This window comes from Miscanthus floridulus, chromosome 6 (assembly GCF_019320115.1).
Source record: "Miscanthus floridulus cultivar M001 chromosome 6, ASM1932011v1, whole genome shotgun sequence".
Taxonomy (NCBI): Eukaryota; Viridiplantae; Streptophyta; class Magnoliopsida; order Poales; family Poaceae; genus Miscanthus; species Miscanthus floridulus.
The window spans coordinates 119,693,506-119,765,594 of NC_089585.1; the positions used below are offsets into that span (position 1 = coordinate 119,693,506).

At 44.6% G+C, this 72,089-nt stretch overlaps 2 protein-coding genes and 1 long non-coding RNA gene across 3 annotated transcripts; 1 reads left to right on the plus strand and 2 right to left on the minus strand.

Moving 5' to 3' along the window:
• The first annotated feature begins 18,217 nt into the window (after positions 1-18,217).
• On the plus strand, positions 18,218-18,643 carry LOC136461117 (putative RING-H2 finger protein ATL69). Its single transcript, XM_066460558.1, has one exon. The coding sequence runs from the start codon at positions 18,218-18,220 to the stop codon at positions 18,641-18,643; it is 426 nt and encodes a 141-aa protein (XP_066316655.1).
• A 7,960-nt stretch (positions 18,644-26,603) lies between these two features.
• Positions 26,604-29,018, minus strand: LOC136459320 (U-box domain-containing protein 16-like). The gene has a single exon (XM_066459189.1). The coding sequence runs from the start codon at positions 28,880-28,882 to the stop codon at positions 26,774-26,776; it is 2,109 nt and encodes a 702-aa protein (XP_066315286.1). The 5' UTR covers positions 28,883-29,018; the 3' UTR covers positions 26,604-26,773.
• Positions 29,019-42,628: 13,610 nt separating this feature from the next.
• Positions 42,629-43,331, minus strand: LOC136459321 (uncharacterized). Its single transcript, XR_010760168.1, has 2 exons — positions 42,885-43,331; positions 42,629-42,805 (listed from the first exon to the last, which is right to left on the minus strand). It is a non-coding gene; the product is annotated as an uncharacterized lncRNA (long non-coding RNA).
• Positions 43,332-72,089: the final 28,758 nt, after the last annotated feature.

Consider the following 72,089-nt stretch of genomic DNA (forward strand, 5'->3'; position numbering starts at 1 on the left):
TCCTTGTTGAGGCGCACCTTAGCTTCCTCGATGTCGGTGTACTGGTTGACGGTCATAATCATCTCACCAATCCCTATGGGCGGCTTGTGGTTGAACTTGGAGTGGAGATTGCAGTGATGGAGTCCTTAGATGAAGGCGGTGATGACCTCAGCTTCCGTGATGTTAGGAATATAATTCCTCATCTCAGAAAAGCATCTGATGTAGCTACAGAGGAGCTCAGACGGCTTCTGGTAAATGCAATTCAGATCGTGCTTGGTCCTTGGCTGAGTACACGTAGCCATATAGTTGTCAGTGAAGACTTTCTTTAGCTCTTCCTAGGATCCAATGGAATCTAGGGCGAGGCTTGTGAACTAGTTCATGGCGGTTGGCGTTAGCATGACAGGAAGATAGTTCACCATGACATTGTTGTCTCCTCCAGCGACGCGGATAGCAGTGGTGTTAGCTTGTAGCCACTGTGTGGGGTTCATCCTTTCCTCATAGGGCTCGACCCTAGTGATTTTGAACCCACGGGGCCACTGGAGTGTTCGGAGTGCCCTCGTGAAAGCTAGGGGCCCTTTGGGGTTGTCGACGCCATGATCTACAATGTTGCCAGTGTTGAGCAGCTTGAGAACTGAGTCCAGGTTACCATACTCTTGCTCATACTCCTAGCGGCGGCGTACTTCTTCTTCATGGCGACCGAAGCGGTGTTCGTCGATATGTCGTCATATATCTCAGAGATTGTTGAGGTGCACCTGGACATCCTGGTCGACCTCCTAGTCGTGTTGGCAGTGATGTTCGATGCGGTTGCCCCTAGCTCCCCCCTAGAGGGGTTGCCTGTTGTCATGGTGCTGGTCGATGAAGCAACTTGGACAGTGATCGGATCTTGGCGTGGCTGATCGGCGAATCAAGCTTGTGGAGTATGAAGGTCTCTGATCCTGGCAGATCTCATTGACCTGATAGTGTGCTGCTTTAAGCATGGCGGCAACCTTGGCAACCTCTGGTGTCTGTGGGAGCCGAGCGAGCTCATTGGTGTCCATTGCTAGGTTGGTGCTTGGAGTCTTGTAGACGTCATGGCTGTCAACACGGACAAACTCATCATCAAGGTTGTGTTGGAGTGGCCTTCCTCGCGAGTCAAGCTGAGCCTCGGCCATCACAAGGGCAGCCTTGTTTGCTCAGTGCTGTGCACGGTTGACATTCCTATTGATGTAGGCTACATGGTCCTCCTTGGTCTCCCCTTCTCGTAGGGGGCTGTCGATGCTGACATTGAAGATTGCACCCCCACGGAAAGGAGGGAGAGGAAGTTGCTCGGTGGTGGTTTCGGTGAGTCTCTGTAGAACCCTAGGACTCGGAGTCCGAATTCTCTTCCAGAATGGTATGGAGGGATGCTCTAGGGCATTGACCGACGTGTAGCATGTTGATAGCTAGTGGGAGCTGGTCGGCGAGAGGATGGACATCCCCAACCTAGTTGATGAATTTGCCCCTTAGGGCATCTTGGTAGGTGGCGGTGATGTTGGTGAGCCCAAAGGGTAGGGCTATAACTCCTAGGGTTTCCTGAGCAGCCTCCGATAGATCTGGATTGAAGGGTGGTCGGTTCCAAATGAGAGTGTCTAGAGCTGGTTCAACGATGGAGAGGCAATCGGTGAGCTTCTGACCAACCTGATTGATGGATGCGATTAGATCATCGTTGTTGATTTGCCTCCTCTGGTAGCGAGGAAGCGGGTGGCGAGTTGTCGATGAAGGCAACCTCGGAGGCGATTCCAAGATTAGATGTGTAGTCGCAGGTGTTGGGGTGATCGGCGTAGAATCGATCTACACCAGCTCGATGAGCTCTCCGACTTCATCAGCGTTGATGATCCACGAGATCTATCTGACTATGAAGATCTAGCCAGGCTATGGGAGGGACGAAGAGCCTGCAGAATGTACCATCTTGTTCAACATGGAAACAACACACACACCCCTACCTGGTGCGCCAACTATCGACATAATATCATCGGTAGTCCTCCGAGGGGTATCCCATAAAGGTAGATTGATCGGCAGAGAGGTGTGTAATCAAGAATAAGGCAACAGAGACACACAAGTTAGATAGGTTTAGGCCGTCAGTATGACATAATACCCTACCCATGTATTCTATTGGATTGTATTGGCTATCGTATGATATTGCATGAGTCTAGAGGGGGTCCCTACCCGTCTTATATAGTCTGGGGGGTAGGGTTACAAGTTGGTTAGATCTAGGAGATAACTAGAAAGTAATAACATATTATAGGAATCATAGGATTATACGTATCCTAACAGATCTTGTAGTATCTTCAGGATATCTTCTCGGTGTCTTGCGGGAGACGCCAAGCAACGTCATGCCCCGCAAGACTTCATCTTGTGGGTTGGGCCACCCCTGGGGGCACAACCCATGTGGTCTGCCTTGGGTATCTGGGGTCCTACCCCCACAATGATCCTCACCTCATTGATTAACATTGATAATCTTAACCTATCTAAAATTAAACCTTTGTGATCATTGATGACAAAGGGGGAGAGAAACAAAGATATAAGTGATAGGGAAGAAGTAATCACTAAGGGGGAGAAATATGAATCACTAAGGGGGAGAAATATGACAAAATAAGGGGATCAATTAAAATTTGAGCACACAAGTAGGGGGAGCAAGCTCATAAACTTGATTAATGTATTTGAATGTGCATTTTCATATGTTTGCTTGCATGGCACAAGTTTTAAATTTCAATATCCATGCTTGTGTGGTGTATGCTAGTTGTAGGATTAATTAATGAAATGAAAAACTAGCATGCATAGGTTGAGTAACTAGACTTATGTCTATATTGTAAAAACTAGACCCTTGCTTCTAATGTTGATCTCATGGGGTATTCAAGTTTTTGTGAATGTCTAGTTACTAATGTTGCTGAGGATGGTATAATGGTGCACTCCGATTGGTATCATGCTTCAAAGGTCCATCTCTTATACCTTAGCATCATTTGGTAGACATTGCCCTTCCACATTTCTAATTCATGCATATGTGCAAGCTTCAATCCAAACTCTTAGCACATATGTAGGGGGGAGCTAATGCTACCATTTGGGGTTCATGATACTTGTCCATATCCTTTTACACATGGTAAATATGCTTGGAAAAGCAACATGGATTCAAATAAATTTCAATTCATATCTTTGTGAATGGGTTGTCATCAATTACCAAAAAGGGGGAGATTGAAAGCTCTAGTTTGGTTTTGGTGAATTGATGAAACCCTAAGTGCTAACCTAGTTTATCTAAGTGATCAATGAGATAGATAGCACCTTCCAAGTGATGGATCATATGAGGATCATGATGATGGTGATGGCATGGTGATGATCAAGGTGCTTAGACTTGGAAAAGAAGAAAGAGAAAACAAAATGGGCTCAAGGCAAAGGTGAAATCCATAGGGCTATTTTGTTTTGGTGATTGTTGACGGTAGTTAACAACCATTATAAACAATCAATTAAACATGGATAAGGGCATAAATGTAATCACCAATGAAGGTTTAGGGGTTTAAACTAATAAATTCCATGAGTTTTGGTGAATCTGTGTTTTCAGCAGGGTTTATCCAGAAAACCGCCAAGGAGGACCTCATCGTTGAAGGAAATTACGGAATTTCACCGCGGTACCTATGTGGGAAGACTCTAGAAGGGTTCAGAAGGCAAATCACCAAAGCGGGGCTCGACCCACTGCCATGTGGGGTCGGCCGACCTATAGGTGGGGCCACCTGGCTCTGTGGGCCCCACCTGTTAGCCTGCTTCGTATGTCGATTCCCCGCCACCTTTGAGGATGCATCTAAGTCGTTGCTTAAGTCGGTTTGATCCAAGGGCTCATGTTGGACCCTCAGGGCTATATATACTAGCCCCTGCTCCCCTCTCTGAGAGAGATCCTAAAACCCTAATTCATATTCTCTTCGTGAGGATCTGAGCTAGCTATCAAGAGAAGATTAGACCTCCATAGGATCTAGTCTTTAGAAATATAGAGATGGAGAGTGAGGGAAGAGTTTGGAGGAGATGCTGGCCTATCGATGCTCTCTCTATGGCTTGTACCTTGGCAGAAGTCAACCTTCCCTCTGAGATTTCTCTGGCAATCCACTTCTAATTTAAGTAACATGTTTATATTGTTCTTCTAGTTTGCGAGTCTCTTTTGAGTGCTTTAATCTATTGACCTTAGGTTAAAGTATTATTCATAGTGTAAGCATGGTACTTAGACTTGGGTAACTTGTGGATGTACCCTACATTCCGGATCGGTGGTTGCTCGTGAAGGTGACTCTTATAGCCTCATTGAATCCTCTATAGTCCACCTCCTGTTTGTAGGACTAGCAGGGTTTAGTTATTATAGGAAACATACTCTGTCTGTGTTTCCCTTAGTAATATCCCTAGTCAAACAATAGAAGACATATCTTATCAAGATTAGAACTAGAAGACCTTAGCGATCTCCTCTATACTCCTGACTTTCTTAAGTCTTGTTGCTACTCTAGGTTAAGTTGGACCATAGTTGACCTGACATGTTTCCCTATGGGTACGATATTTGGAATACCTCTGGATGAAAGCTATAGTGGTATCCGTATGCTTGTGGATTTATCTATGTGCATTAAATATACCAACAAGCTTTCTGGCGCCGTTGCCAGGGAAACGGTTACTGAATTCACTACGAACGTAGCTTAACCTTGTATCATACTCTTTTATCTTTTTATTCCTTCATTCTTTTCTTTTCTTTTCTATTATGAATTCCACTCCTATCTATCAATACACTAAACCCACGAGCGCAAGCTTTAGGCCACCTAAGTCTATAGAGCCTATCCTAACACCTGGCTATGAGCTACGTCCGTGTTTAATAAAACTAATTTGGGATCAATCCTTCTTGGGAGAAGACGATGAAAACCCATACTCACACCTACAAGAGTTTGAGCAGACCTATGCATGCTTGCGTATCGCTGGCATGTCTTACAAGACCTTAAGATGGAAGTTGTTTCTGTTCTCTTTGATGGGAAGAGCTAAACATTGGTATAGTCAAACTGTAGGAAGTATGCAAGGAGATTGGAAAATGTTATGCTCTAAATATTGTTTATGTTTCTTTTCCATCTCTAAAGTGGTTAGCCTTCAGAAAGAGGTTCTAAATTTTAGACAACTCAAAGAAGAATCTCTTGGTACATCGTGGGATCGTTTTAATGAACTCATCTTTACTGGCCTAGACTTTGCCATTCGAGACCCTATACTTCTTCAATATTTTTATATAGGTCTTAGCAAGGATTCTAGGGAATCCCTTGATGTAGCCACTAGAGGAGCTTTTCTTCATTTGTCTGCTAGTGAAGCAAGGTCTATGCTTAATAGAATTAGTGGAATCACTCCCTGCACTAGCATTCATAATGAACTCCTAAAGAAAGAGAATGAATCACCTCCTGAACAAGAAAAGAAAGTTTTGATAGCCAAATCACAACCACTCCAATCTTAGGATTTAGCTGTCAATCCCGAACTATCAATACACCAAAATCCCCTAAGAGAACAAGGAATTCCACCTTTAGTAATCCCTATTGAAATTAAAGATGACCTTTTTGGTGCTGATTTTGGGAGAACATTAAATTCTCATCTTCATAAGAGACCTTCGAGCAAATATAATTCAAATCCTCTCAAGAAGGGATCTCTTAAGAAGCATTCTTATTTCCATATGGGACATCGGGAAGAATTCAAGGATTGCATGTCTAGTGATGCCATAGAAGGAGAGCCAATCCTATCTTCTCCCCTTCTATGCCCACATTAGATGTCTCATCTAAACCCATCTTTCAACCCATCCTTAACCTCGATGATCCCTCTTATGCTCTTTCTCCTTAGTCTCATGATGACCCTAGAAATCCACTAAGACAACCAAAGCATAGGAATCATGAAGGCCACAAGGAAGACCAAGAAGAGCAACAACAATGGCTAGAGGATATTAAGAATGTGTCGTTGCCATTGAATTGATGGACGAGGTTTTAGACAACATCAACCCAAGAGTTACCAATCCAAGGGAAATCTTGGACAATAAAATGTCCAATGAATGTCATAGGCATGGAATGGAGACAATATTTTTGCCTATAGACATTCATAAAGAAACACCCTTGGAGATTGAAAAGGAAGATTTCATCAGCGAACATGGAAGTTATTTCATGAACACCTCATCAAATCCATGCTCACATGAGAAATCTCCTGAATCAATTGGTCTTTTCAACATTGGCACACATGAGATCCTCAACCCCCTTATACTTTTTGTTTATAAAGACTTTGAAGGGGTGGTTGTAGATGCATATGTTTACCACAAATATTGCAAATCTCGTAGGCATGAATCTTGAGATAGGTACCCAAAGGTTGGTGTTGGAGGAGAAACCACTTCACCAATTAGAAACATAATTAGAAGGTTTCCTAAGGACAAGCTTCTATCTTAAAACAAGCACTCTCGAGAGATAACATGAGCTTTTACCCTTTTTGCTGTGATGCCCTCGTGAAATAAGCATAGAAACATAATTGTGAAAATATTCCTTCGGGTATTATTGTCACTAACCATTCTATGTCTAAAGCAAAAAGGATGAACAATGATGACTCAAGGTATGTCCAACCAAACAGCATGCAACATTTAATCACATCCATCCAAACTTTATTTTTGCCTTGAAAAATTCAAGTGTGAGGGATGAACTTCTCTAAAAAATCTTATACCATGTTGCTAATCCACCTTAGTTGTTTCTACCTTTAAGCCATGCTTAATTTGCTAGATAATAATCATGCTCTTTCATCTTTATTTGAGTAAATCTCTATAATGCTTTCATATTACCTTTGTTTACCATAGTAAGTTTTGGTTTGGAAGTACTCGACATACTTCTAAAGGTTTTTTAAATTAAGCGAGGTGCTTAGGTTAAAATGCCTTCCTTAATCAAATTAGACATGGAGTCTAGTTTGGTTATTGAACTAAAAATTGCTTTAGTTGATATTGGATATTTTGCTGGGCTAACCCCTGTAGGAAATTCTCAATTCAATTTGGGTAAGTTACGAGATAAATTCAAATCGAAGATGAAGAGAGGCACATGATGAACCCCAATAACATTGCACAAAGATGACACAGCTCATTCATCATGGATGAAAGAACTATATAAAACAATGAGTGAGGCAGAAGGTGTAACAAGGTGACAAAAGATCAAAGAGCAGAAAGATGGCATGACAAAAGGATGAGAAAGAAAAGGTGTGATTTAGGAAATAAGAAGCTCATGAACAGCTCAAGCTGCAAGACTAGTCGAATAAGGAAAACTTCAAAGGGAAGGACCATCACGAGTCATCTACCCTTTGTCATATGGTGACATCATGCTCCAATGACAAAGGTAACATCCTAAGGTAAATGGTCGTTATTTAAAAAGTTTTTCTTGATTCTGGTTGGCATATAAATAAGAATCAAAATATATTTGAGTTACAATTTACCTGATCAAACCTTATTAGCTCAACATGTCTTGTTCTTTAAGCTTGTTCCTAACACCACTTTCTTGATATCATAGTTTTAACCAAATAAGCTAAAACATTGCGCATCTTATCTCTGGAAGATGATAGTCATAATCATGTAAAGATTGATATATTATGTAGAGATAGACAATCCTTCCATGGATTAAGCAATTCAACCCTTTTTGCCAAATGAACTTAAATACTACATTCTCAACCTTCTGATCTTATCACCCATATTATAATTGAACAAAGCACACAACATCAACTTCATCTTGTTCAATGTGCCTAAGGGTTAGAGAATAATGAATAAAATTTTGGTTCTGTTGGTGTTTTCCCACCAACATAGCCCATGCACTTGATCTCTACCTTGTCTATATGAGCAGGACACACTTCAAGCGGAGTGTGGGAGAGTTATTGATTTCCCAATTCCTACAAGTGAAGGTTCTGAACCTGCTAAGCCAAAAAACAAAACTCAAAACCAAGATGGGTTTGACGAAAGAAGGTAACATCATCATTAGAGACACCATCACAAGATATGTAGCCATCTGGGTCACCATCGCTGAGTCTAGATGATGCACCCAAAAGGTAAAGGACTCTTCTCCAGCCGAGTCCTGTCCGGAAGACTTAAAAATCCAAACCCTAGCCATGAGGTAACATCAGTAGTTATTCATATTAACTTTTTAGCATTGCTTGAATTATTTTCACTTTTAGCATATTTATTTTTCTGCATTAGCATTGCATTTAGAAAAGAAAAATAATAAAAAGTTTTTCATTACTGCTTTACATCATTAAAGCTTAAAGCCCCATGTGAATAAATCTATGGGGTGTAAAAGCCCATAGGAATATTTACTGTGGTGGCATAAAAATATAAAAATACCATACATACACATTTCTTTCTACAAATAAGAAAATCCAAAAATATTAAAAAGACATCCTATTAGAACTTGGCCAATTAAGAAATCTGTCTAAACCTCTAAGGACAACAAATCTCTGAATTGCTGACCGTTAACACCTTATCCTAATACGTGCCATGAGTTTTGGTGTTCTTGTTGAAGTATTTTGCAAGATGACCAAGAGTAACGCCATCCATCCAAAGTACATTCTTCTGAACCGCTGCTACACCTACTACGCGAGGAACACAACTTCTAGACGGATAAGAAAGACCACGACAACATCCAGCTTGGGGGAGGAGCATCCTCCATGTATCTAGCTAAGTATTTCTTTCTCTTTTTGCTTCTACTATTTTTAAGTTTGCTTCATATTTGCTAAAGTCATAAAAAGATGCATAACAAACTAAAACAAAATAAAAATTTATCTAAGCTATATATCTATAATAGTAAGGTGTGATTTTAAATCATGAAAACAAAATAAAAAGTATATGTCTAGTTTTCTATTTTTAAGAGTTGAATAAAATAAAGAGGACTCAGAAAAATCTCTTAAATGAAAATTTTGAATAGATGCTATGTTGTAATTCCTTTCAAGTACCTAGTTTTCAGCCTTGAATTCTTCTAAGTTTTGGATACGACTAATTCGATATAAAGATTTAATCTAAACTTAAAACTCATGGGTAATGAATGCTTGATCTAAGTCTAGGTAATTGACAGATATGATATGACAAGATCTAAGCTGTTATTTATCTTATTCCTAGTGATACTAAAGTTCTAGAGATTTACTTTTTGAAAAATACAAAAATGTTACATGATGAGTTCATGTATGACAAAGCTTGAATTTCCACCAGAGCCATACATGTTATTTAGGCCAGAAAAACTTCCATGTATATGCTACTTGCTTTTGCATTGAGTTTTGTCAAGCTTTATTGACCCTTATGAGAGATTTGTCATACTCTTAAAATCAAGATCACGTACACACCACCCAATTATGCACTACTCCTACACTAGGGGTAGGCGTAGGTATATGCCTTCCATCTAGATCCACCCAAAAATGTTCTACTCGTACATTGGGAGTGAACACCAAAAACATGCTTGTTAGGTTTTTCATCCATCAAATAAAAGCTCCAAGTTCTAGTTGCTATCTCTCAAAGTTTTGTTGTAGAAAAGAGACATGGGGCTATGCAAGAGTTATTCATATAAAAACAAGAGATAAAGAGAAAAAATATTGAAAAAAATGGACAAGTGTCTGAGATATTTAAAACAATGGGTACTTAGATGCCCGCCTGAAAAAAAAGATGAATAAGATAGCCCCTATTCTCTTGCAAATGTTTCTGAGTTTCATAAAGAGAGATATGTTTTCGAGGAGCATAGTAGAATTAGGTTAGACACCATATATATCCACCATATATCCACACACATGAAAATCTTGATTCAATTGTATGACTCAACTCTCTTTGGATCCGTTGTTTGACTTTACAATATATGTATTGCAAGTATGTTCTAGCTTTCTCTCTACCTATGAACTCCACATAAAGCCTTAGTGGTAGGAAGAGAAAAAGGTATAACATCTTTATTGCCTTGGTGAGGATTCACAAATACCACACATATTGAGAGAATTGAGAGTGTCATACAATGGAATCTTTATGTTTTATTTTGAAAACCTATAAAAACCCTAGAATAATGGTTAAACAAAGAACTTGAGATATAGTGCTTGACTTGATTGTTCTGCCTTTCAATTGCTTAAGACCCAAGTGAAGGCTAAGCAGCCCCATGATTGAAGGTAATATGGGTAAGTTTGAAAGTCAGATCAGTTTATTCTACTCTGGAGGAGAATTTTTGATTGAATACATGTGTACTTTTGAGGCATGATAGCATAGTAGCAACTCCTGATCTATTGCTGAGTTTAGTTTTGCTAAGGGACTAGCAAAGGTTAAGCTTGGGGGAATTGTTGATGGTAGTTAACAACCATTATAAACCATCAATTAAACATGGATAAGGGCATAAATGTAATCACCAATGAAGGTTTAAGAGTTTAAACTAATAAATTCCACGAGTTTTAGTGAAAACCACCAAGGAGGACCTAATCGTCGAAGAAAATTATGGAATTCCACCGTGGTACCTATGTGGGAAGACTCTAGAAGGATCCAGAAGGCAAATCACCAAAGTGGGGCTCGACCCACTGCCATGTGGGGCTAGCTAGCTTGTAGGTGGGGTCACCTGGCCCCTATGGGCCCCACCTATCAGCCTATCCGTATGTCGGTTCCCCAATGCCTTTGAGGATGCATCTAAGTTGTTGCTTAAGTCAGTTTGATCCAAGGGCTCACGTTAGACCTCAGGGCTATATATACCAGCCCCTACCCCCTCCTTGAGAGAGGTCCTGAAACCCTAATTCAAATTCTCCTCATAAGGATCAGAGCTAGCTATCAAGAGAAGATTAGACCTCCATAGGATCTAGTCTTTAGAAATAGAGAGATGGAGAGTGAGGGAATGCTTTGGAGGAGATGCCAGCCTATCGGTGCTCTCTCTATGGCTTGTACCTTGGCAGAAGTCAACCTTATGTCTAAGATTTCTCTGGTAATTCACTTCTGATTTAAGTAAGTAACATGTTTATATTGTTCTTCTGGTTTGCGAGTCTCTTTTGAGTGCTTTAATCTATTGGCCTTAGGTTAAAGTATTATTTGTAGTGTAAGTATGGTGCTTAGACTCGGGTAACTCGTGGATGTACCCTACATTCTAGATTGGTGGTACCTCATGAGGGAGACTCTTATAGCCTCGTTGAATCCTCTATGGTCCACCTCCTATTTGTAGGACTAGCAGGATTTAGTTATTATAGGAAACATACTCTATTTGTGTTTCCCTTAGTAATATCCCTAGTCGAACAATAGACGACATAGCTTATCGAGATTAGAACTAGAAGACCTTAGTGATCTCCTCTACACTCCTGACTTTCTTAAGTCTTGTTGCCACTTCGGGTTAAGTTGGACCGTAGTTAATCTCACATGTTTCCCTATGGATACAAAACTTGGAATACCTCCGGGTGAAAGCTATAATGGTACCCATGCACTTACGGATTTATCTGTGTGCATTAAATATACCACAGTGATCAAGACACTTAGCGAGTGTGATCATATTTATGATTGATAGCAATACTATTAAGAGGGGTGAAACTCGTATCGAAATGTGATAGATGCTCTAACTCATTGCATATGCATTTAGAATCTAGTGGAGTGCTAACACCCTTGAAAATATTTGTGAAAATATGCTAACACACGTGCACAAGGTGATACACTTGGTGGTTGTCACATTTGAGCAAGGGTGGTGAAGTTGGAGAAGTGTTGGTTCTGTTTTGCACTGACCGGACGCTAGTCATGCAGTGACCGGACTCAGTGGTGGTGCGTTTAGTCAGTGGCACAGAGGGGCATGGCTCAGTCTTCGTGAACAGACTCTACATAGTAAATGTGACTGGACACGTAGGGCCTGTGTCCGGTCATAGGTGACATGCTGACATGAGCCAATTCATGAAGAAGAGAAGAGCAGACACAGCGGCATGTCCGGTCAGGGCAGACGTGACATGTCTGATCGGCGTTTGGGTGCTCTGGAACCTCTCTAGAGTCGACCTAATGAGCGAAGGCTGTTCTGATCAGCGCGTCTGGTCATTCTTTGGTGGCGCGCGGGCATGTGTTGACCTGACATGGAGGTGGCGCTTCCGATCATCCTTCTTGGCGTCCGATCATCACTTAAGCTAACTCACAAGCGAAGTAGCCATTGGTGATTAGTGGTTGAGGTTGAACGTAGGGGATGCATGGCAAGCATCACGCAACCGGATGCTGGGTGCGCGTGTCTGGTCACATCGACTGGCATGTCCGGTCACCCCATGTTTAGTGCAGTGAGGAGCCCAATGGCTCTATTCATGGGGGCTCTGTATTTAAGCCTCATAGCCAGCTTAAGCTCACTCTCTTGGCCATTTGCATTGACATAGCAACCTTGTGAGCTTAGTCAAAGTCCTCCCACTCATCTCCATCATTGATTCATCATCTTTGTGAAATTGGGAGAGAATCCAAGTGCATTGCTTGAGTGATTGCATCTAGAGGCATTTGGTGTTCATATTTCACTGTGGGATTCATTTGTTACTCTTGGTGGTTGTCGCCACCTAGATAGCTTAGAGCAGCGAGGATCGTTGAGTGAAGGAAGGTGCTTATCTTCGGCTCTGATCATGGTGATTATGAGGGGTTCTTGACCTTTCCTCGACGGAGAGCCAAAAGGTACTCTAGTGGATTGCTCGTGGCTTGTGGATCCTCATCTTGTGTTGGTTGTGTGGCACCCTATTGAGGGTTTGGCGTGTGATGCCAATTAGCGCATGAACCTCCAAGTGAGTGAATCGCCACAATAAGGACTAGCTTGTCGGCAAGCAAGTGAACCTCGGTAAAAAATCATTGTGTCATCATTTGATTCTGAGGTGATTGGTCTTCATTAATATTATTCTTGTGATTGATTGGTTCATTCCTCGACTCGGTGGTATAACCATCTTGCTCTCTCTCTCTTTACATTATCGCAAACTAGTTGTCAAGCTCTGTAGTATAGCTAGTCGTGAGAGCTTATTAGTTTGGTTAGTGTGGCTCTTTAGTTAGCCTTTGAGAGCACACTAACTTAGTATAGTCAAATAGCCATTGTGTGGATAGAGACTATAGAAACTAGAATTGTGGTAGGTGGCTTGTGTTTTTAGTAGGCTAGCGCAACAAACGCTTCACCTCATATTTGTCTAACCGGTTTGCTAAGTGTTGTTGTAGAAATTTTTAATAGGCTATTCACCCCCTCCTCTAGCCATTAGGACCTTTCAGCTACACAAGGTATACAAGCGAACAAGCTCTACACAATTATTCTAGAAATTGAAATGCAAGTGATAGAGTGATATACCAAACTAGGCAAGTGTCTAATGAGAATACCAAGAGACAAATTGACACAAGATTAATCCCCGAGGTTCGGTTGCTTGCCGACAACTTACATCCTCGTTGTGGCAACACACACACACTTGGTGGCTCATGTGCTAATAGGCATGACATGCCTAGCCCTACACAAGGGTGCTATAAGAACCAACCACAAGAGAGGACCCATAAGCTATGAGCAATCCACTAGAGTTGCCTTTTGAGATCTCCCGCGAGGAATAGGCATAAGAACCCCTCACAATCACCATGATCGAAACCAAAGACAAGCCCCACCCTCCACTCAATGATCCTGCTGCCCCAAGCTATCGAGGTGGCGGAAACCTCCAAGAGTAACAAGAGAATCCACAACACACATAATCACAAGTGCCACTAGATGCAAAAGCACTACACCACAAAATAGGAATCAACTCAAAGCAAATGCACTTGGATGCTCTCCAATCTCACTAAATGATGAACAAATCAAGAGAGATGAGTGAGAGGAGAATGGCTAGGCTCACAAGGTTGTATCAACTATAAAAATGCCCAAGAGAGTGAGCCAAAGTGTGATGCCCCTATTTCAGTCTGATGTCCGATGCCCCTATTTCCTCTATTTCGAGTGTGACCTCTTCTCCCTTATTCTCATGTGCCGACACCAAAGTGTGCCAAACAATTGTGCATGTGTTTTAGCATTTTAAAAAGCATTTTCAACGGTCAAGTTAGCACATACTAGGTCCTAATGCATATGCAATGAATTATTTCACCTAGTGGCACTTGATAACCGCATCAACCATGAATTCTCTCATCTTCATGGTACGGCTATCTATCCTAAACTCGACCATGCACTCTATTGTGTCTTGACCGGCAAAACAAAATGGCCCTAGCTTTATACCTTTGCCTTGAGCCCCATTTTGTTTTTCTCTTTGTTCTTTTCCAAGTTGGAGTACTTGATCACCATCTTTTGGCCATCTCCATCACATGAGTGCCATCTAGCTCCTCCTTGGTTGTGACTTGTGAACCAACCTATCTCATTCATCTCTTAGAGCAAAGGGTTAGTTCACCTAGGTTTCATCAATTATCCAAAACTAAACTAGAGCTTTCACCAACTCACCTTGCTTTATTTTGTTTTTATTCCTTTGTTTTTTGAATTCTTTTTTCCTAGTTATTCTTCCATATCGCATGATTAGTCTTAACGGCTTCACTAACACATAGGGTGCTACAATGTGTGCATCGAGTTGCAAGCAATCCTCTTGCGCATGGGTTAGATTGCTCTCATCCAGGGCACGAGTAAATGCAACAACAACGACCCACTAAAACTTAGGACCAATCACACAGAAATGAACAAGTATATGGTGTTTCCACACTGTGGAGTGTGTGCTATAAAAAATATGTGAGTCACACGCAACATCTAACCCGCTAGTAGTCACCATCCTTTTACTCTCTGGTCGGTTAAGACAACCAAATAAGAGAACCGGGCTTTGATACCACTTGTAGAGTCGAGATGGTGGACTAAAGAAGGATGAATAGTCCTTTCTAAAACTAATTGTGTCGGCTACCGAAACAAATACAGAATTAAAACTATTCAGTCTATCCAAGACTACAACCCTCTATCTATCACAAGCACATTATAAAAGATCCTATGCAAGTTATGTCTAAGGTGCCGAGCTAGTAGGAGCTCACCTAATCAAGTCTAGTGTACAACGAACAATGCTTTCCTCCTCTAAAAAGGAAATCGAACAAAGGTGGCTTGGTCTAGGGGTTTTGTGAGGATGTCTATGAGCTATTTGTGGGTGTCTACATGGCAAAGATCGAATCGCCTTTGTCATAGTGATCTTTTAGGATGTGAAAGCGAACATCTATATGTTTAGTTTTGGAGTGGAGTACATGGCTCTTTGCCACACTTATTGCACCGGTATTGCACAAAAGAGTGGAAGTCTCTCAAATAAAGCTCAAGCCAAAGTCTCTCAAAGTGGCTATCATCCACAAAAGCTGGGAGTAGCAGCTAACAACAGCAATGTATTCGGCCTCGGTAGTGGATTGGGCTATAATAGACTGCTTGCGAGAGGCTTACATAATAGAAATAGTGTAATAAATAAAAATTGGTACCAATCCATAACAATCAAAGTCGAATCGTGAGCCTAAGACACCAAATATGAACCCAAAAACTAACAGGTACCCAAACTAGAGTTACGAACTAACCGACACCTAGCAAAATCAACAATAGAGTAAGCTTTTTCACATGAGGATATTAGTTCTTAAATTTGTCGGACTGCTACCAGTGTTCATCTGTTTTGCAGCAATTACTCATTTCTTCACTAATATTATGATCGTACAAGTAATTAACAATTTGTTGCCGGGTAGTAGAGTGATAGCATAGGTATTGATAGGATTATGGCCATAGTTTATCGTACGAATATTGCTACTCAATTTTGTTAATAGTTGACTAGATAGAAATATTATATCTTATTTGTCCAAAAGAGAAGATTGAGAAACTATACTACAAATGTTATTATCTTTTGTAGACTGCAACTAATCTAGTTTTGTTCCTGATTGATTTTGGGATGATCGTGCTGGAAAGATTATCTATTAATTCTAGCGTTTAACTGATATGTATGTATTTTGCCATATTAGCAGTGTTCGGACCTTATATTCATCAATTTTCCAAGTTGTATTTATTTGATTAGTTTACAAGTTTGTTAGGATCCTAGGTAAACCTAGAGAGGGGGTGAGCAGGCCTATTTAAATCAAACTCAAACTATCTATTAGATGCTTGTGCGGCACTGCCGCTCCACCTTACAAGCTTGAGATCACAATTCAAAATCTATCCAAGGAAATTTAGATCGATTAACTTACTGAGCTTCCATGTGTAGTGCAGAGCCTATTCCACCACCTGAATGTAGTCGGTAGCTCACGCATGAGCAGATCGAGACCAAACCCTAGAATTGCCAACAAACAAGAATAGAGCAATACAAATAGCAAGAACACAAGAGACAAGGTATTTATCGAGTGGTCCAGCTTGCAACAAAGGCTTGCCTACCTCCACGTTTTTGAGGAAACCACTAAGGCTTGGGTTTCGCAAATCCTATCCTCTTTCTCAAGTAAAGAGAGCAAGTCTCTTGATTTAAGAGGTTCTTCCTAGATGCTTGGGTGATTACAAATGTCCAAAGCTGCCACACAAGTTAAAAGCTTCGATGGGCGACGTCTAGCCGGCTAGGAGCCTTGCTCCAAGAGTAACAAACACAATCCACCGGCTTGGACACGAACCAAGTGCTCTAGAAGCTGAAGAACATGTTAGAGAGCTCTCTATTGCAATTTGGAGGCTCAATCTCTCAAGGAATCAGTGAGAAATCAATGGAGAAGCTTGATGTGCTCCAATGGAGTGAGAGAGTGAAAGAGAGTTCTCTGGTCGAGTAGATGGGAGAATGGTCCAAGTGACCGTTGGAGAAGAAGGGGGGAGATAGAAATATCTCCCCTTTCATTCTAACCGTCAGTTAAGTCACGGCAGTGCTGCTCAAGCGAGGCAGCCAAAAAGGTGAAAGAGTGAAAGGCTTGTTGGCTTTGAGGATATTTGGTGGGTATGTAAGCACTTGGTTGCATATTGAAGCTTGTGCATTGTATCCTCTTTGTAATATGTTTTTTTTTCTAAACTCAATTTCGAAATATAAAAAAAATAAATGCCTTTGAGTCCATTGTCGCTTCTTTTTGTAATTGGGGGCTCCAACGTCGCATGAATTATCCTCCTTTTTATTTTACCTGCTTGTCATCTCGATAAATCTCATTAGTCCTCTAATTGCGTGGTCATTATCACTAAAACCTACAATTATGGTTTGATTGCATTTACAAAGTTGTTGGACTAATTGATACTCTGTCCGTTCCAAATTATAAGTCACTCCAACTTTCTTGAAGTCAAAACATCTTAAGTTTGACCGAAGTGATTGTGAGAATTACAAAGATTCATGGTATCAGATAGGTATAATATACAAATATAATTAATGAATTTTGTAATGATACTTATTTGGTATAAGAAATGTTATTATTTTATTATATAAATTTGGAGATGTTTTGACTCTCCAAGAAAGTTGAAATGACTTATAATTTAGGATCGAGAGAGTACCATCTATTAAGTTGTTGTACGGTGGAAGTAATCTACCCATATTGTGTTTTAAAACTTTTTTATGGCACCCCAAAGAAAATGAGTGGAGGGAAGGACATGGAGGGGTAGGCTCTCGCTTGGTGTGCCAAGTGCTCTTGGGCACACAAATTGAAAAATCGTCTAGTAAGGAATCCATCGCTAATATCATGTTTCTTTAGGGGTTGTTTGGGGGAGCTCCAGCTTCAGCTTCTTCGAAGAGAATAATTCACAACTAGTCAAATGTTCAAAATGCCAACTGATTCAGGTGGACATCAACAGAGAATCACTTCTCCATTTACACTACGAGATGGGAGCTAAAAAATCACGCTTTACCCTGCTCGTTGTTATATTCTGGTGAAGATCAGCGAAGAATCAATTCTCATTAGCTCCCCAGCCTGCTCCCTCCTAGGAATCCAATGAAATCACTCCATCGGAGAATCAAGTAGCAGAGCTGAAGAATCAGGGAGCGGAGCTCTTTCAAACAGGGCCTTAGTGCGCGCATTCTCTCTTCCATGTCAGCGAGATTCTAACGTTAACTAGCTCCAAAAGAGATTTTTGGGGGCGTCCTAACGTTTTGTAATTTGTTTCGTTCTCCTTTTCGGACTAAAATTTGAATCGAATCTGCAGAGGAGCCCTTGCCATGGAATCCGATTACTTAACCGAGTCTATTTACTGTCCTCGATGAAAAAGATTTATTGGATTGTATCGACTATTGAGAATTCTGAAATCGTAATGACAGACTTAACCGAAACCGTAGCCTGTTTCTCAACTTGCCGCATCTAACCGCACATCTTGCTGCGCAACACGGGAACATCCGATCACCAATGGCTGGTGCGATATTTCTAGGCGTACTCGCGGGTCTCGTGGTGCTCTGCACCATCATATGTGCTGTGCGCCATTGCCAGGATGGCGCGGGAAGCGCGAAGGGCGGCGGCGTTTCGTCCGCGGCAGGGAAGCAAGAAGCGCTGTTGAACAAGAACCAGGACGACGTCGTCGTCGCCGTCCCTCATCAGCCGGGTGGGGCCGGCCAGCGGGGCCCGGAGCCCAGCGACGGCGACGTGGATCTGTGCGCGATCTGCAAGGCGCGGCTTGCGGACGCGAGCTGGGGCCGGTGCCGGCGCCTGCGGCCGTGCGGGCACGTATACCACGCGGACTGCATCAGCCTGTGGTTACAGCGCAAGTGGATCTGCCCCGTGTGCCGGGCTGCCGTCGCCATGTCGCGGACCGAGATCCTCGACGCGATGGTGTGACCCGGTCGGCTTGTGCCGGGCCGGGGCCATGGCCATGGCCATCGAACGGTGTCGGTGCGTGGACAAGCAAGCGCCACGGTGTCCCCCTCGCGCACGGTGCGGCTGTTTACACGTTCGTGTCCGTGCGCTGAGGCTCTTTATGACGGAGTTAATTGTAGCGTTAGGAGCTAGCATTATTGCATTAGGTTCCTATGTAAGTACAGGTCAACGTTCTATTTATTCTTCCCAAAATTGTGTTGGCAGAGTGAGACCGTAAAATTATCCTTTAATCTTTCAGAAAAATACGAGCCTCTTTCAAATCGAAAATTTAAAAATCAGGTGAGTAGATTCCATCACAACAAATGATTTGTTGGTGCATTGAGCCATCGAGGACAGAGAAAATTTTCTACCATCGCATGTTGCAGTGGCAAAAAAATCGGTGCTTGGATGTTTCTCTCTCCTCGTGACATCATTTTTTTTGCCACAACGTGGCTTCTCTTATTGCTAATGCTCTCGCGAGTCGTGAGGCCGTTTGTAGGGGCGGACGCGACTTCCCAACTCGCTACCGCATGTCCGCTCGCTCCCATCCGCGCCCCTTAGTAGGGAAAATTAATCTCTGTACTGTGCTTTTTCTCCACCGCGTCGCTCACCTGCACAATGTTGCCCACTCGTCGTGGCCGCCTCCACCGAGCCCGTAAACCTCCACAACGGATGCTCTAGCAAGCAGGTGAGAGGAGGAGCTTTGTGTGACGCCGCCCCGCCGACGAGTAGCCCGCGCCACTGCCGCACCGGCAAGCTCTATGCACTGTCACCGACCTCCGTGCCCGCGTCGAGCTCCGCAACGACGAGCCTCCATTCGTCCAAGCAGAAATGTGACATTGCGCTGAAAGTGCATGTTTGCAAGCATATGTTTCAAGTGTTTCAGAGGTATATTGCAAGTGTTTTATATGGATGTTGCAAAAGTAGATCGGGATGTTGCACATGTTGCAATGGCTATACACGTTTGTTGCAAAATGTATATTCCAAATGTTTCATCTGTTTTTAGACTTATGTTTGCAAATGTTTCGTCTCGATGTTACATATATTTCACATATATATGCTACAAGTGTTTTTATCTTGATGTTGTATATGTTTTGCAATGACTTTTAAAGTGTTTTCAGGTTTTTTTGCAGGTGTTTCAGATGCATGTTTCAAGTGTTTTATCTGTCTTCAGAAGTATGTTGTAAATGTTTCAAAAGTAGATCTGGTATGGCATATGTTGCAATGACGCCGATGGCTGGCCACCACCTTCCCCTTGTCCGCAGACTCCATGGCAAGCGCCACGGCCGATCACCAACAGCTCCGGCGCCTAGTCTCCGATGACGACGCGGTCGAAGAGGCTGGTGGCGCGGCCTCCCAAGACGACGCAGTCGAGGGGGATGGCGGCGTAGGTGCGGGAAGCAGAGAGGGCGTAGGCATCCAATCGGGAGGCGCGGGTTTGCGTGAAATGGAGCAGCTGGAGCGGGCGTTCAGATGCGGGCGTCCGTCCAGACGTCCGGACTCTAGCCACACCGTTCTCTTATCGCGTGCTATATACTGTTCCCTTCGAATGTAAAGGCGAATTTTGTTTCACTACAAAGTTTTTAACCAATAACTGGTTTATTAATATGTCATTTTTTTATACCAACTTTTAATTGTAAATATAAGTGATTTGGAACACGAATCTAATACCACTACTTTTATTTGGATCACAAAAGTTATATTATTAATAGAGTAATAACTATATTAGTCAAAGACTTGTGTTAGCAAACATTACATGCATTACATTCGCAAATATACGGAATATTTGGTTTCAATTTAGTTGTCAAGGAAGAAAAAAATTGTGATGAGAAATACGGACGAACTCATAACAAAACAATGCTCGTTATCAAAAGGTAAAACAAGTAGAAACAATGCAAGCTTTCTACCCAGCTGAAAGCCCAATTGCATACTCTCTTAATCCCATAAAAGATGTAGCTATAACAAATTTGTATAAAAAAACTAAACTATCATGCTAAATAAGCATAATTAGATTGACATGAAATATATTCATATTATGTATATATGTATATATCTGAAATAATAAATGTCTATATATTTTTTAGAAATTTAGTAAAATTTGAATAGCATGACTTAGATATAACACCTAGAATCACATCATTTACGAATCGGAAGTAATACAGATAAGGGTTCTTATAGGCCCTGCAGCGTACAAACTATGTACTGGGCTTTCGGCTACCGAAGCAATTCTCTTGGGCCGCCTGACGAGACGGCGCTACGCTGGTTAGGCCATGTCGGGCCTGCGCATTACCTCCATCCAGATCCAGCCATCAGATACGCTGAGATTGCTAAAAAAAAGAAAAAAAAAGATACGCTGAGAAAATTCCACTAAAAAAAAGACACGCTGAGAAAATAACCCGTTTTTCCATTATAAGATGAGTGAACCATTTTCACTTATTATTAAATTATAGGACATAAAAAAGTCCCTGCGTTTTATTTAAAAAAACATGAACAGTTATTTGTATCTCTAAACTTTCTTTTCTTCAAAGACAACTTTAGATGCATGGAATGAAATGGTGAGTGGCTGCGTTGTGCTGTTGTTCCCCCACATAGGTGGCCCTAGAAACTTCAGAAAAGTTACCAGTTTAAAAGGAATTCTATGGCCCTGTATATATTATTCATTGCAGTAAGATGATCCACGCAAATAGCACGAGTAGCTATTTCTTTTGTCAGTAGTATTTGGCTCTATTTATTTGGAAATAAATTCTGAACTACTATATTGTCCTCTCTCTATGAACCTTCTGTACAAAATCTGTATACTTATTATCAACCAATTTCATTGTTAAAAAATAAAGCTGATTCCTCTTGTTTATTTTCTCCCACTCCTATTTGATTGTTGTGAGATTTGTGTCGAGGCCAAATCAAGGTTTTCCTCAGTTTTTATCTTGGTAAGTTTCACTCCTCGATAAACTTTCAAGTTTCTCAAATGTTTCGTTCCTTGCCCTCTGAGAGTTTCTTTTTTTTATGATCATATACCCTCTCTTGTGGATTCAATTGCCTTGATAAAACAATGATGTTAATGTTGTTGGTCGAAGTATAAACGTTGTTTAAACGTTATGATGTTTAAACAGTCATAAAGGATTAAACGGCCTAAATGGAACAGAGGAAAACATGATTAGATGGACTAAATGTCCATTTAATTTACTATTTAGTTAATAAATGGATATTGTACGGGACAACGAGATTTCAACCACCACATTAGCGCTTAAATTGGCATTGTAAATATATGACAATGATGAGAATTTAGTTTTCTTCCTTGCATCTTTTACTAATTCTTTACATGTATAAATAGTATATCTGTTTATATATATATATATATATATATATATATATATATATATATATATATATATATATATATATATATATATATATATATATATATATAACTGTTTAGATTGTTTAATTCCGTTTAAACATCATCTAAACCATCTGAACGGTAAACAGAAGGTGAAAGATTGTTTAGCATCGTTAATATCACTGTGTTAACGTGACCAAAATTTAAGCCTGATCGGTTGGCTGGTTCGTGAAGAAGTACTGCTGGCTGGTTTGTGTGAGAGAAAAATACTGTTCCGGCTGGAAATTTACGATCGTTTACGACAAGCCACAGCCAAACGAACAGGCCTGTCAGTAGTATATCATTAAGTAGTAGATTGTAGAACACAAGATGGATGCCTCGAGATAGCCCTTAATGATTGCCATTACAAGGCTGTCCCAGCTTACATAGGCTCCGTTCGTTTCGTTGAAAAAACAAACTGAAACACTGTTCTGACTAATTTATTGTGAGAGAAAAATACTATTCCACCTAAAAAAATAAGCTTAAAAAGATGAATTAGAAGAGAAACGAACCGGACCATAATCTATAATCATTTGGTCTTACCTAATCCGCTGCTTCACCTGCCACTTTTTATCGACAATTCTTTTGCCGTCTAGTATTTTATCCCAATTCGCCTTGGTTTGTTGTCAAATGTCAATCAAGGGATGGGTGTGGATGGTTGACATGTTAGATTTTTTTCAAATATGTCTAGGTGACATTAAGTTGTTTTGGCCTCTCCTGTCAACTGAATTTTTCCTATACACTTACACCGTCTTCTAACTATATTTACATTATCTTATTGTTATATTTACAATTATTTATTCAGTGTACTTTATTAAATAGAGTGATACAATTTGGGAATAACATAAATATATACCAATTTTTTCAAAAAAAAATTACAAATTTTTTCTATAGATTCCAGATATCAAACAAATATATATCAAATTATTCACAAATATCATCAAATTTTTCACAAAATTATAAATTTACAATTTTTTCTGTAGCGAGAAGCATGCATGACGAACTGCATACAACGTGTCCTGGATCGAATCTCCTAGGTGCACGCGCCCAGCCAACAGGCATGGCGGCCGCTGCTCCACTTTTGCCACGTACTACGCAGATGATGTACTATCCTGAATAATAAGCAGAATGTACTTAAAGTCAAAACATTATTTCAATGTTCAGGTCTTGGAATATAACTGCAGCAGCAATCCACGGACTGCACGTCATCTGCAACTGAACAATGCAGCTGCAGCAGATACACTTTTTCTGAATGGCGCCAGAAGCTCGTATTTTTATCCCTTGGAAGATAAGACGATGACGTTCACTTGAGTTTTCGGTGAAACTGTGAAAGGGACGTAAGTTGACAAATCCGAGATTATTAGCAATAAACAATCAACATGTAGGCCACTCTGAGTCCTGAAAGCTGCTTAGAATGCCGTCTGGATAATCACAAAAACGAAACAAGTCGATAAAACGATAAGGCTTGGGCTGGATGGGGCCAAGCGAGCATGGTAAAAGAGAATATCTGAGATTGCTGACTGGCTGAGGATTTGGCTCGGCACGCCAAAATGGCATTCGAGCTCTGGGCCTCTGGTCCCTTTCATCTATCTCCATAGGTCACGCTTGTTCTTCGGATCTGTCTGGTGTGAGCTTTACTCCGAGTCTCCGATGTGATGTCCTGAAAATACTCACTCTTTATTCGCGAAACCTAGTTCAGGTTATCTCAAGAGTGCCTCCAACTGCGTAATAACAGAGTTACAGGCACGTAGCTGATCGAGTGACGTATCGGGAGGACAAGGTAGCTCACTGGAACTGGAATTCGTCCCTGTATGTGCCGCTGTGCTGCTCATCGTCAACAGCGTACCAAGCTCCTTTCTTGAAATCTGGGGCGCCTTAAAGAAGCAAGCTGCAAGCGCCACAATCTCCCCGTGGTCCACGTTGCAGTGCTGTCAGCAACGATGAACAGCAGCAGATCACATGCTTGCTCGAGTAAGGGCTTGTTTGGATGGCCTAATGCGGTTCATGAACCATGACGCCGGTCAGGCGGCTAGCTGGGAGCGTATGGCGAGAGGCGAGCCCCATGCCTTGCGCGTCCAGGAAGCTGCACGAAAATGTCGTGGCTCCGGATCAGCGGCTCGTTTCGATTCGACGAACGACGCCGGCCGGGATCACCACTGGGCAACGGGCAACGGGTGATCGAGTTGAATTTCAACGAGACTTAACTCCGGTTGCCATTTCTGTGGACGCACGGGGCACACGGGTTTGAGCGGCAGTGGGCGCTGCCCGCGCCACGCCGCCTCCCGCTTTGCGGCTGCAAAAACGACATGTTTCTGATCAGGTTTTTCGCGACCTCCGGAGGCTGTAAGCTGCGACCGGTCCAAAAAGAAAAGCAAGATGCGAGTCATTACTCCGACCCCGCAGTGAAAGTGATAGTGATAGCGATACTGACCAAATTTGACATTCAGGCCTTGTTTAGATCACCTCCAAATTCTAAGTTTTTTCACTCTCTTTTCATCACATCAATTTTTAGACGCATGCATGGATCATTAAATGTAGGTAAAAAAAAAACTAATTGTGCAGTTTGGTTGTAAATCACGAGACGAATCTTTTAAGCCTAGTTAGTATATGATCGGACAAAGTTTATCAAATACAAACGAAACGTGCTACAGTGTCCGGATTGCAAAAATTTGCAATCTAAATAAGGCCTGAGAAATCAGATTTTCTTTATAAAACAGAAACAGGTACTGACAGAGTAACAGTATGAAGATATTCGGCATCGCTCTTTTTCCTTTTTGACTCGACGAGATAGATGCGTTTGCAGGCTAGGAACGATGGTTCCGGTCTGATGCCACTTGTATGTATCGCCTTGTCTCCTGCTGTTCAGCTTCTGTTCATTTGTCGCTGCCACCGTTGTTTTTTTAATATCTCTTGGTGATATAAGCACCATGTCAGTGCTGATTTCCTGCGATGTGAACTAGAATTGACGGCGCGAATTCTTGTTAATTGGCTTGCAACGTATCGGGCAAGTTTTAAAAAATGTTTGCTTGTTTCGCCCTCTTATGAATGATGCCTGCCAGCAGGTTTATATAAAAAATGGGAAAAAGAACAAGTACTTTTGTTCTAGAATCTAGGCTGCGTACGTTTTCTTTTTAAAAATAAACGTTAGTTACATATGCTCAACTTCGTCAGCTCTTAAATTTCTCTGGTGAGATCAACATCAACCTACCTTAACTTTATCGCTCCATGCACAGGTCAAGAGGATATTATGGGGCCAATTGGCTTGTTTTGGAATGGTTCCAACAGTGGACTTCATGCGCGATGAGTTAACACTGATCCCATCGTCCACACACTGATTTAGATTTTATATATAGTTGTAATATATGAACAAGCTGCAACTCTGCTGACTAGGCAAAATTGTTTTTCCACGGAAGCAAATTGAGTCTTCTGGGAGAACGGATAAGAGACGCAGGGAAGGGACAACGGTGCCACACCGATCAGAAAAGCAGCATGACAGGGAACAGCAGCATTCCTCGGCTTTTCAACACTAGGAAGGAAGCTACTCGTAAAGGGCGTGCGTCCGTGCTTCGTAAGATATTCTTGAACCCAGGTTTAAACCATCTACTACTCCGCGGAAGCGCCCGGTTTGATCGAGATGGGCAAGTCAAATTCGGCAAGCTGCAAGGACGAGCAGCGCACTCGCACAAAAAATGATCCAAGAGGCTGTCCTGTCCGGCCGCGTCATCAAATCAAAACCAAAAAGAAACCACGGGCTGGTCGGCAGCCGGCGGCACGGAGCCCGGCGCCGTGCGCACGGCCGCACCTGCGCGGCTTCGCTGCGCGCTTCGCTGGTCGCTAGAACGACACCGTCCGGTCACCGGTGTCCGCACCTGCCCACCTGCCCGTGCCTGCGAGGCGTTCGTGGCGTAGCGGTAGAGTGCCGGATTATCCGTACCGTGCAGTGGAAACCCCGTCTGCTCCTCGCAAATCACATGTTCGCGCCAGCAATGCTCCACGCAGAGGGAAACGGGTGTCTGGTTCCTGGTCCCGATCATCATCGGCAATCACTCGCGCAGAGCACGGAGCTGGAGGCCCCATCAATAATAACCCAAAGCTAAAAGCGCTAGTCGCTTCGCCTGCTTCAGCTTCTTCTGTTACGTTGGATCACGGAGCAAAGCAGACGGCCTGGCCCCATCACTTGGCAAATGGGAACAAATCCCCGTTGCTTTCCCTCGACATCGAACAGTAGCTCAGACATCGCGACAGCCCACAGATCAGCAAATGGAGCCAAATACTAAAGCCATTGTCATTGTACTACTATATTTAGAGCCGCTGATGAAGAATAAGAAATTTCGGTGGAACAAACTGCGGCCTTGTTTAGTTGGTGAAATTTTTTGAGAAATAGTATTATAGTATTTTTATTGTTATTTGATAATTAATATTCAATCATAGTCTAATTAGGTTTAAAAGATTTATCTCATAAATTTCGTCTAAACTGCGTAATTAATTTTATTTTTTATTTATATTTAATGCTTCATGCATGCGTCCAAAGATTCGATGTGACGAAAAATCTTGAAAAATTTTGCAAAATTTTGAGAACTAAACAGGCACTACATTGGTACATTAAAGAGCTCCGTATGCACAGTTGATCAACCACTCACCATTATCACTCTCTGATCAAAGAATCGTGACAGCCTAAGCAAACTTTGTACATCTGAGCTTTACCCTATCTGGCATTGCCCTTGGCTAGACTTGATTTACGACGCCATCATGGCCGGAGGCACGACGCTGCTGGCGCCCGGGCACACGCTGCCCCGCTCGCCGTCGGCGGCCGACGCGGCGGCCCACCGGCGGCATATCCTGCCGAGCGACGCGGCCTTGCGGCGGGCGCGCTCCGTGCCGGTGCCCATCAGCTCCCAGATGGCCCACTCCACGCCGGGCACGGCCATCACCTGCGTCACCGCGCGCGCGCCCAGTCGCCGGCACAGGAGCACCAGCGCCGCCGTCGCGTTCTCCCTGGCCCACTCCGTGCCGCGCCGCATCTCGGCCACCAGCCGCGCCACGGCACCGTCGATGCCCACGATCGCCTCCGCGCCGCCGCGCTTTGCCAGCGCGGCCAGCACCGCGGCCGCGGTCTCCTCCTCGCTGATCGCGGACAGCGCCGCCTGCGCGACGCCGGCATCCACGAGCTTTCCCACGTTCTCCCTCTCGCCCGCCAGCGACAGCAGCGCGGCCAGCGCGTCTTTCTTGGTGCTCGTCGGACCGGTGCGGACCAGATGCACCAGCTTCTCCACGATGGACAGGTTCCGGCCGAGGCGGCGCCGGTAGGTGTGCACGGACGCGAGGCTGAGCACGGCGGCCGCCGCATTCTCCTTGGCGCGCCACGTCGCGCCGGAGCTAAGGATGTGGGCGACCGCCTCCACGGCGCCCTCGGCGTGCATGATGCGCTTCTTGTTGGCCTCGAGGATGGAGAGGTTGAGCAGCGCCGTGACGGCGTTCAGCTGGAGCCCGGCGTCCTCGGAGTAGAGCAGGGGCACCAGCAGCGGCACGGCACCGGCCTCCCCGACGAACGCGCGGCTGTCGGCGCCGGACTTGGACAACAGCCGGATCTCGTGCACGACGCGGTTGGCCGCGTCCGGGGAGAAGGAGATGGAGAGCTTCTTCACGAGGAACGACGCCGTCATGCGCGCCGCCTCCAGCGCCGCCTTGTTCCCGGCCACCGCCTGCGCCGGCTCGCTCTTGCTCGTCTCGCTGCTCTCCATGGCAACGCCGTTCTCCCGGCACCACTTGGCGATGAGGTTCTTGAGCGCCTTGTTGGGCACGAGCTCCAAAACGGTAAGGACCTGCCCTGTCTTGGGGCACGTTGACTTGCCGGAGTCGAACCACCGGAAGATGGAGTCCCGGTCGTACGTCTGGCCGCTGGCGACGACGACGGGCTCGCGCATGATATCGAGGGTGATGGGGCAGCGGAAGTCCGGCGGCGGCGCCGGGGGCTCCCCTTCTTCGTCGACCTCGGGGTCCGGCTTGGAATCCGAAGAAGGCCGGGGCGTGGCGCTGAACAGGACGCACTTGGCGTACCGCAGCAGCCCGACGAGCGCGATCATGGCGTCCGTCCACCTCTCCGAGGCGCGGTCGCCGATCTCCCGCTCGAGGCTCTCGATCTCTTCGCCGCAGGTCGCCGTGTCGTTGATGCCCACCTCCTCCAGGATCTCCCGCAGCCTCTCCCGCTCCGGCACGATCTCCCGCTCGATTTCCTGTATTAGCGAGAGCACTCTGGCCTTGAGAGCCTGCTCCGCCTGGACAGACACAGACGGCGCGAACCGCCTGCACTGGCGCGACGCGAGGTCCAGCAGGTCGATGACGTCGTCGGCAAGGCCCAGCTCGACGCCCGGCAGGAGGTCGAGGAGCGTGGCCAGGTCCTGGTGCAGCTCCCTTACCTCCTCCTCGATCTCGTCCGACTGCAGCAGCAGCAGCATCCGGCTCCGCGCGGCGCAGTCGGCGGCCAGCGCCTTGAAGCGCTGCAGCACGAGGAGCACCTCGCGGAGGCACAGCGACGCGGACCGCGGCATGTCCCCCCCGGCCGCCGCGGCGCACAGGACCAGGTCGTCGAACGCGGCGGCCAGGAGCCTGGACCGCCTGGTGATGGACGCGAGCGCGCCGCGCAGGAACGGGGCCGGCGTCTCGGCGGCCGCGGACAGGTCCCGCGCGAGGCGGTGCAGCGAGCGCAGCAGCTCGCCGTCGGACGGCGACGGAGGCGCCGGCGCCATGAACTCCGCCGCCGCCGACCAGGAGGTGGTGGAGGAGGAGCAGCCGGCGGGCGGTGACGGCGCGGAGGTCAACACCGTTCGTGGGTTGGGCATGGCCATTGGAGTTGGAACAGCTGAGCGCAGTATAACTAACACCTACCGAAACGGCTGGTTCAGTGGGGATGGCGTGCGTACGATGGCGGAGCGGCGAGGCGAAGACAGAGAAAGAGAGAGAGAGAGGAGGGGCTTATAAATGACGGGGCGGTAGGCGTGTGCAGTTGGTTGAGAGCTGGAAGGAATCCCAACCCGCATGAGAGGATGCTTGCTTATCTTCTACTGTGATGGTTGCGCTTCATGTGCTTAGTTTAATGGTGATGCTCGGCAGCTCGGGGTTTAATATTTCCGGCAGCCTCTCCGTCTGCGACTGCGGGGAAGATGATTGGAAGGGGCTGAGGGAGGATGGCAGTGGTGCGGGTTCGGGTCAGATATCCATGGTTTTTGGGTCCGACGATTACAGTTTTGCTGTCGGGTTCTCGTCCATGGTTTTTTTTTTTAGGTTCGGATACTCGAAAGGTAGCGGGTTTGGGACGGGTATTTAGTTTCACCCGTGGATCACCATTGGAGCCCCGAAATAATTTGGCCCACTAGCAGCCCATCAACAACCCTAGCTTATAAGCCAAAAATCCTCTGCCTCAGAACCCTCACCCGGTCACCCCAGACCCAGCCGCCGCTTGCGCAGTCGTATCCTCTCGGTGTGGAACCGTGGATCCGTGCTCGAGGCTCGACCCCACCTAGGCACCCATCGACGACCGCTTCGGCGCCTTGCTGCCTTGGCCGCTGCCCGCCGTCCAGAAGGCAGCACCGCAGCAGCTGGCAACCGGCGCTGCCCACTCAGCGTGTGCGTGCGGCGTGCCAGCAGGGGCCGCGGGAAGCTCGTAGGCGCAGGGCGCACCCAGCCGAGGGCGGTGTCGCGGAGGCAAGCAGGTGCCTACTTGCCTTGGCTAATTGATGCTGCTACTTGCTAATTGATGTTGTACATGGCTAGCTGCGGCTGTTGCTTGCTAATTTATTATGTACATGACTAGCTAATTTATTCTATGCATATTATGTACATTTGTAGCTGCTACCTGTCAGGACTTCCATGGTTACATCTTGTTATCTGCAATCTGTTTTGCTAATTTATCATATTTTGTATGGTTGTTCTTGTTGATTTGTTGTAATTTTTTTTTTTGGTTTTGAATTATCCGTCGGGTTTCGAGGATCCACGGGTTTTGGTTTCGCGGATGAATTTTAACCTGAATCGATGTTCAGGGCGAATTCAGATTTTAAGTTCGGGTTTCGGTTTTTGGTGCCTAGACACCCCACCCTATTCGAACCCGCCCCGTTGACATCCTTGCCTGAGGCCGAGAGCCGTGTGTGTGATAAGGCGGCTGTCGGATGGAGACGGGATGGAGGGCTGGGATGAGGAGTGTCCCCGGATGGGTCGAGGATGACTCAGCCCCGCCTTGATTGGATCGCGAGCGCCGGGAGGCGAAGGAGAAACATGCAAACGGTGCGTTGACGGCCGACAGCAAAGGGGTGCACGAGAATGAGATCCCGCCGGCCTAGTAGTAGTTTTTCAGAGGAGTGGAGGACCATGGCCAGGCCACAGCCAGCATGGGCTCGCGAGAATCCAAGGGTGCTTCGGTTCTTAAACTATCGTTTTCTCTCTTATCGTTCTTATAACTGGGACTTTACACGAAACAACCGTACCATTTCTTTAAAAGTTAAAACATCTTCCGCTGGATGCAGGGGGCAGCACGTGTGTGATAGTAGTAAAATTCGTGTAAGCACGGTAGCACTTATGGCTAATCATAGACTAATTAGTCTTAAAACATTCGTCTCGCGATTTTTCAATCAAACTGTGCAATTAGTTTTTTTTTCGTCTATATTTAATACTCCATGCATGTGCCGCAAGATTCGATGTGATAGTTTGGGGTGAAAATTTTTAGGAACTAAACCAGGCCTAAGCAGGTTCTGCTAGGTTAACCGGGATTTCGGCCCCATTCGCTTGGAGGAATTCTGAAGGAATGTGGAGGAATCTGGATGAATCTGAAAAAATTTATGAGAGAAAAATATTATTCCGGATAAAAAAAATAGATCAAACCGAATTTAAGGACACGCGAACAGACCCTTCGTGATGCATCCGTGGATGTGAAAACCCCACGTTCCACGAACCTCAGCTATGAGATGAATAATTGCATTTGTTCTACCGCGTGGCAACCGCGGAGAGCACCTCTCAAAAAAAAATAATTACATTTCTTCTAGTCAGAGCAGGCGACTGGTCGATGGAATGTGAAGGTGATGTGCCTTCGTGACAGACAACGGGCTTCCACATTGAACAGTCCGACTGCCAGATTGGATCCGACAATACCGGAGCTCTTTACTATCAGCCTGTTCGGTTGGCTCGTCGCTAGTTCGTGAAAAAATACTGCTGGCTGATTTGTGTGAGAGAAAAATATTATTCTAGCCGGAAATTTACGATCACACGCCACGGTAAAACGGACAGGCTGTATCTTCGTGGGCTTTTCTACCCGAGCTGAGCGACTAGTAGTAGACAATCAGGCTAACCTGGCTTGCTTCGACATGTGCTGTTTCCAATCGCATATTACCTTGCTGACATGGTAAGAACACGTCACCATGTTCGTTTGGTTGTATTAGTCATACTTATCAATTATGATAATGTTTTTCTCTCACAATAAAACAGCATCAGTCAGCTTATAAACCACACAAACGATTAAGCGAACAGGGCGACGGTTTCCTTCTTCATTTTTACCCCCTCCAGAAGTCCAAAGTCCGGACAGGGAGATACTACAGAGCAGCAGCATTCGAAACATCCAAACGGGCCAGACGGACGCAAAAAAGAACAAGAGCGGTCGCAGCCAAGGATGCCATGTGGAACAAGCAATCACCGTTTGACTCGATCGGACGGAATTCCAAGCACACGACGCCATATTTCGAACAGGGCAGCGGGCAGCGGGCAGCGGGCACACGACCCACGTCCCACCGCGCCGCCGGCCGGCCGGTCCGACTACCTTTTCACCTGCCCGTCCCGGCAGCCGCAGTTCGGCCATCCGCAACTAGCGTGCCCCGATCAGATCACCACGCCGACGCGGTGTCTGATTAGATTAAAGTCTCGCGCTGGTGCAGGGAACGTGCCGACCGATTTCGGCAATTCGCTGCACGTGCGTGTTCTTTTCGTTAGCAAGCTGTGGGAGGGTTGACCGCTTTTCCTTCGGTCTCCTGTTCGTAGGAAGCGCTGGGCTGCGCCACGAAAGACGAAAGTGACCGCGCGACCGCGGTGGTGGCGTGGCTTTTCGCCGGCTGGCCGGCCTGTCAGCCACATATGAGCGCGCACGACGACGTTTTGGTTGGTGCTGGGGTAGTGAGTGGGCTGGTGACCAGACGGCCGGCGGACGCAGCAGTGCCACGGCAAACTTGCAAAGACGTCATGGCTTAATACTTTGCATTAACATACGGCAGTCCCTGTGTTTGACCTGTTTTCGTGGACAGTCAATTTAAGAGTCAGTCTACTGCACAACCGTGTATTTTATGTAATTTTACCTCATGACTTTTTTGCACCATAGGATTAAGATCCAACAGCCTCCACCCTACTTCTATCTCCAGCCTCTACATATCACAGATCATAATTTTTTTTTTCTATAGAAGGACAAATCACCGCCGCCATGGTCGGCGCAGGTGCGGGGAGGCGCACCGGGGGTAGGCGCGGGCGCCGCCGCCACTGCCATGGCCGGGGCGCGGGCGCTAGGGCGAGCTCGCCGGTCGCCGTCACCGGCGCCGGTGGTCACCGGTGAGAAAGAGAGAGAGGGAGAGAGATAAAAAAAATTCATGTGTTTTTTTTTTCTAAAACATACGTGTGTTGTATAGCATTTCTGTAATTTTAAAAAGCACGGGCGTTAAATGATAGCTGCAGCCAGCAGTATCTGAATGTCGTTTAACTTTGCAGCGACACCTAATTTCTGTTTTTTTTATCGGAGCGATACCTAATTTCATAACAGTGGTATTGGGTTCCAATATTCATTTCATAACGGTGGTATTAGGTTCCAGTATTCTTTCTTAAATTCTGTCTCTATATCCTCATTTAGTCATTAAAAGAATTGCTATATGTATCTTCCCTACTCCAATAACTTCTCTACGCAGAGTCAGCCACACTCTCTATCTTTGGTTTGCGAGAAACTTTAGAGGACGGCAGTGTTTAGAGTCTAGGGTCTGTTCGCTTGGTGTCGTATTTTGCCACATCTATCTTCAGCAAACTGTATAAGAAAGCGTGGCGAGCAAAATCGAAAGTTCGAAACCACACTTATGGCAAAAAGCTTGGTAAGAAAATAAGTCTATGACGTATGGGACAGAGTTCTAAGAAAGTGTGGCACGTCATAGTTGTAACAATGAGGCAGATAGCTGTCAAAGAAAATGCGCAAGACTAAGCTGTGGCGTAGCAAGTTGTGGTCATGAACCAAATAGGATCCTAATTGAGATGTTAGAGGACTTTTTCTTCACCAAAATCACTATTTATATCAATACTGAAGGATATTAAAAAAACCTTTTGGAGTCAATTTTAGGGTATGTCCAAGAGTTTTTTTCTTGAACCCACCCTCAAAATCCTTATTTGGAGAGCTATTTGAAAAAATGCTCTATATATCTTTCCACCATCCAACATCTTCTCTATATCTTTCTTATGTGCATTTTGGAGAGTTAACTTCGCTCTTCATCTTTGCTAGTGAGAAACCAAAAAAAATATGGTGCCAATATTTAGAGATCTACAGCCTGTTCGCTTGGTCGTAAACGATAATAAATTTTCAGTCAGAATAGTATTTTTCTCTCACACCAAACCAGCCAGCAGTAATAATCCACGATCGTATACGATCGTATCAGCACCAGCCGAACAGGCGCTAATCGAAAGAGTTGTTGGAGGAAAGTTTTTCACCAAAATCTCTATGCTTATTAATATCGAAGGATATAAAGAGACTCTTAAAGTTGCTCTTAGGGCATCTCCAAGAGTTTTTTTTTTTCTTAAACTCACTCTCTAAATCCTCATTTTGGAGAGCCAGTTGAATAAAACCTGCTATCTATATCTTTCCACCTTCCAATGGGTTTTCTATATCTTGTTGTCCACTTTGGAGAGCCATCCCTACATTCTATCTTTGGCTAGCGAGAAACCAGAAATAAAAGTTGGCAATATTTGAAGATCTAATTTAAGAAGTTGTTGGAGGTTTTTGTGTCAAAAAATCTCTATCTTATTGATACGGAAGGATATAAAGAGTTTTATGAAATTGTCCTTAGGATGATGGCTGGTCAGGGGGCTTGTTACTCTTTCCTAGAGATGGAACGTGTGGATAATGCCTTCTCCATAGGATGGTTAATTAGTGGGATTGCTCCGTTAAGTGCCAAGATTTATAAATGTATGTGGTCGCGTTTAATCAAGTATAATCAGTTGCTTTAAAGTTGTATAACAATATTTTTTCCATGACTTTATCACAATAGTTGAGATGCATACTCATTTTTGTAAAAATTCATAGATCAATAAGAAAATTTTGGTGCACTTCTTCCACCACTACAAAACAAATTCCCATAAATTAAGGGCATATGCTTATGAATTTTATCATTTTCGTATGTTTTTTCTAGATTGAGTGTGTACCTCAATTTTTGTTAAAAGTACATATGCGGATAACCTATGTGTGTGCATCGTTTTGTTATTTTTTTACTCCCCTGTATGTTTTTTAGGAGGCTTTCACGTTTGTGGATTGAAGAGAGTGTTTGGAATAAATATTTTTTTTCTATTAATAGTGTGTACGCTGAACACGGACACAAAAGTAAACGTCGGTCGAGTTATTTAAATAGTGGTTGCCATGTACTAATATTATGTACACGTCTACTGATTTCATTATCAGATATTCCCCTCATTTCTTTCCCACCTATATATTTCTTTTGCGGTGGTTCCTACCTTAGGAACTTACGATATATAGGCAGATATTGAATACCGTTAGTCAAATTGTGCGTTTTCTATTTATCCTACGAATGATTGTGCTATTTTGTGGTATATAAATGTATAGCGTAGGGGGTCCCTGATGTTGCACCTAATGTATCATTAATATTTTACTAGTGGAGCCAATTAGGCACCTAATCATGATAGTGTGAGCTTGCATGCATTTCTTCATCTTTAAGATGCCATCAGCACCTATATCTGTACCTTCGTTTCCCCCCGATCAGTACTTATATCAGTATACTTGCACACTGTCATCAATTAGACACCACCAGATAAAGGTTGGTTTCTAGTGTCCATCATCACAAAAAAGAACAAAATAAAAAAGGGGGGAGAATAATACGTAACAACCATCCATTGAGATTCCTAAGTCCTAACTTAAGAGAAGCCTTGCTGAAAAGCCAAACCCACAACAAATGTTTGCCCCACTGTTTTTCCTCCTCGTTTTGCTGTACGGAATTCAAGCATGGCCGCATGAAGGAAAAGCTTGTACAGAACCAGCTACTCCTACAAAGAAACAACTTCATGATCCTTGAGAGGGAGAGAGAGAGGGTACAGGTGTATGGATGGGAGAATAACTGGGGCTCGTCGGACGTCGGTACTGACGGTATCGGTACATGATTACAAGAAAGCTTGCACGACGCTTATGGGTAGCCATCCCCCGTATCAATCTCCAGGGTGTCATGGTCATGGACACACCTTTTAGGTAGAGCAATCGGCTGGGCGTGCATGCATGTATGTACCTGTACTGACTGTACCCTACTAACACAGAAAAAGGGCTGACCCGATGAAGACATTTTCTCTGGCGGTAGCAGTTGCGAGTACGTAGGCCGGACTCCGGCCCGGAGTAGTTGCAACAGCACGAATGCAGTGCTGCAGGAAAACATCTCGGCGCGCGTTGCCGGTGCAGCCGCGAGCCGCGGAGGCGCGGCTGGGGCAGCAGCTAGACGATGTTGCTGCCGCGACGAGCAAATGGTGGCGCGGGCGCAGGTGCGTGCAGTGGCGCAGTGGAGCCGTTAAAGTTTTGCAAGTGCCAGGCCGCCATGGCCCATGGCGGGGAAGAGACACAACACCAGACGAGGAATCCGGGTCCGGGGCGAGCAAATTGCCAAATTGGCGTGCCGCGTGCGCTGGGAGCCTGGGACCCCGTGGTTGTGGCTTTGCTTGCCCCAATCGCCTCTGTGTTTTGTCGCCCGGGTGTCAGCGTACGTTGGCCTCGGCCCCCCTCCATTGAAGGCCGCGCTCCCAGTCCGAGCTGGACCGATAAGCTCCGCCTCCGGTTTTCGTTTTGGTGTGGCTTTGGCTGCTTCGACCACGGCGCGACCCCGCCCACTGTATGGACGGACAGGAGCAGGACCAGCACGCAGCAGGCAAGGCCCACGCCGCGCGCATCGACTCTCCTCCCGCCGGATTTTGATGCGCCCTCAAGGTTTGATAGGTTCGTGGTGGACGGGAAGACCATTTTGTTTCAGCATCAAAGCCATGTGGCCCAGAATTCAAAAAAAGAAGAAGCCGCCATGTGGCCCATGTGAACGTGGACGGAAGGACTAGCTAGGGACTAGGGAACAATGAGTGTGGAATGGTGTTGTACTGTACTGCTGCGTGTACTAGGTTATGGTTGAACGGATAGAGCACCAACCATGAGATCACTGTAGCGCACGGTAGTATTTTATTTGTATTTGGTAATAATTGTCCAATCGTTGACTAATTAGGTTCAAAACGTTCGTCTCACAAAGTATAACCAAACTATGCAATTAGTTTTTGATTTCGTCAACATTTAGTACTCCATGCATGTATCGTAAGTTTGATACGACGGAGAATCTTCTTTTTGCATAGTGTCAAAGTTTGAATTTTGATAGAACTAAACATGGCCCATGTGTTAAAAAGATGGCAATAAGCATTTATTGCTACTAAAAAATAGACAATAAATATTGTGCAGCTGGACCAAAGAGCCCGCCATAAAAAATTCACCCGACTGTTGGTGTTGACGCCGCCGCCGGGAGCTCATCGAAAGTCGGAAGAGGCGGAGTGACCAAGGCTGTCTCGAAGGGGAGATCATTGTAAACCTAAAATGGGTCTTAACAGAGTATATACAAGCTCCAACAAAGTACCTATATAAAAAACATATTTTAAGTGTCGAGAGGGACATAATCTAAATCTAAGGGTCCTCTCTTCTGGAGATCTATTTGCAGAAAGGGTTGTCTTTTAGGTCTTATTGTTTGAGAAGACTAAAAATAGGTATTAAACCCTTTACCTGTAGCGCTACCCAAAGAACGAATGATTCTTATATTTTGGATCTGTCTACGTGACATTCGGTTGTTTTTGTCCATGCTATTAACTAAATTTTTCCCATACACTTACACTGTCTTCTACCTATATTTACATTAAATTATTATTATATTTACGATGACTTGTTTAGTGTAATTTAATGAACATAGTGGTGTAATTTGAGAATAACATAAATATATGCCAATTTTTCAGAAATTTTATAAATTATTTCTATGGATTTCAGATATCAGAGAAATATATATCAAATTATTCACAAATATCATTAAATTGTTCACAAATTATTCACAAATTTCAGAAAAATACAAATATACATGTGGGCTAGGCGTACACGGTACATACTTACATACTATGTGTATTCCGCTGGAGCTATACATGGGCGTAGATGCGGGCGTACACGGACCAACCACGGATGTACGTGCGTGTATTCTGAACAACCGGGGCCTGGAACGCTGGAGCACCAGCATGTGGTGGGGACCGGTAGCCCATCTCGCGCGACCAACTGACGGAGCACCGCGACTGTGCGATTCCTGATCTGGCGGCCACAAAATCGCATGTCGCAGGAGGCTAAATCAACCGACTGACTTATAGCAATTCTATACGTCATGTTCGTTTCTCTTATAATTCGTCTTTTTCAGCTGGAACAATATTTTTCTCTCACAACAAATTTGACTTGTTTTTCAGCAAAGCGAATGGGGCCTTCATGTCGCGGTGACGGTCTAAGTCCTCTTGGAGGCACATCGAGTGCCGCCGTCCATAGCAGCTGAAGAACAACAGGTTCAGGAGCTTCGGCTGTCGCGGAGGCAATAACAACGGTTGGAGCCACGAGTCGGAGGCCGAGATGCGCGCCTTCCTCCCCCCAGCTCCCCCACTGCTCCAAGCCCCGAATGTTGGGTGCCCTCTTCATCGCCGTCGCTACGATCGGCCCATGGCGCTTGCTCGTCCACGACGCCCATGTGCAGGTGGAGTGGAGGTCAGCTAATCCCATGCCCATGGCTTCAATTCAGCAGGAGAAGAACTCGACTCAAGATATGCAGCCTGTCGGCTGAAACGATCGTGGATTATAAGCCAGAAGTACTGCTGGCTGTTTTGGTGTGAGAGAAAAATACTGTTACAGCTTATAATCTACGATCGTATATGACAAGCGAACAGGCTGATAGTAGCTCCGATTCCGATTAGCTGCTTGTTGTGGAGAGTTGTTTTGAAATTTTTACCGAAGCATGGATTCCATCTTAAGAATGCATATAAACCATATCTGTTGTGCACCAGGTAGAAACTGTTGTGCATTTATGTGGGGCCCATCTTAAGGTGAACTTTTAGCATGCACATTGTCCTGTTCGTTTCGTTGAAATTTGGCTTATGCTGATGCTTGTGCTGAAATATTATGAGAGGAAAATACTGTTTATTCGCTGAAAAATACTGTTAGTTTTTTTCAGCGGATAAATAGTATTTTCCTCTCATAATATTTCAGCATAAGCCAAATTTCAGCGAAACGGACAGAGGCGCATATGGACATGTCCATATAGTTTATAAGTTGCTTATGGGGAAATAAGTTGAAATTAAGAGCTAAATAACAAGTTTTTTTTTTTGCCACGTTTCTCCCCCACAACCTTCATTTATACTATAACGCATAAGCTGAATAACATCTCGGTAGGAAACAACTCCCCTTGTTTTCCTCAAACAAAAAATGTTTCATTGATACGCTGCCTGCGGCCTTCCACATCCAAAGTGTCCTGCGTCCAGCGCATGTGGTGGGATTAGCCGGACCAACCGATCTGCATTTTTCTACTTTTATTACCGTTTTAGCTAGCGGCACACGTAGCCTCAGCAAAAATGCTAGCACTAGCGGATTGATCAGGAACAAAACTGGGTCGATCACATCAGTGCAACCTACATCGGCCATCTAGAAGGCCCTGGCCTCTGGCATGTCCTTTCCAAATGGCATATGGTTTAGCGTAAGACAAGGACACAAGAGAGGAACCGGATACGAATGCGTTGAGCAGGGCATTAGGTCTGCTATCTCTGGTAGGCCTATAAATGGCGCTGGAATTAAGAAAGGGGCCATTCGGGTCCGGTCCAAAATAGCCCGATCGCGAAAGGCCAACGACAGTTCGGTTGCTTTTGTAACTAGCGCACTCCACGGTCTAAAAGAAACTAGGGATGGGGTCAAGGGCCCAAAACAAAACACCTTGGAGCTGGAGCATCCCGGCGGCCGGCGACGTGCCACCAACCTCGCATGCACCACGCTGACACGGCCGGCGACTATGCAATATGCCTACGGTGAAAAATTCTCATAACTGAGTACTCCAAAATGCCAGCCAAGAGCAGGCTGACACGGCCGTGCACGTGCCGGTGAGGTAAAACAGCATGCCGTGCCACGGCTGCCGTGTTACGAGCAAAGTCGTCAGTGTCGTGCCGCTTAAGTAGATCCGATCCGAGCGTAAGTGCAAGGTGCATCCTAACTAATACCGAGCACGGACAACGGGATAGCACGAGAACGACCGCGGCGCACATGCAGACATGCTCCGGAGGGAGAAGAAAGCAGAGTAGCAGGAGAGGCGTCGCGACTCGATCGCGAGCGTGCAGCCATGTTCGTTTGTGTCAGCTTCTACAAAAGTAGCTACGGCAAAAGGAAGCAGGCGTGCTAAATAAAGAAAAAATTAATGGTTCGCGGACCGGCGTATCGTATGGAATCCAGCTAGCTACGACGACAGGCACGATCTGAGTCCGACGAAGCATGCCGATCGATGCCACTGCTGTTCAGCTGGATTTCGCCAGCAGCCAGAGGACACCCTGCTGGCGTTGACTACCGCCCGAAACAGGATGATGCCTGCAGCCGCTTCAACTTGCGCGGCCATCCTCCTGGGCTCCTGGCACTCACCACGGACGGACGGACGGTATGCGTTTCGGCGTTCACACGCGGTCCGTGCCCGTATCTGGACGTAGCTGCGGAAGGCTAGGGCTGCCTCCAAGCCCGTGCAATGCATGCTGCTGCCGCGCCGCCTGCGCTCCTCTCCTGGTCGTTGAATAGCAACAGCCGGGCTGCAAGTTCAGGGGGGCAAGCTAGCAGCCGGGGGCGTGTGGTAACCGATGAGATGAACAGGTGCGCGGATATGATGCACCACGACGGCACTTATGCATTGATGCGCTGCTGATCCAGTGCCGTCGTCGGTATTTCAAACAGTTTGACTGTTGACAGCGTATGGACGCTGAGCTGCGGCGTTGACACGTTGGGAAACTCGTCGCCTGTTTTTGACTTTCGGATTTGGATGTGGCAGAAAAGCTTGTCAGCTAAAAGGGCCTGCAAGTACAACACAAAATAGTAGCAAAAGGCCCAAATGTTCCGGGGAATCTTTAGCTTTGGCCCATATATTTTCGGAGACGCAGAACATTAAGCCCACAATCGTTATTTACAAGATCTCAATTCGACGTTATCATAGGAGATTTAGGCCTGAACATTCAAAGGAAGGGAAATTTTGGTTTAGAAGCTGAATATAACAGCTGCACTGAACTGCCTCCAAGCAAAGTCATGTTCTTTTGTTGAAGATTACGGACTGCTGGATAAGGGCATGCAAGTTTGCCTCAGCACGGGTCACTGCCATCACCGAACCGATGACCGAACTCTTTGACATTGACATGAAAGCTGTAAGAGAATTTAACTGGTTGTTGCGTCTGCTCCAAAGTCCATCATTGATCACCCATTGCAGGAACAAGCAAGAGTGACAAATTTGTCAGTTGTTACGCACCTGAGCCACATCCTACTTGGTTTGTAGGGATAGTTTCGAATCACTACATAGTAATTAGAGAATTTGTCGGTTATCCTGAGTCTTCTCTTCAAACCAAGGACAATTTCATGGATAAGTACATCGTGCCTTCGTTCTTTTTTTTTTAACGTAATGGTAGGAGCTCGCCCTTTCAATTAAGTAGGAGAATAAAAGAGTTTATGTACAAACAAAGAAAGATGAGTGGGTTTCAGGCCACTGATGCATAAAAAACACAGAGAAACACCCTCAAACTGCTATGCGTGGGCGAAAGCTCTCTTTCTTTGCTCGATGTCGTACTTAATTCTTGCAGCCACCTGTAGCACCGTCTCTGAGGTGTTGTTGAAAATTCTCATGTTACGCTTCTTCCAGATGTTCCAGAAGGTGTAAATCACCATCCCATTGAGCCGTCTTCGTTCTGAAGTTGGCACCTTCCTTGCTCTTCCCACCATGATTTGATATGCACAGGGTCGGCCTGAGGCTGTGACTGCAGCTCAGGGAAGTTCTCCCAAGAGATTACTTAGTTCCAAACCGCCTTAGCAAAGGGGCAACACAAGCATAGGTGCAGGCCGGTTTCTAAGGGACCATTGCAAAGCACGCAATGTTCATGATGTGGCCATCCTCTTTTCTGAAGATTATGCGCTGTAAGAATCTTGTCTTGCACTAGAATCCAAGCAAAGATCTAGCATTTGTTTTTCACTTGCGCTCTCCAAATTAGATCACTTCGGAATAGACCAAAAGAGCCTTTGAATTCAAACTGATATGCTAAACGGGTGGAATACACCCCGTCCGGGGTCCATCTCCATGTGATGGAGTCTCTAACGCCTCTCTGGAGGTGCACGTCCTGAATCATCACCCATAGAGAGATGAATTCTTCAATATGGACAGCCAAGGTGATTCTTCCCCTTAGCGAGCGTATCCAATTATTATTCCGTAGTTCATGTTGTATGCCTTCGTTCTTGAAGAGCTGATTTGTTCTGCTGAGGCTTGCTCTTCTTGGGACACCTTTCTACTTTCACTCCAGATTTTCGCTTTCAACATGGAAAGTTGTTGGATCTGAAGAATACAATTTCACGGATTCAGACCAAACAACTGCGTGAACATCAGCAGTTCAGTAATTTGTTTTTACCATATATCATCATGCAAATGAAAGATATGGCCATATGGTTGCTGCCAGTCTTCCATTCAGAACTGTTTGGTTAGTAGTTGCCTTGGTAATTGCCATTTCACACCTATGGCAAACCGATAGTTTTGTTGCGATTCTATTCTATTAGTCGATATGATTATTTCAGATAGTTCTTTAAATAAAATATATATATGATGAGCATGATTAAGGGATATCAAAGATGATACATGAATATTCTGACAAAATTTAAAGGAACAAATAACTAAAATAGTATTTGATCTAACCAATTTCAATTTACTGTTTAGTCAGTGATAATGGCATGCAGCATTGTGTTTGTGGCCAGCCATAGCACCACAGAGCCGAGCCTGCACACACTACCACAGAAATGGTTTCTAGGGGCGGCTGCTAAGGCTTTGTAGAGGCGGCTCGGCCAGTCGCCCCTACCGTATCGTCTCTACAAATCATGTATTTGTAGGAGCGGTTCCTAGACCGCTCTTACAAATTGATTTGTATGGGCGGCTGGTAACACTAGGCGCCTCTACAAAATCGATTTGTAGGGATGGCTGTAGTATCAACCGCCCCTATAATACCTATTTGTATAGGCGGTTTAGTCTAGAACCGCCCCTACGGTATATTTTTCTGAAAAAATCAAATTTACAATTCAAAGAGAGGTCCACGTGGCATACAATAATCACACCATTGTACATACAAAAAAAACAACCAACAAACCCATACACGATTGATGAACTAATACAATAACACCCATATACATACGCATCTAATAAGATCATTGGCCTCGTCTGTAGCCATCTTCAAGTTCTCCATCACTTCTACAAGCAAAAAGTGCAGCCTTGATTAGTTCTATTATAGCCCAGCATGTATAGAATAAATGTAAATGATATTGAGTACTGTTCATCGGCGGTGCTCATCTGCTCGAACCCTGCGGGCGGAGCTAGTCCAAACTCCGCTCCTGCTCGAAGCCATGCCGATGACGAGGAAGGCTCAGGCTGGTAGAAGAAGACGGGGTTAGCTCGTCCACGGGATGCTGCTGCACGGTGAAGAGGAAGCAGTCATGGTCGGTGAAGGTGAAGCTGACGCACGGCTACAGCACCCGACCGCCCGACCTGACGAGGACGGCGACGGATCCTGGCTCCTCGGGTACGGCTACAGCTCGGAGAGGACGGCGATGACACCGGAGTTAGAGAAGATGAACGGCAATGGCTCGGTCTACCGCTGCGACCGAGCTTCTCCTGGCAGCGCGGTCGACGACGGCAGCGACGGCGAGCCACCATTGCGACCGAGCTCCTCCCGGCAGCTGTGGCAGTGAGGTTCAAACCCAGCGGAGGTTCGCCTGGTGTAGTGGCGTCGGCGTGGTTGGGGAAGAAACCGTGGGTCTCTTCTTAAAGGCCCCGGCACGCTCGGACGACATCAGAATTTTGGACGTAGGATTTAGAAGCTGAGCGCGCGCTCGTGCGGTAGCTGCATAGTGGGGCAAGTGCTGGATTGGCGAAATTGTGGACGGCGCCACGGGATTTTGGAAACGGAGCGCGCGCTCGCGCGGCAGCTGGACCGCCAGCGCCAGATTAAAGAAATCCTAGGCGGCGCCTGCTATGGCTCCAGAATGTCGACATCCTCATCTAGAAGCATGTGAGGGAGGTGGGCCCATTTGTGCTGTTGGCACTATGATGCGGGAGCATCCGAGGGAGGTATGGCTGTAGGATGTCGACATCTGCAGAAGGATATAGTCGCTTGAGTTCCTGAGCCCTGACACATGGGCCACCCCGTACCATATGGAAGAAGGGGGCTGCAACCTTTTGTACGTGCAACATTTGTAGGGGCGTCTGGTGATTGAGCCGCCCCTACAAATTGCAACACCGGGGGTGGCTGGTGAGTGAGCCGTCCCTATAAATCGACCCATTTATAGGGGTGATTCGTATCACCAGCCGTCCCTACTGTGCCATTTGTAGGGGGCGGCTGGTCTCGTGGGTCCCGAGCACGCCCACTGTAGGACGCCTCCGTCCCTAGCCGCCCCTACAAAAAAATGAGCTGTTGCTACAAACCTTTTCTGTAGTACTGACATGTGCGACGGTGCTGGATACTGAAATTCAAAGGATAAAGGATCTCTGCAATTTGCTTGCAACAAATCGAAGGAGGAACATATTACCTATGGAGATGGAGGGTTGAAGACTTGAAGCACACTGTTTGTACCTGTCGGCTCAAGTATTTGGGATACTGATGCAGCACACATTAGCGTGATTGACTTGGGGAGTCAGTGACCATGCTCAAATTGTTAGTATACTGAGACCATCAATGTGGGATCAGCTCATTTGCCTGCACTACATCTTGGGTACAAATGATTGTATACATCTTGATGTAAATTATGCGTATAAGATGGTTTTATTTGTAGAAGAAAATATAATCCTGATAACTCTAACTATGTGGCACGAAAAGTTGAGAATGAAACTACTTCATTTGTTGGATAGACACTGAAGCATATTAATTTAAGTAAAAGGTACAAATAATTTTGGAGCAAGGAAAAACTAAAGCAGTGATTCAAGGTGTGTCTGTAAGTGAGAAGAAAAGAATAAACGAAGTTTTCTTATGTAAAGGTATTGTACCGTCCTTTCAGAGATTGCAAGTGCACTTGCTTGCTCACCAGCAAGGACAACCGTAAAAGAAGTAGGGCTGATACACCTAATACTTTTTTTATGCTGAATTGAACAACAGAGACAAGTACGTAGCAAGACAGAGAGACAATAACCAAGAAGGCAGTAGCAGCAGCAAAGATATCAGATTTTTTTTTCAAGGCACCACCAGTGTGAAGTGCAATTAGGAAATTAAAAGAAAAGGGTAAATCACTTAGTGATGGGTGTCTCTGTGCTGCTAGTTTTGCTTTGTTTGTAGCGGGGTGATCCTAAATTACTGATCCTTTGTGAAATTACAATGGTGTACTCTGAATTTTTTTGGAGGTGAGCATTCAATAATTTTGATACTTGGCCTCCGATTGGATCTCCTGAGGAACCTGCATTATAAAATCAATAACTTTTCTTAGAGGCATTAAATCAATGTCTAACTAAGTACATGGAAAAAACGAATAAGTATATCACGCATGGCTCAAATAGGCACATAATGCATTCCAAATGTGCAATACTGCTCCTGCTCTCACATTGGCTTCATTTAAAAAACAATAATTGGCATGCTTCCCAAATCAAAACATATTTGGCGCCCTCCTTTTTGCACGGAGGGAGTAAATCAGAACATAATAGCCCTAGCTGATGATAATTTGACGAAAACTTTGGAACCAATAGCAGTGGAGGATATTAAACTTAATATAAGTGGTGAGAGCTGTTTCACTGAGTCACCAGGTTGCGGGTTCGAAGCAGCCTCTCCGCAGATTTTGTGGAGGGGAAGGCTTGCCTCGGTTTTTTTTCTTCCCCAGACCCCACTCATGTGGGAGCCTCCGACACTGGGTCTGCCCTTTATATAAGTAGAGAAATAAAGAATATATCTAAGCAACACATACAACGCTATTCTTTAGTTTGTAGAATTCTTTGTCATGTCAGGGACATCAAATCCTTTGATCATGCAGTGAGCGAGCTGGAGAAGCTGTTAGCAAGTTCAGAGAGGCTAAGGATGGTGAGGTGACACAACATGGAGGAATGGGGAGCAATTCTGTTGCAAGAGAAGTTGGACAACCAAGAGAATTACAAAATGGATGGCTGAGCTAGAAGCAAACAACTCTTGGAGTTTCAACATCAGTTTGTGAAGATTGCTTTCTTGTCTGGATCCTATAAATGTAAAAAACTGTTTGACCTGAAATAACAAGGAATTTAAGCTTACTCCACATATATTTGTCTTTGAGTAATTATGAGCAACAATTCCTACTTATTTGCAGATGCTTTAAGGCACAAATATTACCAACTGTAATGTGACACATTTTAGATGGATACCAAGAAGAGTACCAAAACCTAGCCCAAGCTATAATATAGGCAGCAGGAAACATGAATTATGCCATTAGTCAGTCTGTTCGCTTGGTCGTAAAGGATCTCGGATTATAAGCCAGAACAATATTTTTCTCTTACATCAAACCAGCCAGCAGTAATAATCCACGATCGTTTCAGCCGAAACGAACAGGCTGAGTATTTTTGAATATCGAGAAATATCCGTCCTATTTTCACCCTAGTACATATAGGTCTTTGTATGAAGTTTTGTAGCAACCCAGGCATGAATTGGAAAAAAAATACTGGCAAAGGCCGAAGTTGGTGCTTAAATTAATTTAAAATGTGTCCCATGAGTTGCTTCACATAAATCTGTAGGAACTGAAAGAGGTGTATTATCTATATAAGATGAACATAAATCGAGGAACCCAAACCTCTGCAGTTAGGGAGTTGATATCTATGATTGTGTGGAGTGGTATCTGATTTAGGAAAGTTGAGGTAATGTAGCTACTTTAGTAATTCAATTTGAATTAGGTAGTTACTGATTGGTTTAGGAGTGACAATTGGTACTGATCGCAGGAGTAGGACGAAGGCGGGAGTGTATGTGCAGCTGCTGTTGTGCAGGTATGTCATGTCCTAATATTTTTATCGCCTCAGTTAGCTAATGGACAGAGACAGAATCTATTTCAGATGTAGTAGTGATACATAGGAATTGCAGTATGCACGAGTGCAACTTGGTAGGACTTTCATTTGCATGATCAGAACGGCTGTATGTATTTCAATCTGTCTGTTTCATCAGCTTTAGCAGTACAAATGGCTGATATATAGGATGCATTGCTTAAAGTATGATTTAGCAGGACACATAATATTGATATATGAATAATATTCTTTGATGGCACTTGTGCTTTCTCGGTACTGCATCTCACTGGTTTTAAATTAAGGAAGGTTGTTTCTTTGCATGTGTGTGTTTAGTTAAATTTGCATAGTCTGAAACTCAAAAGGAAAATGAATATGTAATATGTAATATGTATTCTTTAGCAGCTGGAAAGAACAGTGGTTGTATGTATTGTTCAGATGCAGAAAAAAGCAAAAGGGTACTGCTAAATAACAATAATGCAGCACCAATTTTGTACACTTGTAGTCATACACTTATAGATTGGTTTATGAGTTACATCTGGTACTGGTCGTAGGAGTAGGTTGAAGGCGGGCGGTGTATGTGCACCTGCAGGTTGCACGTATGCGTGCATTTTGGTTAGTGGCATCATGAAGGCCACAATGTTTGTATATGTTGCATATATGCCTACTGTGGTATTTGTAGTGTATGATCATTGTGTTGTATGGATGGAACAAATGGACTGTGAATTGTTGGTTATGGAGCGATGAAGGGTGTGTACCTGTTAGGTATGATGAACACTACTGCAATTTGTTGTTGACTGTACAAGAATGTAATGTCAATTCTGGATTTCATATGTGTTGTCAAGAACCTTATGTACATTGTGGTTTGACGCCTTTTTATGGAAACCTCCTGTTGGCGCCTTTTTCAATTTAAATTTGAAATTGTCAAATCAACCGTTTTGAACTGGCTAGCGACTAGAATTGATTGGCTGGGCTGGCTGGTTCAGCACCAGCTCCAGCCGTCCAATTCAAGCCTGCCGAACAGGCTGTTTGAATCAAACTCCTTGTATTCGCTGACGTGTCTTAGAATCATACTTCGTAGCATCATGGAATGCGAGTTTGCATATATAGGACACGGTCATAGAACGCCAAGGCATCATATAGAAATTTCAAAAAAAAGAGGGACGAACAAATCCTTTATGTTTAATATTAAGAGAGAGAGCGAGTGCTTCGGGTGAGTTGTTAGGGTTTGTGTCCGGCTTATATACTCCTGTGGGCTAGTTTTTATCATCGCTGCTGAAGCCACGAACCAATGGTATATTTCGAACTAATAGTGATATATATAAAAATTATTACTATCGACTTTAATAGAAAACCGGTGATGTGGAGTTTATGTCGAACGTACAATGGATTGTATTGTTCCGCTAGTGTCTTCATTTTTTTTTTTTGAGGAAGTCTTCATTCGATTCGATTCCGATCGCCATGAACTACAGCCAACGTGGAGGCACCTGCTTCTCTGAAGAACATGGCAGCAGTGACCGCGGCGCCCGGAAGGAGGAGTTCGACTTTTTGGTGCCGGACTGCTCGATCGGCGTGGTACAGAGGAACGATGGCGTCAAACAGCCAGGTGTGACTGCGCTATGCTGCAGTGCTGCTAGTCAGCAACACATGATTAATGATTTGGATTGGAAGCAACGCATTGTGCACGGGAGCAAGCTCACGCAACGCAAGCAGTATCATTCTGGTTTCACCCCGCTATGGTCAGAACATCCCGTCCCTGCTCTCGCACAGATCTGCCTCTTGCAATTGCAAGATCATTAGGAGCAAACACATTCGTTCTTACCTTCCATAATCTTATGACACCACCTAAATTTCCTGGTCCATGCTTTCCTTCCAAAGATCCCAAACGGCAAACGAGAAAACACATATTATGTGCAAATCATCATAGTTCAACAACCAACACTGGACTCCTCAATCCTCATCGTCAGAGTCCAGCTTCACCAACACTGTCTCCGCACCGGCGAGGTCGTACCAGCTCAGCGTCCGGCTCAGCACGCACAGCCCTCTCAAAGTAGTGCCCCGCCCTGCAAAGAGATAAGAGCTGGATAACTACGGCTGCGTTGGCAATTCGTCGCACAGTGTGTGTGCGTGGACGAGGGGACCTACCGAGTACCGGTCGTGGTCGTTCTGCATGAGGTAGAGGAATTGCGCGAATTTGGCGAGGATGAGCGAATAGTTGGGGCTCAGTGGCGACGGCCTGCTCGTATCTCTGCTGCGCCAGCGTGAGCTCGGCGTGGTCCTCAGTCTCCAGGTCCGCCTCCACCGACGAGACGAGGCTTCTTAGGACGTCCGAGTCGCTCAGCTCCTCGGCGCACGCTGGCCTGCATCGTGGATGCCTCCGCGTCCCTCGTCCTTCTCTTCCTCTGCCTCCACCTGCTGGAGGTGGAGGAGCGCCGCCGCCGCTGCAAGAACCAAGATCCGCGCCTGAAGCACGACGTATGGAGCCTCTTGGCGCCGCGCGCGGGCCTCTGCCCTGCGCACGAACTGGAGGAGCGCTGGCCTCTGCGCTACACGTGTACAGGAGGAGCACCGGCGCGGGACACGATGCGGCGGCGACCGGAGAGACGAAGAGTGTGGACGCCGCCCGCTGCTTCGTTGCGGGGGACAACGCCAGCGGCAACATTGCGCACCGCTTGGCCCGCTGCTACGCTCTGGATCCTTCCGCCTTCGCCAACGTCAGCCTCGCCGGCCTCATCGCCATGACACCATCCAGCCCTTCTACGCCATCGAGGAGCGCACGCCCGCCGACTTGCGGCTCGTCAGCGCGCCCCAGTCCGCGCGCAGGGACGAGAGTGCCGAGCGCGCCGGCGCTCCTCTGCGACCCAGGGCGGCCAGAGGACGGCGAGGCCAGACCAAAATATGACCCAGGCCGCCATGATAGAAACGTGTATCAACGGAGGAGGCCAGACCAAAATATGATCCGACTAAAAAAATTAACTGAAATTTTACCTCTTTATTATTACTAACAAATGTGCCTGTATGTTACAACGGGATTCAATACGTGCAATCATACGCGTGCATTGCAATGGAACCCAATACGTATAGGAATAAGACTCCGTATCATTGCTAGACGTGCAAGTTATTCTAACTCGTATGAATATAGTTCATGAGTCCGGTTCATGTACAAGATACATATGGTGCGACCCAATATGTATTAGAATCGAAATACGCATCATCGCTAGATATGAGTCCTAACTCGTATAAGTATGGACATGAGTTTGGGTCACATGTGAGATATGATGGAAACGAGAAATTTTATAGAGATAAGGTGTAGCTATAGATATATAAAATAAAATAGTGAATAGAGAGAAATTTTGCCTCTTGATAGAGTATATAGATAAAGTATAGATGATATATAAAATAACAGATATAGATATAGGTAGATATAGATAAAAAAACTGGAGATAATTAGAAAAAGAAAAGTTAACAGAAAAAATCATGAAACGAACACAAAAGAAATAGACTGAAGATATTGTTCGCATGCAACCACGTCACCGTGTGTCCTCGGTGATGAGCGCGATACGCAGGATACGTCGTTGGAGGAGCCTCACCGGGAGCGCGGTACGCAACACGCCGGCGAGATCTCTTGAGACCCGAAATCCCACACGCTCGAGAGGGGTCCCGTCAGGGTGTGCGACAGCTATGGGCTGCTCTAGTTGGCCTAACCGCTCTAGGGTTTTGCCATCATTGAAGCGTATTGTCAACAACGAAGAACGAGAAGCGATGGTAAATTTGGAGACATGATGAAAAATAATAGTAGATGTATTTAATAGATTTGATTATGTGTTGTTAATCGACCGTCACTCCTAATATTTATATTTATAGGGCAGCTCGACGTCCTGAGTACAAGAATCTCGTGAGCCTAACCGGCCATATCCATTTTGTATAAACTGAACTAAACATAGTTGGGCTCGATGGAATTCCGGCCAAGGCCGCCACGTACATGCTACTTGCTCTCATTCATCTGAACCTTGTACGGTCAAATCAGCATTATTGGCAATTAAACAAATCCGTTTTGTTTTTCTTGGGCATCCACAAAGCTGCTTGCAATTGAACTCCACCATCGAGTACCAAACGGACTCCACCGCGCACAGCCTCGTCAGCGTCCAGAACCCTGCGTCCTAGATGAAATTCTGCTAGAAAAACCAGACAAAAATTCCTGCAACTGGCATGTCCTGAACAGACACGGAAAACAAATACGGACAGAAAAAAGATTACCGAAGGTGACGGGATATATAGAAGGTTGGACGAAAAAATTATTGACGGCAGAAAGAAATTTAGCCTCTTTAGTATTAGAAATAGCCTAGCAAATTTATATGTGCGTTACAACGGGTCCAATACATATTAGAATCGGAATGTAAACTATCATTGGACACGAGCTATTTTAACTCCAGATCACATGCAGAACATGAAGAGTTGTTGTAAGTTGTAACTCAATTTTTTATAGGGTTAATTGGATCTGTGTCATTATAACTTTGTCGTTTCTGAAGAACGCCATTACTATTTATCTATTTTGAAGCATGCTATTACAATTCTTCGTTTCCCACAGATCTGCCACTGAATATGTATGGACACAGTCTGGGCCTAGCCGCAGGCGTATACGAAGACGTATACTTCATCTCCCCTGTCACTAACACACGGGCCCCATATGTCATCTTCTTCCTCCTCTTCTCCGAATCTCTCTCTCCGGTTCTCTCTCTCCATCCCGAGCGCCAGGCCGCCGCGGGTCGCTGCCTCCGCGGGTCACCCATGGAGATGGCCGCCACAGGTTGCTGCCTTTCCGGCTCCGCCTCCTCCACGCCGCCCTCTCCACCGCCGCCCCCACCCTCGGCCCCACCTCCACTCCCGCCCCCCCTCCACGGCACGAACTCCTCCCCAAGCACCTCTGCCTCCGCCACCTCAAGGACGCCTCGTCCCCTGGCGTCCCGAGGCCCGCCTCGAGGGCCGCGGAGCGAAGCTCGCACCAGGGGAGGGGAAGAGGGTCGAGGCCGCCGAGAGCTTCGAGGAGCTCGGCCTCGGGGAGGAGGTGATGGCCGCGCTCGAGGAGATGGGCATCTCCAAGCCGCGAGCAGCAGCAGCAGCACAAGCCCTCCTTACTCCAGCGCCTCCACCATGCACCGCCGCCGCCATTGTCGGGGTCGACCTGAGCTCGTCGATCTCCTCGCACAAGCCATCTTGCGCCCTTGAAAGGTCCTAATGGCTAGAGGGGGGTGAATAGCCTAATAAAATTTTTACAACAACACTTAACAAAATAGTTAGACAATTATGAGGCGAAGCAAGTGTTGCGCTAGCCTACTCAAAGTGCAAGCCACCTACCACAATTCTAGTTTGATAGTGTCGATTCACACAAGAGGTATGGCACTACTCTATGTTAGTGTGCTCTCAAAGGCTAACTAAAGAGCCACACCAACCAAGCAAGCAAGCTCTCACAACTAGTTACACTAAAGAGCTTGTTAACTAGTTTGCGATAATGTAAAGAGAGTGATCAAGAAGATTATACCGCCGTGAAGATGAATGAACCAATCAATCACAAGAATGAATAACAATGAAGACCAATCACCTCAGAATCAAAGATGAACACAATGATTTTTATCGAGGTTCACTTGCTTGCCGGCAAGCTAATCCTCGTTGTGGCGATTCACTCACTTGGAGGTTCACGCGCTAACTGGCTTCACACGCCAAACCCTCAATAGGGTGTCGTACAACCAACACAAGATGAGGATCACACAAGCCACGAGCAATCCACTAGAGTACCTTTTGGCGCTCCGCCGGGGAAAGGTCAAGAACCCCTCACAATCACCACGATCGGAGCTGGAGACAATCACCACCCTCCGCTCAATGATCCTCGCTGCTCCAAGCCGTCTAGGTGGTAGCAACCACCAAGAGTAACAAGCGAAATCCATAGCGACACACGAACACCAAGTGCCTCTATATGTAAATACTCAAGCAATGCACTTGGATTTACTCCCAATCTCACTATGATAATGAATCAATGATGGAGATGAGTGGAAGAACTTTGGCTAAGCTCACAAGGTTGCTATGTCAATGCAAATAGCCAAAGATTGTGAGCTACAGCCGGCCATGGGGCTTAAATAGAAGCCCCCACGAAATAGAGCCGTTATACCCCTTCACTGGGCATAACACGAGCTGATCGGACGCCTCGGTCCAACGCCCGATGGCAGCCACGTGTCTTCTGCGTTCAACTGTGAACGTTTGATCTCAACGGTCAAAATGTTGACTGGACGCTCCGATAGAGCTAACCGGACGCTGGACCCTCAGCGTCCGGTCGTTTATAGTAAGGGTCCAAAACATGTTTATGCCAACCGGACGCGTCCGATCATGCTTGACCGGACACAGCCCAGCGTCCGATGCTTAACCCTAATCACTGTGCCGACCGACAACACGACCGGACGTAGCCCTTCAGCGTCCGGTCAGTTGACCGACGCCAGCATCATTGCGACCAACTCCATTTCACTTCTAACTTCTCCACCCTTACTCAAATGTGCCAACCACCAAGTGTATCACCTTGTACATATGTGTTAGTATATTTTCATAAATATTTTTAAGGGTGTTAACATTCCACTAGATCCTAAATGCATATGCAATGAGTTAGAGCATCTAGTGGCACTTTGATAACCGCATTTCGATATGAGTTTCACCCCTCTTAATAGTACGGCTATCAAACCTAAATATGATCACACTCTCTAAGTGTCTTGATCACCAAAACAAAATAGCTCCTATGGTTTATACCTTTGTCTTGAGCTTTTTGTTTTTCTCTTTCTTCTTTCCAAGTCCAAGCACTTGATCATTACCATGGCATCATCTTTATCATGCTATGATCTTTGTTTTCTTCGCAACTTGGAGTGTGCTACCTATATCATGATCACTTGATAAACTAGGTTAGCACTTAGGGTTTCATCAATTCACCAAAACCAAATTAGAGCTTTCAATCTCCCCCTTTTTGGTAATTGATGATAACCCTTATACAAAGATATGAATTAAAATTCAATTAAATCCATGTTGCTTGTCCAAATATATTTACCATGTGTAAAAGGATATGGACAAGTTTCATGAACCCCAAATGGTAGCAATTGCTCCCCCTACATATGTGCTAAGAGTTTGGAATGTAGCTTGCACATATGCTTAGATAGGAAACATAGGAGACAATGTCTACTACATGATGCTAAGATATAAAAGATGAACCTTTGAAGCGTGATACCAATCGGAGTGCATCAATATACCATCCTTAGCACCATAGTTAGCTCAATACCACTTGGAAATAATACTTGGAAAAGAAAGTTATCTAGTGATTTCATTTCATCATTCAATCTTACAACTAACATACATCATACAAGCATGAATGTTTAAATTTTATACTTGTGCCATGCATGCAAACATATGAAATGCACATTCAAATGCACCATACAAGTTCATGAGCTTGCTCCCCCTACTTGTGTGCTCAAAATTTTAGTTGATCCATTTCCTTTGTCACATCTCTCCCCCTATGTCATATATCAAGGTATCTTTATGTTTCTCTCCCTTTATGATATTTCCCTCCCTTTTTCACTATTTCTACTACTATCTTTGTTTCTCTCCCCCTTTGTCATCAATGACCACAAAAGTTCTAAATGTAGATAGTATTAGTTGTAGGGTTGAGATTATCAATGTCAATCAATGGGGTGAGGATTATTTTCCCAAATTTGGTCTAGTCTAGATCATTTACCAAAGATATTTAACTTGGTTTGATCCAAGGACAAGTTTCTTCACACCTCCAAATAAGGGTTATCTTGTACCATGTTGAGTTAAATACTTAGAGCTCATTTTCTAGATTAAACACTAGGTTTACAAGCCCATAAACATGTCATATGCTACCACTAGATCAAGTCAAGCATAGAAGCAATAGTGATACCATATATACATCAAAACATTTGATTTTCATGAATGAGCCTAATAAAATAGAACCACTAGAAAGGTCCTCATAAAATTAAAAAATGTGACTAGATGTACTAATCATGTCCTTAGCAAAGATGTATGTTATGCCAATCAACTTTTACCTTGGATTGCTCGAAGGAGAGGCATGTCATATGAGTGGGGGTGTATCAACACATATTTGAGAAATCCATTATGTTCAACTCATTCCTTAGCTTGCAAAACCTTTTCTCATCCAATGGCTTGGTGAATATGTCGGCAAGTTGATCTTTGGTGTCTACACTCTCAATGCAAATGTCCCCTTTTTGTTGGTGATCTCTTATAAAATGGTGACGGACATCAATGTGCTTTGTTCTTGCATGTTGAACCAGATTGTTGGTTAACTTGATTGCACTCTCATTGTCGCACAGCAATAGCACTTTCTTGAACTTGATTCTAAAGTCACTCAAAGTGGTCTTCATCTAAAGTACTTGTGCACAACAACTACCGGTGGATATGTTTTCGGCTTCGGCGGTTGATAATGCAACACTATTTTGCTTATTTGATGACCATGAAATAAGTGATCTTCCTAACAATTGACATGTGCCCGAGGTGCTCTTCCTTTCAACCTTGCATCCTGTATAATCCGAGTCGGAGTAACCAACTAGCTCAAACTTTGCTCCTTTGTAATACCACAAACCAATATTTGGTGTATGCTTCAAGTACCTTAATATCCTCTTTGTAGCCTTCAAATGACTTTCTCTTGGTGAGGCTTGAAATCTTGCACACATGCATACACTAAACATGACATCTGGCCTTAATGTGGTCACATAGAGTAGGCTTCCAATTATGGACCGATATAACTTTTGATCCACTATATTTCCACTTGCATCACTATTCAAGTTGCCATTGGTTCCCATTGGTGTGCTAATGACTTTGCTATCAATCATGCCAAACTTCTTGATCATGTCCTTGATATACTTGCCTTGACTCACAAATGTACCATTCTTCAATTGCTTGATTTGAAGACCAAGAAAGTAGCTTAACTCTCCAATCATGGACATTTCAAACTCATTAGCCATTATCTTTCTAAACTCATCACAAAATTCTTGATTGGTTGATCCAAATATGATATCATCAACATAGATTTGCAATACAAATAGATCTTTTCTAATCTTCTTGATGAAAAGAGTGGTGTCAACCTTGTCCATTATGAACCCTTTAGAGAGTAGGAAATCCCTTAATCTCTCATACCATGCTCTAGGTGCTTGCTTCAAGCTATACAATGCCTTCTTCAACTTGTACACATAGTTAGGCTTCTTGTCATCTTCAAAACCGGGAGGTTGCTCAACATATACTTCTTCATTGATGTAGCCATTGAGAAATGCACTCCTAACATCCATTTGATATAGCTTGATGTTGTGGGCACAAGCATAGGTTAGCAAGATTCTAATTGCTTCCAATCTAGCAACTGAGGCATATATTTCTTCAAAGTTAAGATCTTCAACTTGTGTATATCCTTGTGCTACTAATCTTGCTTTGTTCCTTACTACTATTCCATCTTGATCTTGCTTGTTTCTAAAGACCCATTTGGTTCCAATCACATTGTGTCCCTTTGGTCTCTCTACCAATTCCTATACTTGATTTCTTATGAAATTATTTAACTCTTCATGCATAGCATTCACCCAATCAACATCCTTCAATGCTTCATCTATCTTCTTTGGTTCAATAGATGACACAAATAAGAAGTGTTCATAAAATGATGCCAATCTTGATCTTGTTTGTACATCTCTAGAAATATCACCAATGATAGTGTCCAATGGATGATCTCTTGCAACATTGGTTGGTTGGAGGATTGGAACTTGATTGCTTGCACTTGCTTGATCATTGGGTTGAGATGATGTACTAGCCACTTGATCTTGTTCATTGTCATGAGAGCCACTTGCACTAACTTGATTTGTATCATCTTGCACATTTGAGTTAGAGAGCACTTGCACTTGATCATCTTCATCATCATTCACTTGCCTAGGGCTTAATTCACCAATATCCATGTTCTTCATGGCATTTAAAAGTTAAATGCCTCTAACATCTTCCAAGTTCTCATCTTCTACTTATGAACCCTTGGTTTCATCAAATTCAACATCATGAACTTTCTCAAGAGTATCACTATCCAAATTCCAAACTCTATATACTTTGCTTGTAGTGGAATAACCAAGTAGGAATCATTCATCACATTTTTTGTCAAACTTGCCCAATCTTGTGCCTTTCTTTAAGATATAGCATTTGCAACCAAAGACCCAAAAATATGCAATGTTGGGCTGTCTACCATTCAAGAGCTCATATGGTGTCTTCTCTTTCAATGGGTGGCAATAGAGGCGGTTGCTACAATAGCAAGCCATATTGATAGCTTTGGCCCAAAAAGATTGACTCGCATTGTACTCACTTAGCATAGACCTTGCCATATCAATGAGTGTTCTATTCTTTCTCTCAACAAGGCCATTTGATTGTAGAGTGTACTTAGCCAAGAATTGATGTCTAATTCCAAATTCATCACACAATTCATCAATTCTAGTGTTCTTGAACTCACTACCATTGTCACTTCTAACTCTCTTGATGGTTATTTCAAATTCATTGTGAATGCCTTTGACAAATAATTTGAATGTTGCAAACACATCACTTTTATCCACTAGAAAGAATACCTATGTGTATATAGTGTAATCATCCACTATCACAAAGCCATATTTGTTTCCACCGATACTAGTGTATTGTGTTGGCCCAAACAAATCCATGTGCAATAACTCAAATGTTTTACTAGTACTCATCATGCTTTTCTTAGGATGGGTGTTTCCAACTTATTTACCAGCTTGACAAGAGCTACAAAGCTTATCCTTTTCAAACACAACATCTTTCAAGCCTTTAACTAAGTCATGCTTAATCAATCTATTCAATTATTTCATTCCAATATGACCAAGCCTTCTATGCCATAACCAACTCATGCTAGACTTAGTGAACAAGCATGTAGATAATCTAGCTTCGCTAGCATTGAAATCAACCAAGTATAGATTCTCATATCTAAAGCCTTTGAAGATCAAATTAGAGCCATCTACACTTATGATCTCTACATCATCTACCCCAAATATGCATTTGAATCTAAGATCACACAATTGTGCCACGGATAGCAAATTGAAGTTCAAGCTTTCTACTAGCAACATATTTGATATGCTCATGTCATTTGATATTGAAATCTTACCAAGCCCTTTGACCTTCCCTTTGCCATTGTCACTAAATGTGATACTATCATAACCATCATTGCCATTGGTGTTGATTGAGTTGAACATTCTTACATCATCGGTCATGTGTTGAGTGCACCCACTATCAAGAACCCAATGCCTTCCTCCAGCTTTATAATTGACCTACAAAAGAAGATCAATTCTTTTTAGGTACCTAAACTTGCTTGGGTCCTTGAAGGTTAGTCACTAGGCTCTTTGGTACCCAAATGGCTTTCTTCTTTGAGCCCATCCATGGTTTACCAATGAACTTAGCCTTTACACCATTTGTACCCTTAGTAATCATATAGCATGAATCAAGCTTAATGGAGGATACATTAGCATTTTTGCTCTTGTTTTTGCATTCTTGCTCTTTGTGACCCACTTGCTTGCAACTAGTGCAAAACAGACCATTATTCTTCACAAAACTAGTCTTGTGAGGAGCAAAGGCCGCCTTGCCTTTCTTGGAGGTGTAGCTCAATCCCTCTTTATAGAGAGAAGCTCTTTGGCTACCCAAGCACATAAGCAAACAGTCCTCACCACCATAAGCTTTAGCTAAGGTGTGAGTGAGCTTAGTGACCTCCTTCTTGAGGTTCTCATTCTCAACCACTAGTGAGGTATCACAAGTGAGACCATCACTACTAGATGAGGTAGAAGTGGAAGTGCTACAAGAAAGGTTAGTAGGAGCAACAATGATAGGTATAGATAGTGATTCATCAATTATATCACAAGTTAAACCTACATCACAAATTTCAACATGCTTCTTTTTATCTTGTTCATTAAGCAAAGTGGAATAAGCCTTTTTAAGCTTTTTGTGAACCTTGTCAAGCTTCTCATGGGCTTCCTCTAGCTTCTCATGAGTTGCTTTAAGGTCATAAAGGGCTTGCTTAAGGGCTTTTACCTCCTTATTCAAGCTCTTGCATTCCCTTCTCTTAATGTCAAAGTGTTCTTTAGCATCTTCTAGCATATCAAATAATTCATCCTTAGTAGGTTCATTATTATCACTATCACTATCATTTTCATGTTCATTATCATCATCATATTCTTCATCACTTTCATTATCACAAGATTGTACCTTAGTGGCCTTAGCCATGAAGCATGATGAAGATTCGAAGAGAGAAGGCTTCTTATTGATGGCAATGCTTGCAAGAACCTTCGTCTTAGTGGTCTTGTGATCATCACTATCATCATCATCATCATCACTTGAGGAAGCATCACTATCCCAAGTGACTACATATGAACCACCCTTCTTCTTCTTAAAGACCATCTTGTCCTTCTTCTCTTTCTTTTCCTTCTTGTCCTTCTTCTTGTTCTTCTTGTTATCATCATCATTGTCGCTATTGTATGGGCATTGAGCAATAAGATGATCTTTGCTTGCACACTTGAAGCACCTTCTTGACTCTTCTTTGTTCTTGGATGAAGACTTTTTTCTTCTAGCACGGTAGCCCTTCTTCACCATGAACTTGTCAAATCTCTTGACAAAGAGAGCCATCTTCTCATCATCATCATCATCCCAAGATTCATCTTTTTCACTTGATGTTTCTTGCTTAGCTTTGCCCTTGGCTGATGTGGCTTTGAATGCCACGCTCTTCTTCTTCTCATCCTTCTTCTCATCTTTCTTCTCCTTCTTTTCTTCCTTCTCATCATCATCTCTATATATATCATCGGTCATTATATCTCCTAACACTTAGTTTGGTGTCATGGTGTCCAAACCGCTTCTCACTAGAATTGTGACCAATGTACCAAATCTTGAAGGCAAGCATCTCAAGAACTTGTGGGAGAAGTCCTTATCCTTCACCTCTTCTCCAAGTGCTTTAAGATCATTGACAAGCACTTGAAGCCTATGAAGCATCTCCGGCATACTCTCATCCTCCTTCATCTTGAAGCTTGCAAACTTCTCCTTGAGAATGTAAGCCTTTGCACCCTTCACGGCTTGAGTGCCCTCAAATGATTCTTTAAACTTCTTTGAAGCCTCATGAGCCATCTCAATATTCTTGATTTGCTCAAATGTTCTCTCATCAATTGCATCATGAATAGCACTTAGAGCAATATTATTGTTTTAGAGAAGTACTTCTTCGGCCACGGTGGGATTCTCCGGATCACCAATCTCAATTTTGGTTTCTACAACCGTCCACACCTTTCTATTGATTGACTTGATATGTGTGGTCATCTTTAACTTCCAATAAGGATAATTTGTGCCATCAAATTGGGGTGGCTTCTTGGTGTTGTTGATTTGAGCCATTTTAACACCGAAGATTGTTAAGCCTCAAATAACGGTGACCTCGGCTCTGATACCACTTGAAAGGTCCTAATGGCTAGAGGGGGGAGGGTGAATAGCCTAATAAAATTTCTACAACAACACTTAATAAAATAGTTAGACAATTATGAGGCGAAGCAAGTGTTGTGCTAGCCAACTCAAAGTGCAAGCCACCTACCACAATTCTAGTTTGATAGTGTCGATTCACATAAGAGGTATGACACTACTCTATGTTAGTGTGCTCTCAAAGGCTAACTAAAGAGCCACATCAACCAAGCAAGCAAGCTCTCACAACTAGTTACACTAAAGAGCTTGTCAACTAGTTTGCGATAATATAAAGAGAGTGATCAAGAAGATTATACCATCATGAAGATGAATGAACCAATCAATCATAAGGATGAATAATAATGAAGACCAATCACCTCGGAATCAAAGATGAACATAATGATTTTTATTGAGGTTCACTTGCTTGCCGGCAAGCTAATCCTCGTTGTGGTGATTCACTCACTTGGAGGTTTACGCGCTAACTGGCTTCACACGCCAAACCCTTAATAGGGTGCTGCACAACCAGCACAAGATGAGGATCACATAAGCCATGAGCAATCCACTAGAGTACCTTTTGGTGCTCCACCGAGGAAAGGTCAAGAACCCCTCACAATCACCACGATCGGAGCCGAAGACAATCACCACCCTCCGCTCAACGATCCTCGCTGCTCCAAGGCATCTAGGTGGTGGCAACCACCAAGAGTAACAAGTGAAATCCATAGCGACACATGAACACCAAGTGCCTCTAGATACAAACACTCAAGCAATGCACTTGGATTCACTCCCAATCTCACTATGATAATGAATCAATGATGGAGATGGGTGGGAGAACTTTGGCTAAGCTCACAAGGTTGCTATGTCAATGCAAATGGCCAAAGATTGTGAGCTACAGCCGGCCATGGGCTTAAATAGAAGCCCCCACGAAATAGAGCTGTTATACCCCTTCACTAGGCATAACACAGGCTGATCGAATGCTCCGGTCCAACTGACCGGACGCTGCTCCTCAGCGTCCGGTTGCCCGATGGCGGCCACATGTCTTCTGTGTTCAACTATGAACATTTGATCTCAATGGTCAAAATGTTGACCGGACACTCCGATAGAGCTGACCGAACGCTGGACCCTCAGCGTCTGGTCATTTACAGTAAGGGTCCAAAACATGTTTATGCCGACCGGACGCGTCCGGTCATGCTTGACCGAACACAGCCCAGCGTCCGGTGCTTAACCCTAATCACTGTGCCGACCGACAACATGACCGGACATAGCCCTTCAGCGTTCGGTCAGTTGACCGACGCCAGCATCATTGCGACCAACTCCATTTCACTTCTAACTTCTCCACCCTCGCTCAAATGTGCCAACCACCAAGTGTATCACCTTGTGCATATGTGCTAGCATATTTTCACAAACATTTTCATGGGTGTTAGCATTCCACTAGATCCTAAATGCATATGCAATGAGTTAGAGCATCTAGTGGCACTTTGATAACTGCATTTCGATATGAGTTTCACCCCTCTTAATAGTACGGCTATCAAACCTAAATGTGATCATACTCTCTAAGTGTCTTGATCACCAAAACAAAATAGCTCCTATAGTTTATACCTTTGCCTTGAGCTTTTTGTTTTTCTCTTTCTTCTTTTCAAGTCCAAGCACTTAATCATTACCATGGCATCATCTTCATCGTGCTATGATCTTTGTTTGCTTCGCAACTTGGAGTGTGCTACCTATATCATGATCACTTGATAAACTAGGTTAGCACTTAGGGTTTTATCAATTCACCAAAACCAAACTAGAGCTTTTAGCCCTTCCGCTGCTTCCATCAGTTTCGCAAGCGCATGAGGAGGCCATCTCGCTACACCTCGTGGCTAACCTAAGCTAGAAACCTCGTCTCCCACAGACGTCGATGGACCTTGGGCCATCCTCACCAACGCTGGACTCACCTGATCTGCTCTCACTAGCGAGGGCACCCTCGATGTGTTTGTAGGGCTACCCTCAACCTCCTCCACCGTCCACTAGCCCTCCACTGTCGCTGGAGCGCCATGCCAGCATCTCACGACAGCTATGGACAAAAGGTGGGAGCAGGAGGAAGGTGATGAGGAGAGGGGGAAGAAGAAGATGATATATGGGGCCCACGTGTCTGTGACTGGGGAGATGAAGTATATGTCTTTGTATACGCCTGTAGCTAGGCCCAGATGAAAGCTCTAGTTTGGTTTTGGTGAATTGATGAAACCCTAAGTGCTAACCTAGTTTATCAAGTGATCATGAGATAGGTAGCGCATTCCAAGTGGTGAAGCAAATGAAGATCATAGCATGATAATGATGATGCCATGATGATGATCAAGTGCTTGGACTTAGAAAGAAGAAAGAGAAAAACAAAAAGCTCAAGGCAAAGGTATAAATTATAGGAGCTATTTTGTTTTGGTGATCAAGACACTTAGAGAGTGTGATCACATTTAGGTTTGATAGCTGTACTATTAAGAGGGGTGAAACTCGTATCAGAATGCGGTTATCAAAGTGCCACTAGATGCTCTAACTCATTGCATATGCATTTAGGATTTAGTGGAATGCTAATACCCTTAAAAATGTTTGTGAAAATATGCTAATACATGTGCACAAGGTGATACACTTGGTGGTTGGCACATTTGAGCAAGGGTGAAGAAGTTAGAGGTGAAAAGGAGTTAGTCTCGCTAGTCACAAGGTGACCGAACGCTGGTCCCAGAGGAACCGACATGTCCGGTCAGTTGTAACAGCTGAGACGCTGGCGTCGGTCAAACGACTGGACGCTTAGTCTTGGACTGACCGGACGCTGAGGTCCAGGGTTCGGTCCTGTTGTCGGGTAGTGCAGAGAAAAGTCATTGAGTGACCGGACGCTTGCAGGGTCTAGTCAAGCATGACCGGACGCATCCGGTCGAAGAAAATCATTTCTGGAACCTTACTGGAAATGACCGGACGCTGGAGGCTGAGCGTCCGGTTAGTTTGTACGCTGTGTCCGGTCAACTGATGACCGTTGAAATCTGACGAACAGTATTTGAAGCAGGGGACACATGGCGTGAGTCACGTGACCGGACACTAAGGGCCAGCGTCCGGTCAATCGGACCGGAGCGTCCAGTCACCCCGCGTTGTGCCCAGTGAAGGTGTACAATGGCTCTATTTCGTGGGGGTTTCTATTTAAGCCTCTTGGCCGGTTGAAGCTCATACATTTGGCCATTTTTATTGACATAGCAACCTTGTGAGCTTAGCCAAAGCCCCCCCACTCATCTCCATCATTGATTCATCATCTTTGTGAGATTGGGAGAGAATCCAAGTGCATTGCTTGAGTGTTTGCATCTAGAGACACTTGGTGTTCGTGTTTCACTATGGGATTCGCTTGTTACTCTTGGTGGTTGCTGCCACCTAGACGGCTTGGAGCAGCGAGGATCGTCGAGCGGAGGGTGGTGTTTATCTCCGGCTCCGATCGTGGTGATTGTGATGGGTTTTTGACCTTTCCCCAGCGGAGAGCCAAAAGGTACTCTAGTGGATTGCTCGTGGCTTGTGTGATCCTCATCTTGTGTTGGTTGTGCGGCACCCTATTGAGGGTTTGGCGTGTGAAGCCAATTAGCGCGTGAACCTCTAAGTGAGTGAATCGTCACAACGAGGACTAGCTTGCCGGCAAGCAAGTGAACCTCGATAAAAATTCATTGTGTTCATCATTGATTCCGAGGTGATTGGTCTTCATTGTTATTCATCCTTGTGATTAATTAGTTTCTTCATCTACACGGCGGTATAACCTTCTTAATCACTCTCTTTACATTACCGTAAACTAGTTGACAAGCTTTTTAGTGTAGCTAGTTGTGAGAGCTTGCTTGTTTGGTTGGTGTGGCTCTTTAGTTAGCCTTTGAGAGCACACTAACATAGAGTAGTATCATAGTTATTGTGTGATTAGATACTATCTAAACTAGAATTGTGATAGGTGGCTTGTTTTTTGAGTAGGTTAGCACAACACTTGCTTCGCCTCATAATTGTCTAACCATTTTGTTAAGTGTTGTTGTAGAAATTTTTATTAGGCTATTCACCCCCCTCTAGTCATTAGGACCTTTCACCAGACTGTGTCCATACGTATTCAGTGACATATTTGTGGGAAACGAAGAATTGTAACGGCATACTTCAAAATAGGTGAATAGTAATGGTGTTCTTCAGAAACGATAAAGTTATAATGACACAGATCCAATTAACCCTTTTTTATATGGTATTAGCCCACATGGATTATACTGGTACATGCATACTGCTTAATGACATTTGTTTAGATGGGACTTGATAACAAACTATTCAAAACTTCATTTTATATTTAATTAGTTGGACCATCGGCTGAGCCAGAATATAATAAGTGAAAAGTGTTATTTGTAATCATAATTGCATCCACAACTTAGCTGTAAAAATATTTCTTTTTTAATGAGGAGCTCACTTTGAAAGTCCATAATATTATATTTATTTTTTATTTTTTATATTGATTAAATATCCATCTGAAAAATCGTTTCTCTAATCGACTTGATCTCCGCCATGAGTTTTGCCATCTATTCATGGCTACGGTCCGATTACTCCTCGTGAATGTGCAAACTAATTAAATTCGTTATACATCAAATTTCATTAACAGTCCATACCTGTAGGCATGGGTTTTGTTGGGGCATGCGCATGTATGATTAACAGTCCACGTACCTGTAGACTTTGGTTTCGTTGGGACATGCGCACGTATGGCATGTTGGTAGATGTTTCGCTACAGCAGCACAAGGATATATAAAAACAAACTCATCTAGTCAGGGTGTGATAGAGGTATAGATTTTTCTAATCAGTTAATTAATTATAACCTAAGAACAGAAAAAATAGGTATTGCCGAATCCCCTCGACACGAAGACAGAAGCCAGCGCGTGATATCCTTCCTTGCCAATTTCATGTATACCCAAATAAAACGTTATGTACGTTGTAGTTGTACGCGTTCATTTCTTTTGTATAATGGACACGTTCGCTGCCATGTACCCAAAGTTTCAACGTGTGGCGGCCAACGTAGGTTGCTTGCATAAAAAGTAAATATTTTATGCTAATTGAATTATTTTATATTTAAAGTTGTATTAGATAATAAAAGGATTTACCACATCAATAGATCGTGTATACATCATTTAGATCTAAAAAAGATCTTTAACTTCCCTTAGTTATACTACTTTTTAAATTTAAAAATTAAATATATACATATTTCATATATGAGTTTTGCTCCCATCTATGGTCTTCGGACCACGGTGTTTTGGCACCTTAGGTGTCATATGTACATAAACATCTTTTCACTGCTTAATTGAACAACAGAGTTCGTGCTTTCTACTTTCAAAAAAAGTTAACAAAAAGTTTTGCTCCCATGGTCCCTTCCAAGAAAACTGCACAAATATTAAAGCATACAACTAATTAGTTTGCTTAATTTTGAGTTAGCGAGGTCCTACCCAATCCAGACCAAACCCAGCCCATATGCCCACCAATTATTTTGGATCTCATCCTCATATCTGATCGACACGAATCGACAAACTTTGATTTTGACTCACGCATGTGCCTTCTCGGCCGCGCCTATATATGTCCATGCAGCCCGAGGCACGACAGCAGGGCACGAAGCCCGCTTTTTAGCCCGACACGAGCACGGCACGGCCCGGCCTGCGTCAGCCGGCCCGGCAGCGGCCCGGCCACCCCCTCCCCCTCCTCACTCTACTCCTCTCCCCGTGGCCCAGCGCGGCCGGCCCACCATCCCCGCCTCCCCCCTCCTCATATATAAGCCACATGCCCGCACGCCCAGCGGCCAGCGTGGCCGCGTCTCTCCCCCGCGGAGCCCCACGCTCCGTCGCTCCTCCCACCCCCGAACCCTAACTCCTTTCCCCTCCCCCTCTGATGAGCACAGGCCCGATCTTCCGAGAGGTAGCCGGTAAGTTCAATTTGTGGAGATCTCGACGTTGGCGATCCGGCTTCAAATCAGACACGATTCGAACCCTGCAACCGTTACACCACTGCTCCGTTGGTTATCAACCAAGCACAACTTGATTGACCTCGCCAAGAAGGCTTTTCCTGCAAGCGAATCGAAGAGCACAAGCAAGAAGGTAAAACACGTAATCTGAAATTGCAAATATGAATGATGCAAATATCAATAAAGGATTCAAGAACTCGGTTCCAAAGGACTAATCGACACAGTGGAGGAGATCAAGAACGGGGGCCCTGGATCACTGTAAAAGGATTTGTCACCACAGTTACAATGAACGATTCAGTTTCTCGATGGAAAACTAAACTCTAAACAAAACCCAATTGTGTAGCAGCGGCGGCGGCTGTGTTTATAGTCTAAGACTCGACCTAGGGTTGGGGACGGCCAGGGGTTGGGCGCCCACAACTTGGGCTTAAGGCCCGACACGATACATGGCCAAGTTGGCCCAAATAGGTGACGCAGCACCTTGCCGTGGTCACACATAATGATCCACGGACCTTCTGGAGCTGGGACCAGATCCAAAACGACGGCATCGTCGTCCCCTTTCCAACGCATCCAAGAATGGCCCGTTTCGATGTCGTATGAGGAAGTTATGACCGAAACAGTGACGACGTGTCTGCTGAATCCGAGGACGACGTGGCAGCTGAGTTGGAAATGAATTGCAACTTGAGGAAGACCATGGCGTCGATGTGTCCAGCGTGGCGATGTCCTCATCATCCTCCCCTTCTTGAATTGGAGTCGTCCTCGACTCCATCTTGGCGATGTCCTCATCATCCCCTCCTTGTAGAATTGGAGTCGTCCTCGACTCCATCCTATCATCAGCGAACTCCTGCAAAAGGTTAGTAACAGCAGGCAATGCACCAGACATAAAAGGTTGACAAAACATAGTATAACATGGTACATCAGGATTATCACATAACTCAGCAGTAGCAGGAGTTGTAGCAAGAAAAGCACCTCCTTTTAACTTAATCCCATTATTTTTAGCAATGTCTGTTGGAGGTTTATTGTTGATCTCATTAGCATGTTTAATAATATCCGTAGGAGATAAAGGCAGCAATGTAATTTTCTTGTCCTTATATATGATAGTGTATGTATTAGTTCTACCATGGTGTAAAGCATCATTATCAAATTCCCATGGGCGACCTAATAAAATGGAACAAGCTTGTATAGGGACAACATCAAAATCAGCAGTATCATGATAAGAGCCTGTGAAAAAGCTAATGCGTGCTGATTTAGTTACCTTAGTCTTACCACTATTATTGAACCATTGAAGTTTATATAGATACGAATGTTGTCGTGTGGTCAAGCCAAGCTTGTCAACCAAATCTGAACTCACCAAGTTGTTGCAACTCCCGCTATCAATGATAGTGAGAACACGATAACCCTACACAATGAGATACATGTGGAATAAATTGTGGCGTTGGATCTTCATCTCTTCTTCATGACCCACACGTGTACTCAACACACGCTACACAAGAAGGCTAGGGTAGTCCGCGGCAGCAGCCACAGAGTCAATGGTGATGGCCTCCTTGTCATGATCACCCTCGGTGGGATCTGCATCAATGTTAGCAGCAAGGGCTAAATCATCTTCAACATCACTAGCACTTACATATCCATCCTCGGTAGCAATGAAAGCGCGACGACTGGGGCATTCCTTCATGACATGTCCCATGCCTTTGCATCGGTGGCAAATGATTTTAGAGCTGGACGAAGAGGAGCTAGTAGAAGCACCCGGAGTGCCACCTTTCTTCAGCTGTGGAAACTGCACATTAGACAATTTACTTACCCCGGAAGAAAATGAAGGTGTAGATGGCTGTGGTGCAACAGGAAGCTTGGGCGTCTCCGGCTCGGAATGCTGCTGAAAATTCCTCCCATTGTTAGACCTGAAAGGCTGGTGTTGTTTGCGTCCCTGTACTTCTCGTTCGGCCTTAATAGCAAGATGATACAATTAGGAAAAATTATGCTATTCTTTGTAATCAAGTATGTTCTGTATATCATGGTTTAAACCACCAAAAAATCTAGCACTAGCATCATCATCATCTTCATTTATACCACAACGTGCTAAACCAATAAGCAATTCTTGATAGTATGCTTCTACTCCTTTATCACCTTGTTTTAAAGTTTGTAGTTTCAAACGTAAATCACGTTGGTAATAAGGAGGAACAAAACGAGATTTCATACGTTGCTTTAAAACATTCCAAGTTTGAGGCACAGCAGCAGCATTATTGGCATTGCAAAAATCACTCCACCAGAACAAAGCAAAATTAGTAAACTCACTAGTAGCAAGTCTAACTCTATGCTCAGCAGAAACATTATGAGAATCAAATTTTTGTTAAACAGCAAGCTCACAATCTAAATATGCCTCTGGATCAACATTACCAGCAAAAGGAGGTAGACTAAATTTAATTTTAGCAAAAGGATCATTATTACCATGATTATTACCTGCCATACCACGACGATTGAAGTTGAGGCGGCGACGGGCACCACCGTCAGCATACGCATCTTCATCACCAAAAGCATCCGCATCTTCATCATCAGCACGATAAGGTGGAGGGCGTTGCTCAAGCTGTTCAATGCGGGTGACCAGATTGTTCACGTTGCGCGTCAGCTCGGTCATAAGATTGCGTTGTTCAGTCATGAACGTTGCAAGCTCGCCCTTGGACACGCACTCATTGAAGTCCGTCGGAGTTCCTGCCATGGTTAGAAGATAGAAAAAGACAACACCAAAGTATTATCCCTATCAACTAAAAGGAAACAAGTGGTGGTGATGGTGGTGAAAGTGGAATGCAAAATCACAATCGGCTTACCACCGTCTTGCCTGTATTCTTACCAACGCTAAACAGGAGCAAAACCAAAGTGGCGAAGCAATCTGTTGTTGAGCGTGGGTAACAGTTGCAAGATGAACCTGTGCTGACAGAAGAATATGTGGAGCTATGGGTAGGCACACAATATGACAGCAAGGATTAGCAATTAACGAGTGCAGAGTAGCGATTGTTCAATCTGGATCCAAAGTACAAATCACAGGTGCTGGCTAAGACGTGTCGAGACGTAGCGCAACAAGGTGAAAACAAAGGACGATCGAAAAAACTCACAGAACAAGCAAATAGCCCAGATATCTCATTTTTCCTGAATTTTTCCCGGATTTTTCCAAAAGGCACTAGTAGGAAACAAACTTTTTTTTTACTATTTTTTTATACTTTTCTCTGAACAAGGATCACAAAAGATGCAACCACAAAAATTGGCACCTACAACTGAGGTGGGATGTGGTCTACAGAAATTCAGCACGTTCTCTGAAAAGCGTGCAAAAACTTTGACAATTTTTTTCTATATTTTCCTGAATTTTTTTGGCAATTCTGATGAAACCAAACAGGGCGAAGCCGAGTTTGGGTCGGGTCCAAATGGTGTCAAGAAGCTGCACAAAAAATTTCAGATTTTTCTGATAAACGAGCGAAAAGTTATGCCTGTTTTACCGAAGGTATCTCAAGGTATGTTTTTCGGGAGGCACAACACGGCGGCGGCAGTTAGGGCAAAGCGTCCCTAAACTCTAACACCGATCACAGCAGTAGGTATTCACCTGATGATGTAAGGAGGGCTGCGATGCAGGCAAAATAAGAGCGGCTGGCAACCTATCTAGGGTTTGCGCGGCGGCGAGAAGTTACACAAGGCGGCTAGCGGGGCAAGTCGAGTAATGTGGTGGCTTCGACTTGTTGTTTGGGAACGGTGGATGGGATAGCGGCGGAAAACAAAATCACAGCAACGGGCGATTGAACTACGACCACGAACACAATCCTAAACCAGCAACAAGACTCGACCACGGACACAAACTCAACAACACGAATCTGAAACAAAATTGCAAAGGCACAAAGGGCGATAGGACAGCGGAAATTGAAATATTTTTAGGCTTTTTGTGGACTCTAGGTAATGAACAAATATGAATCTAAGGCAAACGAGATTATACCTCGCGGTAAACCTGAAATATCTGATACCAATTGATGAGCACAGGCCCGATCTTCCGAGAGGTAGCCGGTAAGTTCGATTTGTGGAGATCTCGACGTTGGCGATCCGGCTTCAAATCAGACACGATTTGAACCCTGCAACCGTTACACCACTGCTCCGTTGGTTATCAACCAAGCACAACTTGATTGACCTTGCCAAGAAGGTTTTTCCTGCAAGCGAATCGAAGAGCACAAGCAAGAAGGTAAAATACGCAATCTGAAATTGCAAATATGAATGACGCGAATATTAATAAAGGATTCAAGAACTCGGTTCCAAAGGACTAATCGACACAGTGGAGGAGATCAAGAACGGGGGCCCTGGATCACTGTAAAAGGATTTGTCACCACAGTTACAATGAACGATTCAGTTTCTCGATGGAAAACTAAACTCTAAACAAAACCCAATTGTGTAGCGGCGACGGCGGCTGTGTTTATAGTCTAAGACTCGACCTAGGGTTGGGGACGGCCAGGGGTTGGGCGCCCACAACTTGGGCTTAAGGCCCGACACGATACATGGCCAAGTTGGCCCAAATAGGTGACGCAGCACCTTGCCGTGGTCACACATAATGATCCATGGACCTTCTGGAGCTGGGACCAGATCCAAAACGACGACATCGTCGTCCCCTTTCCAACGCATCCAAGAACGGCCCGTTTCGATGTCGTATGAGGAAGTTATGACCGAAACAGTGACGACGTGTCTGCTGAATCCGAGGACGACGTGGCAGCTGAGTTGGAAACGAATTGCAACTTGGGGAAGACCATGGCGTCGATGTGTCCAGCGTGGCGATGTCCTCATCACCCTCCCTGCCGTCGGCGCCCCGCGCAGTCCCCTCCGCTGCGCTGCAAGCCCAGCGGCCAGGGCAGCCGCGGCTCTCCCACACGGAGCCCCACGCTCCGTAGCTCCTCCCACCCCCGAACCATAACTCCTTTCCCCTCCCCCTCCCCGCTGTCGGTGCCCCACGCAGTCCCCTTTGCCGCACCGCAAGTCCGCAACCGCACGTCTTGTCTTCCTCCCGCGACGCGGCGCGAACGGCCTCTCCCTCCCTCACGGCCTCCCGACGGTGGCAGTGACGCAGTGTCGAGCGCTGTTGCGGCGACGTCGAGCTCGGCAGCAGCAGCAGCGTCGAGCGGGTGGCCTCATCCATCCTCCACGGATCCGGCCTCATCCATCCTCCTCCTGGCTCCTGCCGCCGGATCCGGCGGTCGCCGCTAGCCCGCTACCTCCCGCGACTCGAGCAGCTCACGCCGATGGCCTCCCCTCCCCCGCCTCGCTCTCTCTCCTCCTCCTGGCCACCCGCTGCCGCCGCCGTTGGAGCACGCGGCCGATCTGAGGACCTCGTCTCCTCCGTCATCTCTTTCCTTCCCCTACTGATGCGGGCCTCGGGCCGGCCTGGCCTGTTAAAAAGGCCGTGCTTTCCGGGCCGGCCTGACACAGAATGTGGCCCGACGGGCCGTGCCTGGCACAGGCCCGTGCCGGGCCGGGGCGGGCGGCCTGAATGGCCATCTTTAGCCGCGCCGCAACGCGACATCACTAATCGGCGAACGCTCACACGATTCCAAATCAGCGATTGATTTCGGACATGCATAATTTCCTTTTCTGGAAAGAAACAAATCCCACCAGTTACTCTATTTGGATATGGATAGTACTCAGTTGGCATGCGCGCACTCCTTAGCTGCGATGTCAGCATTGACCCAGACGAAAAAAGCAAAACATTTATTTTCAAATTGCTACAACTTTTGAACAGTGTATTCATTTTAAATTTTGTCTACACTGGTTTGTCCTACGCGACGAGGTGAACAAAACTAGACCCCACTCGTATATATTTCAATTTTTTTCTAGTAGCAATGTTCATGTACTAACTTATACGGAGTAACTATTCTAAAAAAAACTTATAACTTATGTGATAAGTTGTAAGTTTTTCCATGTTTTTCGCATAAGTTGTAAATTATATGTTATAAGTTAATATATACATAAATTGCTATTAAAAAAAATTCTTCGAAACATATGCAAATGAGGTCTTGTTTTGTTTGCCCGTTGCATAGAACACATTGG

Coding starts and splice junctions, on each gene's coding strand:
- LOC136461117 (XM_066460558.1), top strand. CDS start 18,218: ATGGCTGGTGCGATATTTCTAGGCGTACTCGCGGGTCTCGTGGTGCTC.
- LOC136459320 (XM_066459189.1), bottom strand. CDS start 28,882: ATGGCCATGCCCAACCCACGAACGGTGTTGACCTCCGCGCCGTCACCG.